This window comes from Lathyrus oleraceus, chromosome 1 (assembly GCF_024323335.1).
Source record: "Lathyrus oleraceus cultivar Zhongwan6 chromosome 1, CAAS_Psat_ZW6_1.0, whole genome shotgun sequence".
NCBI classification, from domain to species: Eukaryota; Viridiplantae; Streptophyta; class Magnoliopsida; order Fabales; family Fabaceae; genus Lathyrus; species Lathyrus oleraceus.
In genome coordinates this window covers 80,031,149-80,103,237 of record NC_066579.1, presented here as the reverse complement: position 1 = coordinate 80,103,237, position 72,089 = coordinate 80,031,149, and the positions used below count along the sequence as shown (strand labels likewise).

Here is a 72,089-nt window from a genome sequence, read left to right as displayed (position 1 = left end):
AGAATAATGCCTAACCACAAATAACTTGTGTGACATTATTAGTTCAACATGACCTCCACCAAGTGAATGGTCTCGCAAGTCAACTGGCTAAGGAATACTCCACACCAGTCAACAAGACTATGCCATTCTCCTATCCTAGAGTGCGCTCGAGCTCGGGTATAGAACCTTTTACCTCAACTGACTCCCACCCCACAAAGAAAAACAGACAACCAGCCAGGCAGAATGAATAATGAATAAATGCAAACATTAATGCAAACAATAAATGCAAACAGTAAATGCACATATATACAATGAATGCAATAAATAACAGCACAAAGCAACCAAAACCCTAATCCTAGAGAGCGCTAGGAGAGACTCGCTCAGGGAAGATGGACCAGCATAGGTCAACTTCTCTATGTCCCCAGCAGAGTCGCCAGCTGTCGCATCACGCGAAAAACCGGCGGGAAAAGAAAGAACAACAGAGCCGCCACCGTGCGTTATTTATCCCAAAAGAGGGAAAGGAAACGCTCAGAGTAAACCTAGGAAAGAACATGGTCTCGCGACCAAAGAGGATGGGTTCGGGAGTCGGTTATGCGAAGGGAAGGTATTAGCACCCCTACGCATCCGTAGTACTCTACGGGATCCACGCACAAAAGGAAGGATAAATGGTTGCTAAACACTGCTCAAACTCACACACACTGGCTGAAAAGAGACAAAAGAAAACAGACAAGACTGACTCGGCAGGATATCGTATCCTGGGCCTACTTAGTCTATCAGGCATAGACATCAGAGTCGAAGTAGTTCGGACTGGGAAAGCGACACATGCTCGCTAGGATATCGTATCCTATGCATACGTATCTTCTCGGACGAGAGAAGAATCAGAGCATTCGTAGCTCGGCTGACACGCACACAAACAGACAAGACACAGGCAAACGTGGAGCCCGAATGCCAATCACTGGACTTACATCAGCATCCGAACCAACAAACACACACACACTGGAACCCAAACGCCACTCGAGCCTAGATGTTGTCATGCAAAGTCAACCCTAAGTTAAGGTTTCTAGCTAAATGGCACAAGGGCCAACCTATCCTAGACAAGACTTGCACAGGAAGCAAGGGTCTCGATTGCAACTAGGGCAAGAGAAAGGGGAGGTCTCAATCACAGCAAGGGTGGGAGAAAAGAGTTAGTGTTAGTGGTTAGTCAAACTCGGCAAGACATCGCGTCTCGTGCCTACGTATCTCATCTGAACATGAGAATCAGAGTTGCCGTAGTTCGGCTACGGAGGGACGAAGGTCTCGATTGCAACTAGGGCAAGAGAAAGGGAAAGTCTCGATCGCAACGAGGGCGAGAGAAAGGAGAAGGCTCGATCGCAACGAGGGCGAGAGAAAGGATCGCAACGAGGGCGAAAGCAAACAAGGATTAGCCTAAACTAAACCTAACTTGCACAGGAGGCAAGTCTAAGCTAGCCTAAGAGGCAAAGCAATCACAATCACAGATAGCACACACTATATACATACAAGAGGCTCACACAAGGGTTAGGCACTGAGGCCAACTGGAGTAGGGTCAAAGGTTTGCTCTTAACCTTGCCATTGAGAGGCTAAGGTGAAGCAGATGAAAGGAGATGAGGGGTGTGCCTCATTGCTTCTATCCCTGATCAGGGAGAGCATATCAGAAAGTGTGGGAGCTCAAAAAGATGGAGCTCTTTCCACATTATTGACTCGATAGATCTTGGGTTTTTATCTCAATGCTACAACCATGTAATGGGAGCAAGGAGAAGACTCACTGAATAGTAGGGGATAGGTTGCTTATCCCTTTGATCTACCAATTGCCTTACTTGAAGGACTTTTCCTGCTTGGGACAAAATTAAACACACACAAGCATTGCCTCTTAAGGAGGACTTCAGACAGTTTGCCCGGCCAAATAACGGGCCGGGTCTCCAGACTACATGAAGAGAGAGTAATTATACCTCAAAAGCAAATTGCTAAATAGCAAAGCAAGCAAATAAAGCAACTAAAGAGTACCTGAAAAAGTCAAACTTATCAGTAAACAGTTCAACAGTTTAAATCAGAAAGAAAGGGATCAAACAGTTAGATCAATAAACAGAAGTGCAAAAGCACAAAACCCAACTATATGAATCATACCACCTACAAAACAAAGGTTATCACATGATATATAATCAAACTCAACCAAATTTGTATGGTTTCTTTGAAGCATTGATGCTTAACCTGAAACAATGAACTCAACATAAGTCCAAAAGACCACTAGGGAAAGCCTAGGGTCAAAAACAAAAGGGAAAGTCAAAACAGCAAACAAATAGTCAACCAAAGTCAATTTCAAGCATTTAAGAAGCAAGCACAATTGGATTCAAACTCATATCATGCATCATTATCATTTTATAGACCAAAGAAGTCAAAACATGGCAAAAGGAAGCATACAAAAGGTCAACAGCAAGACCAAGCTCAAAAGCAAACATAATCAATTCCAAAAATTATGAAATAACTCATACTCAATCACAATCCATAACACAGCATGCATATGAAATTTCAGCTCAATTGGATCATGGGAAGATGGTCAAATAAAATCAGGAAGTCAACATAATATCAAGTGTGCACAAAGAAGTCAACAAAACATGTGTCATCTTCAAAAAATCATAACTAAATGAAAACAGATGCGAAATGGATGGGATTAACACCAATGCAAAGCTCAAGATGTCTAGTATGCACATGTGAAATTTCATGATCATACAATAAGGCATGAGGATTTCCCAAATGAAATGGCTAGATGTGTCACACAAAGTCAACATTTGACTAGGCAGGGAAGAAAATTCACAAACAAATGGGAAATTGCACAATTAAATCCAGGAAAAATCACACATCAACTAGACATATAAGAGATGGCTCATACAAAATTTCACATTATTTGGAGGTCAGAAAGCAAATGAACAAAAAATCATGAAATGGCATAACATTGGTGTGACACAAATTGTCACACCCTACTTCAAAAAATCAAATCTCAACAACCACATATGATAAATGCACAAACTTTACATCAAAACAAAGGTGAATGAGTGTAGATTAACCACAAAAAACTTCAGGGGCATTGGATACAGCATGGCCATTTCATAAATGATTTGGTAAAATGTACAAAATATTGCCACATGAACAAAACCCTAGCTAAATAAATTTTCCACACATGTACAATTTAAATAAAAATACTCATAAAAAACTAGATGAAGAATGGAGAACAGTGCAAAAAGTCCCATCTCAGTTGGATCATCCCTTAATTATTTATGAATTTTTGGAATTTGTAAAGAAAAATGAAATAATAAAAAAAATGCAAGGAAATGCTATTTATTAACTATTTAATAATTATTTTGAGGAAAAGAAAACACATGTCGCGCAGTGCACCAATGTCATTCCAAATTGATGGGATTTTGGGATCCCAGCCGGTGGGCCCACGGCCAACTGCACAATTGCCTGGCCAACTGTCACGTCTGGTTATGCTATTTCTCTTGGAAACACATGCAGGGCAAGAAATAAAGAAAAACAAAATAATTAACACCGAAAGCCAGCAACAACAGTGCCTGTGCAGTGATATGATGCTTTTCAAATGATGGGATTTTGGGATCCCAGCCGGTGGGGCCCGGTCAACTATGGTACCTTCAATAGCGCGCTTGTATAATGCCGTGCTGGACCAATGAAGCGTCACTTTTTAAAAACACATGCACATCAAATGTGCCAAAACCCTACAGACTAAACGGCAATGCTACAGTATGCAGAATTCCAGAAAAATGGCGCAGCAAAACAAACTTCAGTACCATATGCTCATCACAGCCAATTCCAACAATACAATTTTCTTAACAAAACCAAAAATCCAAAATACCAAAATGCTCATTTAAACATGCTTAAACATAAATCAACCTCTATTAATCCTAAATCAAACTAGAATGAACAAATCATGCAAAAATATAAATGAACATCAAATTTAAATTTCGAATTTCTCTCTCAATTCCTAACCGTTTCCTTCGATTCAAAGCTCAGTAAACTCATGGCAAAAAGATCTACAAGATGTAGTTCATGATTTTAGAAATGGAGAGATTTGATTTCTTACTTGATTTTGAAGAAATGAGTGAACAGTGGTTGTTTGGCAGTTGTAGATCAAAACAGATGCGCTTCAGCCTCCCACATGATGCATGGTTGAAGATTCTTGGCTTCAAAGTGCTTGGAATGGCTTCTACTCATGGCTGCCATTGATGAATGCTTGAAAAAAACAGAGCTCGAAATGGTTGTTACAGTTGTTGTTAGATGCTTGGAAGCAGCTCAAATATGATGAGAGATGATGTAGCAAGCAAAGGTAGCTCAAGTTTTCTTTGAATTTTTCAGCAAAAGTTCAAGAATGGAAAATGAGATTTTTTTGAGAGAGAGAGTTTTTGTTTTGGTGAGAGTGTGCTAGGGTTCTGCAGAGGTAAAAATGAAGCCTTTATATGTTGTTTAGCATCTGTTTAATCAAGGTTTGTGGAGAGTGAAAACAGAATTTGCTAATCAAGCCATTTTGCTAATTGACCATTTTTCCACTTAAGTGCAAGGTGGAGGTGCAAGTTGCGAATTGGGCCTTGCAACAAGTCAGAAATGAGGTCCTAAAACAATTCCAAATGGCCAATGTGATAGAAAATGTTTAATTCAAAAAGTCAAAATTGCACCTCACTTGAAATTCAAACATGCTAGGTCCAAAAGTGCCATTTTGATTGGCAATGTTTTGGCACATGAAGTTTATATTTTTGGAAAGAGGAGGAAAAATGTGGTTTGTAGGAAAAAACCCCACCAAATTTGGCCTAATGGTTTGAGAGATATGGCTCTTTGAAGTTCACAAAATGGTGAAAATGAAATGATCATATCTTGCAAACCATGCATGGGATTTTGGAATTCTTGGACTTTTTGAAAATGGGAGAACAAGATCTTCAACTTTCGTGTTGGGCAAAAATTCATTTGAAGCTTGTATCATGATGTAAGTTTAAGATCAAGAAGTTTCCATTTTTGGCAGTTAAAATTACAGGTCCAGTTTCTATTTTTGGAAATTTTCTGATTGGCTTCAAATTCTTCAATGATGTTGATTGCCATGATATATGAGGCCTATTGGGACATGAATAAACTCTCTCAAACCATTTCCATCCATCAAAACCATAAAATCAACCACAGTTGACCAACTTTGACTTTTCTAGGGTTTTGCTTGACTGAAGCACCTTCTGATGAATTCCAAACCCTAATTCCTTGATATCTTGATGCCAAATGATGTCTCAAGATATATGAACCCTTGATGATTGATCATGGTGCCCAAATTCTGCAAGAATGGCCACCCTCCACTGCAAATGACTGACTTTGACTTTCTAGGGTTTCTGACTGACTGTGCATGAACTCATGGCTTCTGAACATCCAGCCCTTGACTTAAACACTTCAAATGGACCTCCAAGTAATGTGAACTTGTTGGACAAACCCTAGGGCCTTGGCTCCTTGAGAAACACCCTTGCTTGCTTGGTTGACTGATCTCCTGATCAGTTTGACCTAATTCTTGACTTGCTTGCTCTTGAGGCAACTGGGGACAATGCAATGCTATGCAATGTATCATGATATGCTATGACCTAATATGAGATGGTATGTACAATGATAGGTGCAAATTTGAGGTGTTACAATTGGCATCTGGTATCCATGTTTGTTTTGTTTTGGGAGATTGGTATAAGCCCATTGATTGGCATCCGGTATCCATTTCTGTTTTGTGAGACTAGTATAAGCCCATTGATTGGCATCTGGTATCATTGTTATTTTGTTTCTGTGAGACTAGTATAAGTCCATTGATTGGCATCTGGTATCATTTGTTCTTTTGTTTTAGGAGATTGGAATAAGTCCATGGATTGGCATCCGGTATCCATTTTTCTTTGCTCATTTGCTTATTTGCTCATTGCCTATTCCAAAGGAATCACTTGGATCATCTACATATGATCTCAAGAGGTGAACATCTAAGAAGTTTTACTTCCTCACCCTCCCACCTTTTGTTTCTTTAAACCTCCATTTGCATGTAACCTCAAACTTGAAAAACATTGCGCAAACATTTTCATTTCTTTTCAAATTAGAAACCTAGGCTTTAGGCCTTTGATTTTCCAAACTTCACTTTCATAAATACTTCTTTTGAATTGAATTCTAATCATACTTTGACCATTTTTGTGAATAAATCCTAATTGGTTAATTTCACTCATTCAATTGTTTTGTGGCTTTGTCCATTCTTGATAAGTTTTCATACATTAGCCATAGGTTTGATTTATCCTAGTTGGTTGATGTTAATCTCACCTTTTGTCCTTAGTGATTGAATTGTAAGACTTCCTTGCTTATTATAGGGTTAACCCCTCACTAGCAAGTTGAAGCTGTTCTCACATGGTGGACTTGTTGTTTGTATAAGGTTGAGTTTTCTCCCGTGGATAACGAAAGACCTTAGGGCTTTTGTTTTAAAATGAACCCACTCATATTTTGGAAATCTTTTAGCCGAACTACGGCGTTTTGATCCTTACCTTCCATGGAAAGGTACGTAGGCAACGGGTTCATCCGTTCAAACACAAAAATAGTAACTTGTATATTCTTTTCTCATCCCTTCAATCCATGTTTGCACAATAAATATTTCATAAACAAATAACATCCCGTACAACAAGTGTGAAAAGGGCTCCCTAGGAGTACCTAGGACGTTTTGGGTGCCTAACACCTTCCCATTGCGTAATTTACCCCTTACCCTGATCTCTGATCTTTTCATTAGTTTTCTATGTGTAAAACTTCTTAGGCTTTTGTTCGCTTTTTAGCCATTCCTTTGGATAAATAAAAGTGCGGTGGCGACTCGATTCTTTGTATGCTTTGCTTTTGATTTAATCAATAAATCATAAAGTGACGAATACACCGCTACAGAAAAGTGGCGACTCTGCTGGGGACATAAAAAAATCCTTGGTGGTTTTTCCTGCTTTTCACCCTTGTTGTATGATATTTGTTTATTTGTTATTTGACATATTTTTGTACAATTTGGAATTACTGTATTGATTGTAATGTTTGAATTGCTTGATATACAATTGCTTGTTTGCTTGGTGATCTCTGTGAGATGAGTTCTATACCTGAACTCGAGTGCACCTTAGGATAGGAGAATGGCATAGTCTTGTCGACTTGTGTGGAGTATTCCTTAACAAGTTGACTTGCGAGTCCATTCACTTGGTGGAGGTCATGTTGGATTAATAATGTCACACAAGTTATTTGTGGTTAGGCATTATTCTTTCAATCATGTGCCTTAGAAGCCAAGGACCTTAGTTTACCAAGCCCATCTTGGCCTATTTTTAGGACGTAGTGCGGAGGTTGTTCAGATGTAAGATCTGATGCGATTGTTACGCGATACTACACTCATAAGAGTCTCTCTTGAGAATATTTTTGGAATATGAGTATTCGTTCCTCCGATAATATTCGAAAGATGGGATGACGACTATGGGAACCTCTGGTAGAACATGTTCGGCAGGTTTAAACCCTAGTACACTCCCTCTGGGTGGTTCTTAACCGAGACTCCATGCTCGTGACTCTCAACAAACCCGTGATTCATGGTTGAGTCGTTCAGACATCCTTAATATCAATGGAACTTGGGTGTCGATAAGGTGAAAACCACAATCCACCAAAATGGATGATTGATATTAAGGATGATTGAGCCGGTTCATGTATTGTTAATATCAATGGAACTTGGGTGTCGATAAGGTGAAAACCATAACCCACCAAAACGGATGATTGATATTAAGGATGCTATGAGCTTTCCCATGACCTTTGTCTGGTGTGCCTTGCTTGATCCTTGAGTGTGATTGTTGCATTCAGGCATTCATGCATTCATCTGCACCCATATCATCAAAAAGTGAGAATTTTTTTTTTCTCAAAGAACTTAAGGGGTTTCTTTGCAAAAATTTTCAGACAAAGAATTATTCGATGAGATTTTTTCCATTGAATTCAAAATGTTTAATATTTCAAAGTTTGCAAATAAAACCCTCGAGTTCCTTTGAAATAAAAAAAGTAAAGCATATGCACAAACACTTCATGCATCATATGCATAAGCAGGTGTTGTTCTCAGCTTCTGGTCTTGTGGTCTGATCCCTGTTGCTCTTCATTTATTTTGAAGACGCACTTCCCGGTACTACACCAAAGCCGATTCTTCAAGAGTGATGGATTATCTTGAGCAAGAGAACTGTGAACTCAAGGAGGAATTTGCCAGATTAAGTGCTTTTGAAGGATTTATTCCTGGGTAGCCACTTGTCTTCCTTCATTGACGCTGAGGATGAAGTTGGAACGCCTTTCCAAGCTTTGTCTATTGCTGAGCCAATTGAGAAGAAGTCTCCTTCATTTGCTTCTTATCGCGATGCAAAACTGGCCATTCAATGTGGTGCAGTTGCTGGTTTAGGGAAGATGATTGAGCTTGAAGATAATAAATCCCAGGCTAGCATTGGCTATTCTTCTAGGGCATTCAATGAGCAAGGGTTGTTCAAGAGTGGAGGTTTCATCCATGTTGATCAAGCTGAGGAAGCTGCTGCTATTCTGGAAGAGGATGCATAGGATTTGAGCAACTTCGTTATTCCTGGCGGTGTTTGCCACAATTGGGTCGCTGTGGATGTTCCTACAGTCATTCATAAGTCAACGTAATATGTTCACTTTGTTTCAAAAACCCTTCTCCCATGCCAAAAGGAGAAGTGATGACATTCTTGGCATCATATATGCAATGATATTTTCGTTCAATTAATGCATTGTTAAACATTTGTTTTTCCACTTGTTTTCACTTTTTGCTTTTGCATGAAATCGGTGATCACAAAAAACCCTGAAAAACAAGAATAAAAACAATCTTTTCATCTGCATAATGATTTGCTTGTTTAAATTCTAAAGTTTTTTATTAACCAAAATCATTATGCAGGGATTTCTAAACCCATTGAACATAATGATCCAACGCCATCTCCCAATCTTGAATTCCTTGTATTTGAGGCAGAGGAGGATGACGTTGAAGGGGATTCCTGACAAGATTACCCGCCTTCTTGAGTATGAAAAGAAGATCATTCAGCTGTATCTTGAGAATCATCAGAATAGTTAAACTGGGGCATTACAAATGTAATGTAAAAAAAAAGAAAAAAAGAAGAGGGGGTGAAAAAAATAAAAGAATAAAATCAAAAAAAAAAAAGGAAGAATAAAAGAGAAATGACACCCTCAAATCCCAAGTTGACTGGTGCTGAATGGATTCAGAGTCGTTATGACCAACTGAATTTGATTGAAGAAAAGCGATTGACTGCCATGTGTCATGGTCAGTTATATCAGCAGAGAATGAAGAAAGCATTCATTAAGAAGGTCAAACCTCGTGTGTTCCGAGAAGGTGACCTCGTGCCCAAGAAAGTCTTGTCTTTCGCGCCCGATTCCAGGGGCAAGTGGACTCCAAACTATGAAGGTCCATATGTTGTTAAGAGAGCCTTTTCAGGCGGAGCTTTGATGCTTACAACAATGGATGGGGAGGATTTCACTCGTCCTGTGAATTCAGATGCAGTCAAGAAATACTTTGCCTAAAAAAAAAGTATGCAAAAGAAAAACAGAATAGCTCGCTAAGTTTAAAACCCGAAAGGGCGGCTTAGGCAAAAATGAGCGTCTCGGTGGAGAACCCGCAAGGGCGATCCAGGCAAAAAATTAGAGACATGAAAAAAGAATATCGCCATCCCGCTAGATTGAGTACCTCACCCTGGGGGCAATCTAGGCAAAAATTAGGGATTTGGCAAGTAACTGCATCCGGATAAGACTTTCTGTTCCGCAGCTGTCTTTTCGTCAGAGATTCTCGATTCGTCGTCGACTGAAGCTTCGAATACATTGAGATTCAAATTGGTAGAGAAAGGATCATTATGTTCAATGTAGCCCTCTTCCAATATATATCACTGATTTCAAATTTGTACAGATCTATAGAGTCTTGCCATTTGCAGGCTACCATTCCATCAAATCAATTTGAGCTTTTATCCAATTATTTGCACTCTTATTTGTTTCAATTCAACAAATGTTTTGCATGTTTTAATTGATAAAATGTCATTGTTTTAAACAAATAAATTTTTCAAAAAAAAAATTGTTGTTTTAAACAAAGTGAACATTCACAATGATGAAAGGATACTTAAGAATTTCTCAGTGCTCTCCCAAGGATGGCATGATTTCCAACAGGGTAAGACATTTGTTCATATTCCTGGAATTGGTTGTATCCTCTTTCTCCAGATGGTTGTTGGGGTTGTTCCCCAAGTAGAGCTTTTGTTGGGGTTGTTCCCTAAGCAGAGTGTTGGTTATAGACTTCACCGTCCTCTCCAACAGTATTCTCTCTTCAGCATGGGAGTTTTCCCTCTTGGAAGATTCGGTAGTCGGTGGATTGACATCCCGACACTTCATCACTTTCCTCAGCACAGTCGCTGGCAGAGTTGTTGATATGATGGACTGCGTTTATGCTATATCTCCCCATCAGAGCGCTTGTTGAGGATCTTACCTCTTATTCCTTCAGCAGAGCAGCATTTGGTGGTTGATCCCCAGCTCTCCTCCTCTTCTCCAGGAGAGCCACCAGTAGATTTGTGGTATGATGGATTTGTATCTATGATGTTTCCCTACAGAATCCCCGCCAGAGTTGGTATTCTCCAACGGAGTTGGTATCCTCAACAGAGTTGCTTTTGGTGGCAGTTTCTGCCTATTGAAAATCTCTATTTCCCTAGTAGGGTCGGTTGGTGGTCTATCATCCTTGGGTTTGGTTGATTTCCTGATGTTTTGATCCCTAGTAGAGTGGCTTGTGTGCAGAATCTACTTGTGTGATCTATTTTCCCCCAGTGGGTTTATCCCCGATGGAGTGGCTGACGGTTTTCCCAGTAGAGTTGCTTGTGCGGCTAGATTCTACTCGTGTGTTCTCTTCAGCAGTTCTTGCGTGTGCAGTGAATTTTTGTTTCCCAGTTGATGCTGAGGATCCCCCTGCAGAAATCTCGGGATTTCTCCATTTCCCCAACAGATTTGTCTTTGTGGCAGTTTATGCCTGTTGTGAATCGCCGGTTTTATTGTTCTGCTCTTCAAGAGGTAAAAACTCGAATCTCTTAATTCTTCAATCCATTTCCATGTTTAGGTAGAGTTTTTCATGCTGATTAATCTGATATAAAATTCGTGCGAAATGGATGAGAAACGAATGAGTTATGCTTGATTAAAGTTTGACATGTCAAAATGTTTTTGCTCGTTTCTCTTTGATCTTGATGAATTAGGATTAGATGTTGATTGATCTGTAATCTCCATTGGAAGAGTTTTCTGTTGATATCATTTTTTGCGAAATTCTGGAAAGTTTTCTGAACACATGCACTGTAGCTCCGCTGTCTTCGCGAAGAAGATGGTGGAAACCACCGCGTACCATACGCGTATCACTGTGCACCATACGCGTATCACTATGCACCATACGCGTATCACTATGCACCATACGCGTATCACTGTGCACCATACGCGTATCACATGCTGCATATTTTCAAACTTAAATCCATTTAATCTTTCCCTCCAATTTCCATATGCATTGTCCATTTTATTTCAACATTGTTTTCCAAACTTCAAAAATTCATATTAAATTGGAAACTGATCCAAAAAATACCCAATTTTTTGCCACTTGTTCCTCTGTTTGTCTATTATTTTTTCATCATAATTTCCAAAATTATGCGAGGCTGGATTATATTTGGTGCTAGGTTATGTGATCATATGTCTACTTGTGACCTTGCCTTGCTTATGCATTTGTGAAATGCTGGTCTTTGATCGAATGATTCTGAAAATTTGCATGATGAAACTAGACACTTTGTTCGACATTTTGGTGTTGATTTGGTATTTTTACCTTTTATCATTTTTGTTTTACGATCATGTTAAGTTGGTGTGACAATTTGTGTCACACCTTTTGATGTTCAACTTATATGATGTGTTTGCCATGCCAAATGATGTCCAATGCTTCTGATATTTTGTGTGATGCATATTACGAATGTCTTGATTGATCATGAATTTTGTTGGAATCATTTGAATCATTTCTGATTTAATTGAGATTTTTCATTCTGGTTGGTCACATATGAGCTTTAAAATTGCCTTGAACTTCAATTGATTATGAAATGCTTTTGGTTAATGATATTGATGTGAGACATTTTGGATTGTTTCAAGATGTGTTTGAAGTTGATTCATGTTAATTTTCAGCTTCTGTTTTGAATTTTTTCTCCATCTTTGACCCTAGGCTTTGACCTAGTGGTTTGCCTCTCACATTTGAGCTTTGATTTCAGGTTGAACATCCAAGTTTCCATAATTGTTGATGCTCCATCACTTGAGCATTGATGTTTGCCTTTGATTACTAACTTTTGTGTGTTTTGTAGGTTGATGTTAACTCATTCGAGTTTGACTTTTGGCTTACACCTTGTGTACATTGGGATTGTTGGTTGCTTATTGACTGTTGTTTGATTGTCTGAACTTTATACTGATTTGTTTGATGTTTCCACAGGTACATAAGTTGCTTTAAGTTCATTGTGAACTTTGCTTTGCTTGGTTGCTTAACCACTTAGGTATAATCTCTAATCTTCATGTAGTCTGGAAGACCTACTGTTATTGGTAGGCACCTGTCTGAAGTCCTCCTTAAGAGGCAATGCTTGTGATTGTTTATCTTTTGTGCCAAGCAGGAAAAGTCCTCTTATGAGGCAATTGGCAGATAAAAGAGATGTGTAGTCCATCTCCTGCTATTCAGTGTGTCATCCACTTTGCTCACACAATGTGTTGATGCATTGTGGATATTAACCCAAGATCTTATAGAGTCAAATCATTTGTGGAGAAGAGTTCCAACTTTCTGAACTCCCACACATTCTATTGTTTAAAGCTCTCCCAGGCCAGGGATAAGAGCTATGAGGCACACCCCTCATCTCCATTTCATCTGCTTCACCCTAACTCTCAATGTTAGGGTTAAGAGAACAAACTACCCCATTCCAGTTGACTATAAAGTCTAACCTTGTTTGAGCCTAATTGATTGTATATAGTGTGTGCTAATTGACTTGTTTGTCTGATTGCCCGATTCATCTGTACATGTTTGCTTATGTGTGCCTTTGTGCATCTATCATCATCATTTGTATATCATTTCATAAACTTTGCTTTTGTAGCATTTTGCTTTGTCCATGGAGGAGACAAGCATAAGTCCATTACTTGGCAGTTGTTCCTATGATATGGTGGGAAACTAGTATAAGTCCATTGATTGGCATCTGGTATCCATGTTTTGTTTTGTCTTAGGAGACTAGTATAAGTCCATTGATTGGCATCTGGTATCCATGTTTGTTTTGTTTTGGGAGATTGGTATAAGCCCATTGATTGGCATCCGGTATCCATTTCTGTTTTGTGAGACTAGTATAAGCCCATTGATTGGCATCTGGTATCATTGTTATTTTGTTTCTGTGAGACTAGTATAAGTCCATTGATTGGCATCTGGTATCATTTGTTCTTTTGTTTTAGGAGATTGGAATAAGTCCATGGATTGGCATCCGGTATCCATTTTTCTTTGCTCATTTGCTTATTTGCTCATTGCCTATTCCAAAGGAATCACTTGGATCATCTACATATGATCTCAAGAGGTGAACATCTAAGAAGTTTTACTTCCTCACCCTCCCACCTTTTGTTTCTTTAAACCTCCATTTGCGTGTAACCTCAAACTTGAAAAACATTGCGCAAACATTTTCATTTCTTTTCAAATTAGAAACCTAGGCTTTAGGCCTTTGATTTTCCAAACTTCACTTTCATAAATACTTCTTTTGAATTGAATTCTAATCATACTTTGACCATTTTTGTGAATAAATCCTAATTGGTTAATTTCACTCATTCAATTGTTTTGTGGCTTTGTCCATTCTTGATAAGTTTTCATACATTAGCCATAGGTTTGATTTATCCTAGTTGGTTGATGTTAATCTCACCTTTTGTCCTTAGTGATTGAATTGTAAGACTTCCTTGCTTATTATAGGGTTAACCCCTCACTAGCAAGTTGAAGCTGTTCTCACATGGTGGACTTGTTGTTTGTATAAGGTTGAGTTTTCTCCCGTGGATAACGAAAGACCTTAGGGCTTTTGTTTTAAAATGAACCCACTCATATTTTGGAAATCTTTTAGCCGAACTACGGAGTTTTGATCCTTACCTTCCATGGAAAGGTACGTAGGCAACGGGTTCATCCGTTCAAACACAAAAATAGTAACTTGTATATTCTTTTCTCATCCCTTCAATCCATGTTTGCACAATAAATATTTCATAAACAAATAACATTCCGTACAACAAGTGTGAAAAGGGCTCCCTAGGAGTACCTAGGACGTTTTGGGTGCCTAACACCTTCCCATTGCGTAATTTACCCCTTACCCTGATCTCTGATCTTTTCATTAGTTTTCTATGTGTAAAACTTCTTAGGCTTTTGTTCGCTTTTTAGCCATTCCTTTGGATAAATAAAAGTGCGGTGGCGACTCGATTCTTTGTATGCTTTGCTTTTGATTTAATCAATAAATCATAAAGTGACGAATACACCGCTACACGGTCCATGACCTTTTTCCTAGGAGGTCCTCGTTTCTATTTTAATACTCGACTGTGTTGATCTCTTACACTCGTCCGTGTTGTTACCTTCTTTCAATACTCGTCCGTATTGATTTGCAACACTCGTCTGTGTTAACCTTTCCTTCTTTCAATACATGTCCGTATTGATTTTCGATACTTGTCCGTATTGATCTCCAACACTCGTCTGTGTTGTTACCTTCTTTCAATACTCGTCTGTATTGATCTTCAACACTCGTCCGTGTTAATCATTTGATTTTCAATACTCGTCCGTATTGATCTCCAACACTCGTTCGTGTTGTTACCGTATTTCAATACTCGTCCGTATTGATTTGCAACACTTATTCGTGTTAATAATCTGATTTTCAATACTAGTCTGTGTTGATCTTCAACACTCATCTGTGTTGTTCCTCTTTTTTCAATACTCATCCATATTGATGTGCAACACTCGTCCATGTTAATCATTTCCTTTAATACTCGTCTGTATTGATCTCCAACACTCGTCAGTGTTGTTACCATTTCTTTCAACACTCGTTTGTGTTGTTACCTTATTTTTCAAAGCCCGCCCGTATTGACCCATAACACTCGTCCGTGTTAATCATTACTTCTTCCAATACTCGTCTGTATTGATTTTTAATACTTGTCCGTATTGATTTTTAATACTCGTCCGTATTGATTTTCAATACTTGTCCGTATTGATTTTCAATACTCGACCGTATTAATTTTTAATACTCGTCCGTATTGATTTTTAATACTCGTCCGTATTGATTTTTTAATACTCGTCTGTATTTATTTTTCAATACTCGTCTGTATTGATCTTCAACACCCGTCCGTGTTAATCATTTCTTTCAATACTCGTCCGTATTGATCTCCAACATTCATCTGTGTTGTTACCATATTTCAATACTCGTCCGTATTGATTTTCAACACTCGTCCGTGTTAATCGTTTCTTTGTCAATACTCGTCCATATTGATTTCCAACACTCGTCTGTGTTAATCATTTCTTTGTCAATACTCGTCCGTATTGATTTTCAACATCCGTACATGTTAATTGTTTCTTTGTCAATACTCATCCGTATTGATTTTCAACACCCATTCGTGTTAATCATTTCTTTGTCAATACTCGTCCGTATTGATTTTCAACACCCGTCCGTGTTAATCATTTCTTTGTCAATACTCGTTCATATTGATTTTCAACACTGGTCCGTGTTAATCATTTCTTTGTCAATACTCGTCCGTATTAATTTTCAACATCCGTCCGTGTTAATCGTTTCTTTGTCAATACTCGTCCGTATTGATTTCCAACATTCGTCCATGTTAATCATTTCTTTGTCAATACTCGTTCGTATTGATTTTCAACACCCTTCTGTGTTAATCATTTCTTTGTCAATACTCATTCGTATTGATTTTCAACATTCTTCCGTGTTAATGATTTCTTTGTCAATACTCGTCCGTAATGATTTTCAACACTCGTCTGTGTTAATCATTATATTTAAATACTCGTCTGTGTTGATCCCTTCTTTCTGACACTCGTCCGTGTTGGTCATTTCTTTCTTACACTCGTTTTTGTTGGTCCTTTTTCAATACCCATTGTATTGATCGCAATGCTCGTACGTGTTGTTAAACCCCTCTCTATATTCATTTATGTTGGTATCCATCACTCGTCGGTGTGGACCTTACCCTCCTTCTTGACCTTTTGTTGGTGAAATCTTTTTCTGGTACGGAGGAGCCTTCACTACCTGTTGTGTGAGAAAATTGTATATCCCCAGCAAGACACCTCATTTGACTTTGCGAAATCCTGCGGGAGTACCATGATCACCTGTTACATGCCAAAACTTGATGGTGGAGGCAAGAAAAGAGAGATGAAAACAGAAAAGGAAATAATAAGAGAAAAAAAAGAAAAAACTAAGAGAAAGACAAAATATAATCAATCACTTTGCATTAGCATACTGCATACGTCATGCATAACATCTCATAAACCCATCCACCAAATAACGTTCAAATTCCCAACAACTGCCCTGTACAAAGACTAGCCTGTTCATCCCACATATCCCAGTGAAGAAGACCTCCTTGTGGCCTATCTTCACATAGATTACCATTTGTTCATGGCGAGCAAATTTCCTGGTATTCTAGTATTTAATCCTCCCATACCTTGAATGTCTGGAAGCCGTTGCTATCCGTCCCTTCAAGTCCGAGAATATTAAATAGGGGCAACTGTCATACCCCAAATTTTGCCCTCCTTTTCACTTTTTTATCTGACTGTAACTCGATAACCGTCTAACCTCATTCATACCCATTCATGTGCATTCATTCGTTCATGATGAACATTTGCTAATAGGTATCATGGATTCAGGGTTTGTGGCTGATAAAATCAGGGTCGGATTGGAGTTCATGGCATTGCACATCATATGGAGTGAAATCCTTATTCATGGCCTGACTAGTCAATGATCTTGTATATGAACTGTCGATTGGTCGATATTCATCTTGTTTGATTCATGGCATTGACATAAGTCGTTGGTTTGGGATGTGGTGATCGATATTCGTTTGTCCATGAGAAAATACACATTTTTTGCCTAGGTTGACTTTTGATCAACTGTTGACTTTTTGGTCAACCAGTTGACCAAAGTCAACCATCAACCCTTAAATCGTTAATCGTGTGATCTGTAATCATCTCATCAGTTTCAAATTAATTCTAGAAGTTGTGCATGGATTTTAAAGGTTCAAATTTGATTTAATTCAAAATTTGATTTCTTGAGATTCAAATCGACTTTTGAGATCTATTTTGATTTCATAACCATTTCATCATTTTCTTTAGCCGATTAAATTTTAGACAATATAGTTTTAGTTACAAATTAATTTTGACATTTCTTTTGTTATTAAAATTTCTTGATTTTATTAATAATCCCAATTATCCATTTGATCCACATTAAATCCAATTTCCAAACCATATCAAATTCATGTAATCCACATTTTCCAAGTTTAATCCATATAACCATTTTTTATCCATTTCATTCATCTAAATTCATTTTCCAATTGAAATCCATTAACACCAATTACCCATATCCATTTAGTTAATGTCATTATCCATTATCCAAAGAATGAAATCCATTTTGTATATATCCAAATCCATATAATTTCAATATCCATTTTTATCCAGTTCATTTTATTCAATCCCATTTTAATTATCCCAACCAAATCCCTTTAGTTTATCGATTAACCAATTAATCAAATACATATAGAGTCCATGTCAAATAAAGCAAGTTCCTGTGATAGTGAGCTAGCAACGTACAAAAGTGAAAAGCATAAAGGACTGTTACAGTACAATGCAATTGAAGAAGAAGCTTAAATGAATATGTGCCAAGTTGCAGCCAACTTCCAAAAGCATCTGGGCCAACAACGCTACAAGCTGCACAAAGCCATACCGTCCAAGTAGCCACTTCCAACAAGCCGCTAAGTTACTAGCCAAAAACGCAAGCGCGTACCGCTGCACCAACGAATGACCTTCACCAAGCCAACAGCTGCTACAACGCGCGTCTGTTAAAAGCAGCTTGAAAGCCAAAGCAAAACCGCATGTGAAATAAGTTGCTAACGGCAAAACGCAGATGAAACCGCAACTAAATGCAGCGTACATAACATCCAATACGACGAGTGAAAGCAAGTTGGAGTCAAAATTGAATTGGAAACGCAGCTCCAAGCCAGCCACTGAACAAAAGAAGCACGCGCAAGCGGTTACAATGCAAAACGCTGTGCAACGAAATGAAGTCACAATCCGTAACAACTCAAGCTGGAAATCCATTCCTGGAGCCAACACCAAAGTTGCAACCAAACACAGCTACAATGTGAAACCAACTGATGTGAGCCGCGAGCATAAACTGTCAAATAAGCCAATTCAAAAATGCAGCCACGCGAAGCATGTACAACCGCGTAGCTACAAACGAACTCCAAGCTGCTAAGACAAAACAAAAAAGAGAGCAAAACAGCGATGAAAATCACAAAACGCAAATGAGAGAATGAAAACGCGGTAAACGGTAATCGAAGCTTAATACTCACAAGTCTATAAATATAGGATTACGAGAGATTCGTGGGAGGGTTCGTCTTTTTGGAGAAAGAAAACGGCAACAGAATTCCTCATCATTTCTTCCCTTCCCTTCGTGAAGATCTCCGTCGAATCGACCTGCACAATTCTGTTACCAAGGTTCACTTATCTCTAACTACATTGGCTCATTGAAACAAGAATAGAGAGTGTGTAGCGGGGTATTCGTTACCTTTAGATTTATTGACTAAATCAAAAGTAAATCATACAATTCGAGTCACCACCGCACTTCTATTTTTTCAAAGGAAAGGTTAGAAAGCGAACAAAAACCGAGAAGTTTTATCAAGTCAAAAACTAATAAAAATGTCAGAGATCTGGGTAAGTGGGTTGGTTATGCAATGGGAAGGTTTTAAGCACCCAAAACATCCTTAGTACTCTAAGGGAGTCCTTTTTACAAATGTTGTATGGTAGGTTGGTATTTGTGAAAATATTTGTGCAAACATGATTGGGGAGATGATAGAAGAATATACAAGTTATTTACAATTTTGGTGTTTGAATGGATAAACCCATTGCCTACGTACCATCTTAAAAAAGGTAGGATCAAAACCTCGTAGTTCGGCATCTTAAAAAAGGTAGGATCAAAACCTCGTAGTTCGGGGTAAAAATCTCAAAAGAAGTTGGTGAATTGATTGGTCAAAAGCCTTAAGGTCTTTTGTTATCAAAGGGAGAAAACTCAACCCAAAACCACAAATCCACCATGTGAGGAGAGCTTCAACATGCTAGTGAGGGGTTAACCCTATAATAAACATGGAAGACTTATAATCCAACACTAAGGATACAGGTGAGTATTATATCAACCTCTACGCTAACTCAAACCTAATAACTAACGTTTATGAAAAGTTTTAACACAAATGGTCATTGGAACCATAAAAACGATTTGAGTGAGTTGGTGTTGAAAAGTATATTTCCGACAAATATTTTTATATCGTATCCACATAGATTGGTTGTCATTACCACCGTTCTATAATTCAAATTGTTATAAGTTTAAAATGTAACCAAGTTATTTTGTTTGAATAGTTATCTTTTGAGTAAAATGACACTAAGACAATAAAAATAGTTTTAATCAAATATAAAAGGCTTGGCAAGATTGGAGTTCACTATCCAAATTTCTTATGTTTCCTTAATGACAACTATATGAACTTAAAATTATTGATGATATTCAAGTATCCTCTCAATATCATTTATTTCTAAATGATATTGTGATAATCACTATATTAATGGTTAAATGATTTCTCTACCTAACTATCAATATACCAATCTTTAATGTTTGATACAAAAGAAAATTAGTGTATAAATCTATTTCTACAACTCGTTCACTACTTGAAAGCATATTTTAAGTCAAGACTTGAATAATCTTTCTCAACAACAACTCAAATCTGAATATTCAAAATAGGGCAAAAATATCATTCATTACATCAATAACTTTTTGTCACACACAAGAGTCAAATGGAATACATAAACAATAAGGAATAGCTACTACTTCCAATCTTGACAAAGTGGGGTTTAGCTCCTCATCATCATTTTTGACAGCAAAATGAAATACCAAAGTAAACTTTGTTTTTCTTCTACAACTTGTGAATGAATCTTCCTTTTTTTCCATTCTGTTTTTTAAAGAGTTCATCCTTTCCTTAAATGTTCATTTTGGTCTAAAACTGAAAATCACTCTAAAAATAATACAAAACTGTCACACTAAAGTTGGGTTGAAAACAGAACAATTGGCCCAAACCATATGCTTGCTATTTTCACAAGGTTCGCGGCGCCAACCCTGGTCGCGGCGCGAACTGAAGCAATTTCATCTTCTTTGCCTTGCAAGCTTCATTTAAATATTTCTCCCAAGTTTTGTTCTTCAAATGCTTCCAAAATGCCATTGAAACTTCTTCCAAATTATGCTTATGCACTCCAATGTTCTCTTGTCCAAAAACTCTACAAAACTAACAAATACGTGAAATATCTACTCAAAACATAATCAATTAAACTTAATTGCATTTTTACAAAATTGTGAGGATAAAATTGTGTAATTCAATAAGAAAATGGTAAAAGGGACCAATAAAAATATATGAAAAGTAGTGCTAATTGGTCCCACTACGCCAAAAACTGGAATAGACAGCGCACCTTAGAAGGCGCTTTATTACAAAAGCGCACTCTAAAGTGAAGCGAAAAAATAAGGAGCGAACAACTGGAATAGACAGCGCACTTTAGAGGGCGCTTTTGTAATAAAGCGCCCTCTAAGGTGAAGCGAAAAAATAAGGAGGAGATAGAGGGACAACAATACAGGGCGCTTTTTAGAAAGCGCCCTCTAAGGTTACCCTTAGAGGGCGCTTTTAAAAAAGCCCTCTATAAGTCCATGTGCATTTCCAGTTTATAAAGCGCTTTTGGAAAGCCTTAGAGAGCGCTTTCATAAGCGCCCTCTTAGGCCCCCTTTAGAGGACACTTTTTTTCCACAAGCGCCCTCTAAGGTCCCCTTTAGTAAACATTAAAATTATAACATATTGCGCATTTTGTTATTTCACTCTCTATTATTTTCGTTCTTTTTCACGTTAGGGTTCTCACTGCTACGATTTTCGCTACTTCTAAGGCGTTCTCCTTCCACCTCTATTAGATCTACGACGTTTCCTCCTTCTATTAATTCGTTGTTAGCTGTTCGACTTTGACACCATAGGTATTTTTCTAATCTTCATATTACTTGGTTTCTCTTCTGACGTTCGCTATTGTTCATTTTTGGTTTCATTTTTCTTGGTTCATACATTTATTGAGTATTCTCAACAATAATTATTGTGTTGCAATGCTAGCAATGGAGACTAGGCATTATGGGTTAAATTTCACCAACTGTTCCATTTGTTTCTCGATGTAGAAAAAGGAGGCAGCAATATCTAAAACACCTTCTACCAATCAAAGGTACACTATGCAGCTTATGAGTGTATTTATTCTAGCATACATAGCGTAGCTAGTAACTTAAGAAGTTTAGGTATGGATGTTATTTGATAGAGTAAATTAGAGTCGACTATTCTTCTGTTAGCTTTCAGTTAGACCATTATACAATTCTACATATATATTTTCTAGTCAATGTTTATCTTTCGTAAAAACTATATGATGATATATAACTATGCTACAAATTAGTGCATACCACTAATGCTTAATGCATGGTTCATACATTCTCATGCTATTGAAGTCAGAGATATCTGAAAATGTTGAGAAACTAACTCAATAAACCAAAATTGTTTTGGTTTTGGGTTGTTGTTGGAGACATGAATGCCCTACACAGAGACTAACTCAATAAAGCGAAATTGTTTTGTCTCATCCCATTTTTGGTTTCTCTTCTGAAATTGTTTTTTGTTTATTCTAATTAGTAATGGATAATACATGGATTTCTTCCAATCGATTGTCGTGAGAGTACGAGAATGGGGTATTAGAATTCGTTAAGTTTGCCGTTGCACACGCCGAAGACCCCAGTAGAATGATATGTCCTTGCTTGGGTTGTTGTTATGGGAAACAGGTTGACGCAGTTCAGTTGACATCGCATCTAATGAGGCATGGAATTGATTGAAGTTATACATGTTGGAATTTGCATGGTGAGAAAAGTAACGAGAATGTTGAACCGGGGGATAGTACGACCTATGCCTCAAACTATAGTGGCGCAGATACATACGATTGTGATCGAGTTGAAGAGATTGCAGAAGCACTTGAAGGAGATCTTAAGGATTGTCCTGAAATGTTTGAGAGGTTGGTAAGTGATGCAGAGAAACCTTTGTATGATGGTTGCACTAAATTCACAAGATTGTCTGCGGTATTAAAGTTGTACAACTTAAAGGCGGGCAATGGATGGTCGGATAAAAGTTTCACAGAGTTATTAGCCCTTTTGAAAGATATGCTTCCTGAGGATAATGTTCTTCCCAATCGAACATATGAGACCAAAAAGATGTTGTGCTCTATTGGCATGAGCTATGATAATATACATGCATGTCCAAACGATTGCGTTTTGTTTCGAAATGAGTATGCATCGTTAAATGAGTGTCCTAAATGCGGTGTCTCGCGATATAAGAACAAGTTGTCTCCAACAAAAGTCTTGTGGTATTTTCCTGTTATTCCGGGATTTAGACGCATGTTTCGTAGTGAAACCGATTCAGGACACTTGACCTGGCATGCAAATGAAAGAATTATAGATGGAAAGTATCGACATCCGGCAGATTCACCATAGTGGTTGAAAATTGATAATGATTATCCTGAATTTGGAGAAGAATCAAGAAACCTTCGCTTGGCATTATCTACTGATGGAATGAACCCACACAATATCCAGAGTATCTCACACAGTACATGGCCTGTGATTATTATGATTTATAACCTACCTCCATGGCTATGTATGAAGCGTAAGTACATGATGTTGTCTATGTTGATTTCTGGACCTAAACAACCAGGGAATCCCATGGCTTGTTGGGTGGGATTCTTTGTTGTACTCTGATCGTTTGGATCTTTGTTGTATGATCTTTGTTGCTCTTATATATAGATGAGGTTGTTGGTGTTTAACCTTGGTGCTCGTAACTTGTGTATGTTGTTTCTTTGCTTCTGTGTTGTTCTTGCTGCAGGTTGCCATTTCTTGAAAGATGAATTGGGCTCTTGAATGCCTGAGAAATGAACATAGCATGTGCATCATACGCATCATTAGCATCATACACATATCATTTTGCATAACAGGTGTTCTTGATCGAGACTTCTCACTCTGGTTCCTGTGTCAGGCAGGATAGCTGATCAACGTCCGCACCGTTACTCAACCAGATTGAATCAACAGAGGAACATGGACCAGGTTCAAGCAGAGTTGGCTGAGATGAGGGCTAATATGGCCCAATTCATGACCATGATGCAAGGGGTCGTTCAAGGGCAAGAGGAGCTGCGTGCCTTAGCCCAGAGACAGGAAGCCGTGATTCCGTCGTCCAACCGTGCTTCACCAGTGGGTGTCCCGGTTAATGATAATGTTGCTGCTGCTGCTCCCGTCAATGACTACGCTGTAGGGGATGAATTGAGGGGTATCAGAATCAATGGACAACCTCTTGCTGCAGAGACTGTTAATGCCAGAGCTACCCGGGCTCCAATTCGTCATCCTGCTCCCCTGGTTGATAGACAGGAGGACATGTTCACATTGCTTAGTGAAGACGGTGATGTTGGAAGAGTTGAAGAGAGGGATCGGAAGGTTGATGCCCTTGCTGAAAAAATCAGAGCTATGGAATGTCAGAATTCTCTTGGTTTTGATGTTACGAACATGGGGCTGGTGGAAGGGTTGAGAATTCCCTACAAGTTCAAAGCACCCTCATTTGACAAATACAACGGTACTTCTTGTCCTCGCACCCATGTGCAGGCATACTACAGGAAGATCTCTGCTTATACAGATGATGAGAAAATATGGATGTACTTCTTCCAGGATAGCTTGTCTGGGGCTTCCCTGGATTGGTACATGGAGCTGAAGAGAGAATCCATTCGTAATTGGAGAGATCTGGGTGAGGCCTTCCTGAGGCAGTATAAACATAATATGGACATGGCGCCGAGCCGGACTCAGTTGCAGAGTCTATGTCGAAAATCAGGGGAGAGTTTCAAGGAGTACGCCCAGAGGTGGTGTGAGTTGGCTGCAAGAGTACAACCCCCTATGCTGGAAAGGGAACTGACTGATATGTTCATTGGAACATTACAAGGTGTATTCATGGACCGGGATGGGAAGTTGCCCGTTCGGTAGTTTTTCAGACGTTGTAATTTGTAGGGAAAGGACTGAGAGCTTGATTAAAGCTGGGAAGATTCAGGATGCTGGTTCCTCATCTTCAAAGAAGCCGTTTGCTGGGGCACCTCGCAGGAGAGAGGGTGAAACCAATGCTGTGCAACAAGGTAGAAGAAGTGCAAACAGAGGGCAATATCGCCAGGTTGCTGCTGTAACCATTCCGGCACCTCAACCTCGTCAACAGCAACAACAGAGAGTTCAACAACAGCCGCCACAACAACAACAACAACAGCAACGTCCGTATCAGCCTAGACAGAGGATGCCTGATCGCCGTTTTGACCCATTGCCAATGAATGCTGAGTTGCTACCTGAATTGCTCAGATTGGGGTTTGTTGAGTTGCGCACTATGGCTTCGTTGACAAAGATACCACCTGGGTATGATGCCAATGTACGTTGTGATTTCCATTCTGGTGCTCCGGGGCACCACATTGAAAACTGTAGGGCTTTTCATCATAAGGTCCAGGACTTAATTGACGCCAAAACTATCAATTTTGCTCCTGTGCCGAATGTTGTGAACAATCCTATGCCTCAACATGGTGCGCATAGAGTGAACAACTTGGAAGACGGTGAAGCCGAAGACTTGGTGGTCAGTGTTGAGGATGTTCATACATCGCTGTTTGTTGTGAAAGACCGTTTGTTGAATGGGGGAGTATACCCGGGTTGTGATCAAGACTGTTCAGAATGTGCTGGTTCAGAGGATGGTTGTGTACAGTTGAGGGCTGGTATTCAGAATCTGATCGATGAGGGTTGTCTGCAGTTTAGTCGGGCCGTGAAAGATCGTGGGGTGGTGTTAACTGTCACCATTTATTTCAAACCGTCCGAGGGACGTGGCCAGAGAACTGTTAATACGCCTACAACCAGTGGTACTCCTGTTACCATTTCTGCTCCCGTAACAGTCAGTACTCCAACTACTATTGTTGTGTCTGGTAGAAGACCTGTTGAGAATAGTAGGGCTGTGCCGTGGAAATACGACAAGGCATATCGCAACAACAGAAGGGCTGAGAGTCAGGTTAGGCCAGTGAATCAGTCTCCAGTGACAATTGGGATGCCAGCTAGAACTCCTGTGATTGCAAGTCCAGTTGTGGACAATGTTGGAGGACCAGGAGGGTTTACCAGAAGTGGACGTCTGTTTGCCCCGCAACCGTTGAGAGATAACAATGCCGAGGCTCTCGCCAAGGCTAAAGGTAAACAAGCTGCGGTTGAGGAGGAACCTGCTCAGAAAAAAGCACCTGAGGGCTCGTTTGAGAAGGACGTGGAGGAGTTTATGAAGATAATTAAGAAGAGTGACTACAAGATTGTAGATCAGTTGAATCAGACTCCGTCCAAGATTTCTATCCTCTCTTTGCTCCTGTGCTCTGAGGCACACCGTAATGCCTTGTTGAAGATGCTGAATCTGGCTTACGTGCCTCAGGAGATTTCTGTCAACCAGTTGGAGGGGGTCATTGCTAATGTGAGTACCAGGCATGGTGTGGGATTCACAGACTTGGACTTGACGCCTGAGGGTCGCAACCATAATAAAGCCCTGCATATCACTATGGAGTGCAAAGGCGCAGTGTTGTCCCATGTGTTGGTGGACACTGGCTCGTCTTTGAATGTGCTGCCTAAGAAGATCCTGAGCAAGATTGATGTGGAAGGGGTTGTCCTTACTCCGAGCGATCTGATTGTTCGTGCTTTTGATGGATCCAAACGGTCTGTTTTTGGTGAAGTCACATTGCCGGTGAAGATTGGCCCGGAGGTGTTCAGTATTGTCTTCTATGTGATGGACATCCAGCCAGCATATAGTTGTTTATTGGGGCGTCCTTGGATTCACGCAGCTGGGGCAGTTTCGTCAACTCTCCATCAAAAACTGAAGTATGTCTGGAACGGTCAGATTGTGATATTGTGCGGTGAAGAAGATATTCTGGTGAGTCACCTATCCTCTTTCAAGTACGTGGAGGTGGATGGCGAGATCCATGAAACTCTATGCCAGGCATTCGAGACCGTTGCTCTTGAGAGGGTGGCTTTTGCTGAGCAGAAGAAGCCAAGTGCCTCAATTGCATCATACAAGCAGGCAGTGGTGGTTGTCAACTCTAGCAATGCAGAAGGCTGGGGCAAAATGGTGGATTTGCCTGTCAAAGAAGATAAATTTGGTATTGGTTATCAACCCCTGCAAGCGGAGCAGATTGAGCAGAAAGGGCCGAGTACCTTTACCAGCATTGGGTTGATGAATCATGGTGACGTCTTTGCAACCGGTGGTGAAGACTGTGACAGTGATTGTGATCTAGACAACTGGGTTCGCCCGTGTGCACCAGGGGAGTTGATCAACAACTGGACCGCATAAGATGTGGTCCAAGTTACTCTTCAAACAGAGTAATTTTCTTTTGTTTTTCATTTTGCACAAAACCGTACGTTCTGCCCAAGGCGTAGTGGTTCATTGTAGGGCCTCATCATGTTTTTCAATGATATCATTAATAAAGGACGTGTTGCAAACAATTTTGTGATCCCTGTCTTTCTATCTTTGTTTTCATTTTTCAAAAAAAATAAAAATGGCAATGTTTTTGTTTTTGTGACTTTCTTGAACTCTTTTTTCTAAAATAAAGCATTAAACATGCAGAAGTGATCTTACGGACTCCACTATGAACAGTTCTGTTATGGCTCAGTATGATTTCAATAATCCCATCTACCAAGCTGAAGAGGAGAGTGAGGAAGACTGTGAACTCCCCAAAGAATTGGTCAGATTATTGAAGCAGGAGGAAAGGGTCATCCAACCTCATCAGGAGGAGTTGGAGATTGTTAATCTCGGTACTGAGGACGCCAGAAGAGATATTAAGATCGGGGCTGCTTTGAAAGAGGATGTCAAGAGAAGGTTGATTGAGATGCTGAGAGAATATGTGGAGATATTCGCCTGGTCGTATCAAGATATGCCTGGGTTGGATACCGATATTGTGGTGCATAGACTACCTCTCAGAGAAGATTGTCCTTCAGTCAAGCAGAAGCTTCGGAGAACGAGTCCTGACATGGCTATTAAGATCAAGGAAGAGGTTCAGAAGCAGTTGGATGCGGGTTTTCTGTCAGTTACGACTTATCCCCCGTGGGTAGCCAACATTGTTCCCGTGCCGAAGAAGGATGGCAAAGTCAGGATGTGTGTCGATTACCGGGATTTGAACAAAGCGAGTCCGAAAGATGATTTCCCATTACCTCACATTGATGTATTGGTTGATAATACTGCTCAATCCTCGGTTTTATCTTTCATGGATGGTTTTTCTGGCTATAATCAGATTAAGATGGCGCCAGAGGACATGGAAAAGACGACATTCATTACACCTTGGGGCACGTTCTGCTATAAGGTGATGCCATTTGGGCTGAAGAATGTCGGTGCTACCTATCAGAGGGCTATGACGACTCTCTTTCATGACATGATGCACAAAGAGATTGAAGTGTACGTGGATGATATGATTGCGAAGTCGCAGACAGAAGAGGAGCACCTGGTTAATTTGCAGAAGTTGTTTGACCGACTGAGAAAGTTCAAACTGAGGCTGAATCCAAACAAGTGTACGTTTGGTGTGAAATCCGGTAAGCTGTTGGGCTTCATTGTCAGTGAGAAAGGGATTGAGGTTGATCCAGCAAAAGTAAAAGCTATACAAGAAATGCCTGAACCGAAAACAGAAAAGCAGGTTCGTGGGTTTTTAGGGAGATTGAACTACATTGCATGGTTTGTATCTCACCTAACTGCCACGTGTGAACCGATATTCAAATTGCTAAGAAAGAATCAAGCGATCAGGTGGAATGATGACTGTCAGAAAGCTTTTGATAAAATAAAAGAGTATTTACAGAAACCTCCAATCCTTATACCTCCAGTTCCTGGGAGACCTCTGATAATGTACCTGTCAGTAACTGAGAACTCGATGGGGTGTGTATTGGGACAGCATGACGAGTCTGGTCGAAAAGAGCATGCCATATACTACCTTAGCAAAAAGTTTACCGACTGTGAAATCAAATATTGACAGCTTGAGAAAACTTGTTGTGCTTTGGCCTGGGCTGCTCGCCGACTGAGGCAGTATATGTTGAACCATACCACTTTGTTGATTTCTAAGATGGATCCAGTAAAATACATCTTTGAGAAGCCGGCTCTCACCGGACGTGTTGCCCGTTGGCAGATGATCTTAACAGAATATGATATCCAGTATACGTCGCAAAAGGCCATCAAAGGTAGTATTCTGTCAGACTACCTCGCCGAGCAACCGATTGATGATTATCAGCCTATGATGTTTGAATTCCCTGATGAAGACATCATGTATCTTAAGATGAAAGATTGTGAAGAGCCTCTTGTCGAGGAAGGATCGGATCCTGATGACAAGTGGACACTGATGTTTGATGGGGCTGTGAATATGAATGGTAACGGTGTTGGGGCAGTGCTTATCAATCCAAAAGGTGCACATATACCTTTTTTTGCCAGATTGACGTTTGACGTGACCAACAATGAGGCTGAGTACGAGGCTTGTATCATGGGGATAGAAGAAGCCATCGATCTGAGGGTTAAAACGCTTGACATATATGGAGATTCCGCTCTAGTGATTAATCAGGTCAATGGAGAGGCGGCAAACAAGAACATCAAGAAGATTGTGCAAAAGATGGTTGTGACGTACAAAGATTGGCATGAGATGCTGCCTTTCGCTTTGCATGGGTACCGTACCTCAGTACGTACGTCGACTGGGGCAACCCCTTACTTCCATGTGTATGGTATGGAAGCTGTCCTACCTGTTGAAGTGGAGATTCCTTCTCTGAGAGTCCTGCTTGATGTCAAGCTTGATGAAGCTGAGTGGATTTGGACAAGGTTTAACGAGTTGAGCCTTGTCGAGGAAAGACGGTTAGCAGCTGTATGCCATGGGCGGTTGTATCAGAGAAGGATGAAGAGAGCCTTTGATCAGAAAGTGCGTCCTCGAAGCTATCAAACTGGTGATCTAGTTTTGAAGAGGATCCTTCCTCCCGGTACAGATAACAGGGGCAAGTGGACTCCTAATTATGAAGGTCCATATGTTGTTAAGAAGGTTTTCTCTGGTGGAGCCTTGATGCTTACAACTATGGATGGGGAAGATTTTCCGTCCCCTGTTAACTCAGATGTAGTCAAAAAATACTTCGCATAAATTGACCCGCTGGACAAAAGGAATAAAAGAGTCCAGGAAAAAAGGGGCATCCCAGCGAACCAAAAAAAAGAAGAAAAGGTTCGGGCAAAAGTTAGGGATAAAAGAATGAAAAGAATTTGTACACCCGGTAAGTCAAAAACCCGCAAGGGCGACTTAAGCAAAAATGGGTATCCCGGTGGATTGAAAACCCGCAAGGGCGATCCAGGCAAAAGAGGGATTAAAGCGAAGACTACAGTCTGAGTTATCTGTACTACATCGTGCTTCGTTGTCTACCATCCCGAAGGGTATGATCGGTCCAGTCATTCTTCTCAGAAAGCAAGGAATTGGGAAAGACTGATGATTTGTGAGTCATAACAGAATTGGGAAATAGTGGATGCCGTATTCACATTGCCATCAGGATAGTTTATTTTTCCTTTTGTGCGCAATTACCTCTTTCTAGGAATTGCTTCCTGATGAATTCGCCTTTTCAGGCCCATTTCAATCAATAAAAAGTCGTTATTCAGATAAATTGCTCTCTTGCTTTTATTTTTGCTATTTTGTTTGCAAAAAACGTCCGAATTTTTGATAAACATTGCATATAAAAACGTGAAGGCTAGACAATAACGTGCAAAAAGATAAAACATTTGAAAATCATTTTGAATGTTGAGGACACTTGAGCGTATCTTGTCCATGCAATCCCCTGGGGCATGTTTGTCGTGCTGTTTTGTAGGTCATCACCTTGGGATTCATGGCTGAAGCAGATAAGCCATGGTTTGATCAGAGATGTTGTTAGCACTGTCTGGAAGTGCAAGAGGATGGGGATATTCCCCAGCAGTTGAAGCAAGTTCGAGACTTGTCTCCCCAGCGTAGTCAAGATCAGGAATTCCTTAGCCGGATTGAGCATGATTCCCCAGTAGGCTTGGAAGTGACTGTTTCCCCAAGTAAGTCGGAAGGCTATCAGAACTATTGTTATCCCCTGCAAAGACGTCTGTGGAGTTTTATTCCCCAGCAGGTCTAAGGATTTTAATTCCCTAGCAGGCCTGGAAGTGGGAGTATCTCCAGCTAGTTTGAGATTGTTAATCCCCACCGAGTTGAAAGGTCGTTGTATCCCCAGCAGAGGTGTTGTGGATGCTTTCCCCAGCAGTCTGGTTTGAAGTACTGCAATCCCCAGCGTGGTCATGAACGCTTTTCCCCGGCAGGGTCGAGGATGTTTATCCCCAGCATGGTCTGGTTTGTTATTTCCCCAACAGGGTGGTGTACGCCTTTCCCATCAGGGTTGTGTTGATGGTTTTTTCCCAGCAAGTTCCCCGAGTGGGTCAAGTTCGGTGAAAGTTATCTCCAGCAGAGTTTATCCTACCTGTGGATTGGCAGCTCTCCCCAGTGAAGTCGCATTGGTTATTCCCCTAGTAGAGTCCCCGAGTGGATTGGGTCCAGTGAAGGTTGTCCCCGTTGGGATCTATCCTGTCTCCAGCAGCAATGCTATTCCCCAGTATGAGTCAGAAGTTGGTGTTTTTTCCCCGCAAAGCATATTCCTCAGACTTTATCTCCCCACAGAGTTGGAGAATCTACTCAGTTTGTAGCTCAGCAGAGCAATCTGTTTGCTCCCCAGCAGGAATTTCTATCATTTTCATTTTGCATGTAGTGATCATTGCATCCTCAAAATGCGTAGCATTTCCATTCAACATGGAGCATTACGCCATATAAAAATTCAAACATATGCATTCATATGTCAAACCTAGTTGGATCGTATCCCCGGCAGAGGCGGATCATTGTTCAACACCTGTACGACACATTTGCTACAGTTGCTCCTGACGGCATTCAGGATTGATAACTCCCCAGAGAGGTTTATTTCCTCACCCGTCCGTGGAAGGAAAGCTTGATTCTCCCCAGTGAGATCCCCAGCAAGTGTTTAGCCTTGCCTTGACATATTGAAGATGTCGTTCTTGTGATACCGGTAAGTGTCATGTTTGCACCCGTGTGTGTCCCTTCTTTGGTGTCAGTAAACACCATTGTTTCGGTGTCGGTAAACATCGGGTCCCACCCCAGTCATCGGTAAATGTCTGGTCGTCCCTTTATTGATGTCGGTAAACATCATCTTTCGATGTGCGTAACATCTATCCTTTCCCCAGGTCATCCGTTGATGTCTGGTCACCTCTCCGTTGGTGTCGATAAACGTCGAGTTTTTCCTATCCGTCCGTTGACGTATAGTTGTATCCCTTTCCCATGCATCATTGATGTATGTTCACCTCTCTGTTGGTGTCGATAAATGATGAGTTTTTCCCAATCGTCCGTTGATGTTTGGTTGAATTGGTTTTTTCCCCAGTAAATTCACCTCTCCGTTGGTGTCGATAAACGTTGAGTTTTTCCCATTCGTCCGTTGACGTCTGGTTGCATATCTCGGTTCCCCAGTCATCGGTAAATGTCTGGTCGTCTTTCTTTGATGTCGGTAAACATCATCTTTCGATGTCGGTAAACATCAAGTCTTATCCCAGTCATCAGTAAATGTCTGGTCACCTTTCTTTGATGTCGGTAAACATCATCTTTCGATGTCGGTAAACATCGAGTATTTTCCCCAATCATCGGTAAATGTCTGGTTGTTCCCCAGCCAGAAATCCCCGTTCGTCCGTTGACGTCTGGTCGAGTCTTCCCAGTCATTCGTTAATGTCTGGTCACCTCTCCGTTGGTGTCGATAAACGTCGAGCTTCTCTCGTTCGTCCGTTGACGTCTGGTCGAGTCTTCCCAGTCATTCGTTAATGTCTGGTCACCTCTCTGTTGGTGTCGATAAACGTTGAGTTTTTCCCATTCGTCCGCTGACGTCTGGCTGTATCTTTCCTTTGATAACAAAATCAAAATCCCCAGTAGAGTCGTCGGTAAACGTCTTGTCTGGTTACTGTTGCAAGCATCCTGTTCATATCCCGTAGAGTGCAAATTTCTACGGTTCTTTGGTATTCAATCCCTGTTTACCTTGAAGGTCTGACAGCCGTTGCTCTCATCCGTTCAGGTTCCCAATTGATTGAATAGGGGCAGCTATAGCACCTCAAATTTTCACCTCCTATTTGTATATACATTTTCATTTTAGGTCATTAACATTGCATTGTCATTGCATAGTCCATCATGTCATCAAGCAAGACTGGTTAGGAGATTCAACTGTGCAAGGCAACAAGTGCATTGTCCATGAGACCAAAGCCCTAGGGTTGGAACAATGAGTTAACATGATTCAAAGATCATTTTGAAGTGATTTGGTCAAGAGTTGAAGGCTCAGAGATCATCAATCCATGTGCAATTCATCTGAGACCTTGAAAAGTCAACAAAAGTCAACTGTCAATTCAACTATGGATTTGGAGGTGGGAAGTGGTTAGAGATGCCTCATTCATGTGTAAACAAGTCTCATTTGATGTTTCAAACATCAACATTGAAGAATTTGAGGTCAGATCAAGACTTTCCAAAAATAGCAGGTGACCTATAATTTGAAAATTTCCAAAAATGGAAAGGTTTTGGACCAACTTCAACTCAAGATTACATCATCAAGAAAGCTTCAAATGAAATTTTGTCCAACATGAAAGTTGAAGATCTTTCTCTCCCATTTCCAAAAAGTCCAATATCATGGATTTCTCATGTGTGGTTGAGGAGATATGGTTCAATCCTGGAAAAGTGTGGTTTAAACTTCAAATGAACATAACTTTCAAACCAAAACTCCAATTTGAGTGGTTCTTTTTGCATATTGATCCTTATAACATGTATTTTTCAAGCATACCATCATTTGACATGAATTCTCATTTGCATGGCATTGGCTTATTCATGAAGATTTTGGGAAGAAAAAATATCATTTTTGCACTTACACCACAAAGCTTCTTAATCTCATTTGCATTTGTCGTAAACCTCTCTTAAACATGATTAGCATAGAGTATATATGCTTAATCATAACTGTTTTCATTAGAATGATCAATTGTAGATCTAGAATCACAAATTCTTCAAATTTCTCTCTCACTTTTTTCCAAAAATTCTTCAAACCTAAACACTTTCTCTTGCTTAATTCATCATCATGAGGTATTGTTGAACACATTTGGACCAAAATTCAGAAGAAATCGTGGTTGTTTTGTTCATGTTCATAGAGTGAAGCATTCATGGTGATTTGAAATTCTGTTGGATTCATGCGCAATTGAAGCTCATTCCTTCCATTAATCATCCATACAAGCATCATAGAAGAGATTTGAAGCATTGCCAAGCCTTGTAACAAGTGATTCCAGCTGCTGTTCATCAAGAGGTTACATTTTCGACCTCTTTAATTTTGCAAATCATTATGCTAGTTGTGTAGTTCATTGATTGGTGGAAATTCTGGAACAAAAATGGAGTGATTTGGTGCTATATTTGCAAAGATCCATGTGATTAAAGTTTTGATGTAGATTTGTAATTCCTTCGATCCATGCGTGTTTGTGTGTTTTTTCATGAATGATTTGTGAATTCTTGTTGTATGATGCATGGCGAGTGGATTGACATAAGTTTTACTGATTTCTGGAACATTTTGTTGGATCTGGAAATTTCTGGATGAAGATCTTCATGATCTTCATCGTGTTCTTCATTTTCCAGTTTTGCTGGAGATTTTCCTGCGAATTTTGTTACAAAACGCATAAGATTTCCTGCGGATTGCATGCATATTACCCGCGGATTTTTTGAATCCATGCAGCGCGCGCTAGGGTTTCATGTTTAAATGCCGTCGTTTTGGCATTTGGCGCGCTAGGTGATTCAAATCTGGCCATGGATCGAATCCGGCTGATGGCATTTTCTCATATTGCCTTGCATTTTCACCATTTTCTTCATATGTTCATGCCTTTGCTCCATTTCATTTTTTACTTTTTCATGAATTTCCAAAATTCATTTAAAATTGAAAATTAAACCAAATTCATCCTAATTTTTTGCATTGTGATCCTTATCTTGTCTACTATTTTTTGATCATTAATTCCAAAATTGTGCTTGGCTGGATATTTTTTGGTGCTAGAATGTTTGAGTGCATGTCCATATTTGACCTTGCCTTGGTTATCATGTTGTGAAATGCTGGTCTTTGATCCAATGAATGTGAAATTTTGCATGCTATAACTAGACACATTGCTTGACATTTTGGTGTTGATTTGGTATTTTTATCAATTATCATTTCTGTTTTATGCCTATGCTAACTTGGTGTGACAATTTGTGTCACACATGTGCTTGTCTTAACTTATGCTATGTGATTGCCATGCCTAATGATGTCCAATGCCTCTAATTATTTGTGTGATGATCATGTTGTATGTCCTGTTTACTCATGAATTTTACTAAGATTATTTGAATCATTTTTGATTTAATGTGCATTTATTTCTTCTGATGTCACAATGTGGTCACAATTTGCATACCTTGCCATGTTTGGTTCATGAAATGCTTTTGGTTAATGATATTGATATGGGACCTTTTGAGTTGTGTCAAGATGTGATTGAAGTTGATTCATGTTAAATTTCATGTTCTGTTTTGAATGTTTGACCCTAGGCTTTGACCTAGTGGTTTGGACTCACTGTTTGGATTGTGGATTTCAGGTTAAGAAGCACATTACCATGGTTGAAGTGGTTCACTCATTTGGATTGATTAGTTGATTGATGTTGGCTAACCTTATGTTGTTTTGTAGGTTGATGCCAAGTCATTTGTGTTGTGCCTATTGGCTTGTGCCTTGCACATTGTTGCCTGATGCTTTGTCTGTCTGTGTGATTGACTGTTGTCTGTTTGATTGATTGAACTGTGTACTGATTGGGTTAGATTTTTTAAGGTACCTAAGTTGCTTTGAGTTCTTTTGAACTTGCTTTTGCTTTGCTTGGTTGCTTAACCATTGAGGTATAATTCCTTTGACTTCATGTAGTCTGGAAGACCTGTCATGTTATGTGGGCAGGAGCTTGTCTGAAGCCCTCCTTAAGAGGCAATGCTTGTGTTTCTTTATCTTTGTGCCAAGCAGGAAAAGTCCTCTTATGAGGCAATTGGCAGATAAAAGAGATGTGTAATCCATCTCCTGCTATTCAGTGTGTCATCCACTTTGCTCACACCATGTGTTGATGCATTGTGGATATCAACCCAAGATCTTTATTGTGTCAGTCATATATGGAGAAGAGTTCCTACTTTCTGAACTCCCACACTTTCATTTGTCTGAAGCTCTCCCAGGCCAGGGATAAGAGCTGTGAGGTCTTACCCTCACTTCCCATTTCATCAGCTTCACCCTAACTCTCAATGTTAGGGTTAAGAGCTAACTACACCCGATTCCAGTTGGCTTGTGTTTCACAACCTAACCTTGTATGAGCCCCATTGTTTGCATATAGTGTGTGTGCTTGCTTTTTTGTGCTTGTATGACTTTGCCTGTGTTGTTTAGGATAGCTTGCTCCCTGTGCAAGTTAGATAGAAACCTTAACATAGGGATCGTATGCATGACAACTTCTAGGCTCGAGTCGTAGTCTCCCTAGTAGTTTGTGTCTCCCTTTGTTTCTGGTTAGGCTAGTCCTTTTTCCCTGTGTAGGGGAACTACGTCGCCCTGATCCTCATACCAGATGAGGTATCTAGGCAGGAGATGAACTGATCTCTCCGGGCGCCCTTTTTCTTTTTCAACCCCTTTGTGTGTGTTTGGAGTCTGACGTAAGTCCCGCGACTGATAGTTGGTTTCTTGTGTGTGTGTTTGTTGGTTCGGAATCTGATGTAAGTCCAGCGATTGGCATTCGGTTTCCAGGTTTGCCTGTTTGTGTGGAGTCTGACGTAAGTCCAGTGATTGGCAGTTGGTTTCCTGTGTGGTTTTGTTTGGCGTGCGTTAGCCGAGCTACGAGTGCTCTGATTCTTCTCTGGTTAGAGAAGATACGTATGCATAGGATGCGACATCCTAGCGAGCACGTTTCCCTTGTCCCGAACTACGTCGACTCTGATGTCTGTGCCTGACAGACTACGTAGGCCCAGGATGCGATATCCTGCAGAGTTAGTTTCTCTTGTTTTTCTGTGTTTTCTTCCAGCCTTATGTGGTGTTTGAGCAGTTTTTAGCAACCTTATCCTTTCTTTTGTGCGTGGATCCCGTCGAGTACGACGGATGCGTAGGGGTGTTAATACCTTCCCTTCGCATAACCGACTCCCGATCCCATCTCTCTCTGGTCGTGAGACCATGTCTTTTCCAGGTTTACTTCGAGCGTTTCCTTTCCCTCTTTTGGGATAAATAATGCACGGTGGCGGCTCTGTTGTTTCGTTTTCCCGCCGGTTTTTCGCGTAATGCGACACCAGGGAAATGACACAGACGTCTCTATTCACTTCTCCACTATGGTAGACTTTTAGTCTTTGCCCATTCACATTCCAGCTTTCCTGTAACTTTGGGTCCTCAACCACGATGGCCCCATAGTTTCACACCTCCTTTACAAAAAACGGTCCCGACCACTTGGACTTTAGCTTACCAGGAAACAACTTCAATCCTGAGTTGAAAAGCAACACCATATTTCCAACTTTGAACTCTTTGTGACGAACCTTTCCATCATGATACGCTTTCACTTTCTCCTTGTACAGTTTATTTGAATGGTAAGCATTATTCCGTGATTCCTCCAATTCATGGAGCTGTCCTTTTCTTTTCTCTCCAGCTAGAGTGGAGTGAAAGTTCAAGAATTTGAGAGCCCAGAGTGCTCTATGCTCCATTTCCACCAGGAGATGACAAGTCTTCCCATAAACCATCTGAAATGGAGTTAGTCCAATATGAGCTTTGTAGGCGGTACGATACGCCCACAAAGCTTCACCCAATTTTGATGACCAATCTTTTCTTGAGCTCGAAACCGTTTTTTCAAGGATCCTCTTCACTTCTCGGTTGGAAACTTCCGTTTGACCATTCGCTTGTGGATGGTAAGGAGTAGTCACCTTATGCTTTACACCATAATGTTCTAAAACTTTTTCCAAAGTGTATTGCAAAAATGTGACCCCCATCGCTTATCAGCACCCGAGGCACACCAAAACGTAAAAATATGTTTTTCTTTAAAAAATTTATCACCGTTTTCGAGTCGGCCTTAGGTGAAGCAATTGCTTCCACCCATTTTCACACATAGTCAACGGCTACGAGGATATATTCATTAGAGAAGGAAGAGGGGAATGGGCCAACGAAATCAATGCCCCAACAATCAAAAACTTCTACTTCCAACATGTTGGTTAGAGGCATTTCATCCCGTTTTCCTATCCCTCCACTTCGTTGGCATGTGTCACAACTCTTTGTGTGTTCATGTGCGTCTTTAAACAAAGACGTCCAATAAAAGCCCGCTTGGAGGACTTTAGTGGCTGTTCGCAAACCACTATAATGACCTCCATACGGAGAGTTATGACAATGCCAAAGGATGTCTTTTGACTCTTCAAGTGTCACACACCTTCTTAAAATACTGTCCACACCCACTTTGAACAAATATGGATAATCTCACACATAGTACTTTGCATCCGCTAAGAATTTTTTTCTTTGATTACTAGTGAGGTCTTCTGGTGTCAAACTGGTTGCCTTATAATTAGCAAAATCGGCAAACCAAGGCCTCACTTGAATCGCATAAAGCTTTTCGTCCGGAAATTCTTCCCTTACTTCTTCTTCTTTATTTGTAATTTCCACATTAACCAAACCGGACAAATGATCCGCTACCAAGTTTTTGGAACCTTTTTTCTCTGACTTTTTTACTAGTTTTTGATTCGATAAAACTTTTAGGTTTTTGTTCGCTTTCTAACCATTCCTTTGGATAAATAGAAGTGCGGTGGCGACTCGACTTGTATGATTTACCTTGGATTTAGTCAATATCTCTAATGGTAACGAATACCCCGCTACAAATAAGTGGAGACTCTGCTGGGGACTATTGCCTAGTGGGTTTTGCCTACTTTTCATATTGTGTTGTATTGTATTGTATATTATTTTGTGACATGTTTTTGTGCATATCGGGATTACTGTATTATATGTAATGATTGAATTGCTTGAATATTAATTCCTTGCATGCTTGGTGATCTTTGTGAGATGAGTTCTATACCCGAACTCGAGTGCACTTAGGATAGGAGAATGACATAGTCTTGTTGACTTGTGTGGAGTTATTCCTTAGCAAGTTGACTTGCAAGTCCATTCACTTGGTGGAGGTCATGTTGGGATCAATAATGTCACACAAGTAGTTGTGGGTAGACATTACTCTTTCCAATATAGACCTTAGAAGCCAAGGACCTCAATTTACCAAGTCCATCTCGGCCTATTCTTAGGATGTAGTGCGAAAGTCGTTCAAGTGTAAGATTTGATACGATTGTTACGCGATACTACGCTCATAAGAGTCTCTGTTAAGAATATTTTTGGAATACGAGTAGTCGTTTCTTCGATAATATCCAAAAGATGGGATGATGACTATGGGAACCTCTTATAGAACATGTTTGGCAGGTTTAAACCCTAGTACACTCCCTTTGGGTGGTTCTAAATCGAGACTCCATGCTCGTGACTTGCAACAAACCCTTGATTCATGGTTGATCCGTTCATATATCCTTAATATCAATGGAACTTGGGTGTTGATAAGGTGTAAACCATAATCCACCAAAATGGATGATTGATATTAAGGATAATATGAGCCATCCCATGACCTTTGTTTGGTGTGCTTTGCTTGATCCTTGAGTGTGTTTGTTGCATTCATGCACCCATTTGCATCCATATCATTAACATAATAAGAAATTTTAAAGGAACTTAAGAGGTCTATTTGCCAATTTTCAGACATGGAAAGACAAAGAAGGAATACAAAGAAGTACAGCTTCAGACAACCAGATTTGAAAGAACTAAGGAATTTGACATCCTATGTATTAGATCCCTTGGGTTTCAAGGCTCATTTTGGGAAGCTTCTTCCTCTTCTGACTACTCAGGTGGATGAAGGACTGATGAGTGTATTGGTGCAGTTTTATGATCCTTTATCCCATTGCTTCACATTTCCGGATTTTCAGCTTTTGCCCACGCTTGAGAAATATGCCTACCTTGTGGGTATACCTATTCTAGACCAGTTGTCGTTCGGTGGTTTAGAGAGTATTCCTACTTCCCGAGAGATAGCTGTCATGTTGCATATAGATGAATCTCTGGTTGGTGCTCATATGACTACCAAAGGTGGAATTCAAGGTCTCCCTTCTGAGTTCCTCATTGCTCAAGCTGCCGTGTATGGGAAGGCCATGAGTGAGGATGCCTTTGAAGCCATATTTGTACTTCTCATCTATGGGTTAGTGTTGTTCCCCAACATCGACAAGTTTGTGGATGTGAACGCTATTAGGATTTTCTCTACTCTTAATCCCGTTCCGACTCTGTTGGGTGACACTTATTTTTCTTTGCATATGAGGAATGCAAAGGGTGGTGGTGCCATTGTGGGCTGTTTGCCTCTGTTGTATAAGTGGTTTATTTCTCACTTACCACAGACGGTCGCCTTCAAGGAGAACAAGGGATGTCTACGGTGGTCCACGAGACTTATGTCTCTCACTAATGATGATATCTCTTGGTACAACCGTGTGTATGATGGTGTGCAGATTATCGACTCTTGTGGTGAATTCTCCAATGTACCTCTTCTTGGTACATGTGGTGGGATTAACTACAAACCTATTTTGGCATGTCGCCAGCTTGGGTTCCCCCTAAAGGATAAACCCAATAACATTCTGTTAAAGGGTGTGTTCTTTCAAGAGGGTAAAGATCCCCAAGGCTTGAAGGGCAGGATGGTCCGCGCTTGGCGCAAGATTCATAAGAAAGGAAGGAAGGAGTTGGGTCCTAAGAATTGTGTCGCTTTGGAGCCTTACAATGCTTGGGTTAGGAAGAGAGCTTCTGAGTATCTCATTTCGTACGAGTATCCGAGACCTACACCCTTGGTTATGGCTGGGCCTTCAACCCTCCCCGACCAAGGAGTAGAGGAGTTAAGAGACGAAGACCGTTCACGTGCTTGGATCCGTGAACGAGAATAGTTGCTTCAGTAGATTAAGGAGAAGGATGCTTTGATTGAGTTTCTCGAACATCAGGTCATTGATGATTCTAATGACGCATGGACTTCTCTACTTCCTCAGTCTTCTAGGTTCTGGAAGAGGAAGTACGATCGACTCGCCAAGGAGAAGGCAGATATGGAGACAGCCTATGAGGAGGAGGTGAAGAGGCTTCGTGCATCTTATCTTCCTGTGTCCCGAGCTTTAGATGATTGTTTCTAGGGATCCATAGGATGATTATTTTCCTTTTTCTCTTGTATTTGGTTACCAATGCTGTAATCCTTTGGTATAAAAAATATATTTTCCAGATATTGTTGATAAGATGTTTTCATATATGATAAGAATGTAATATTTCCCAAAATTTGCAAATAGGACTCTAAAGTTCCTCTGAAATAAAAACAAGAGAACCGATTCTTCGAGACTGATGGATCATTTGGAACAAGAGAACCGCGAGCTGAAGGAAGAGGTAGCCAGATTGACTGCCCTAATGGAGTCATTCTTAGCCGCTCAGAGCCAGTCTTCTCCAACACCCTCAACTCCTCCCCAGAGGACGGTCATTTCTGAGGTCGTAACTTCTACTGTGCCTGCTGCAACAGCCCACTTTGCGCCATCTATGCCAGCCGGGTTCCCTTGGGGAATTCCCGCAAACTTTGTGCTAGAGGGTTTTGCTCCAACTCTTGCTTCTTTGCCGGCATCTAACCCGGTCCTTTCAGTGCCACCTCCTGTCGTGCACACTTTACCAAGGGTTGAAGATACCATCTATCATTCTGAGCCATCTGAGGGCCCAGACGTTTATGAGAAGATGGATGACATGAAAGACCAATTCCTTGAGCTTCACAAGGAACTAAGGACCTCTTTGGTAAAAGTGCTGCTGAGTTGTGCCTTGTGCCCAACGTGAAAATCCCTATTAAATTCAAAGTGCCTGACTTTGAGAAGTATAAGGGAAATACATGCCCTCTCAGTCATCTTGTGATGTATGCTCACAAGATGTCGACACAAACTGATAATGATCAACTGCTCATCCATTATTTCCAGGACAGTTTGTCCGGTGCCGCTCTCCGGTGGTACATGGGTCTAGAGAGTTCGAACATCCGCTCTTTCAACGATCTTGGCGAGGCCTTCGTCAAGCAATATAAATATAATGTGGATATGGCTCCTGATAGGGACCAGTTGAGGGCGATGTCCCAGAAAGAGAAAGAGACCTTCAAAGAATACGCCCAGAGGTGGCGCGAATTGGCAGCCCAGATAGTGCCACCCCTAGAGGAGAAAGAGATGACCAAGATCTTCTTGAAGACCTTGAGTTCGTTCTATTACGAGAGAATGATAGCCAGTGCTCCCTCAGACTTCACCGAGATGGTGAATATGGGGATGAGATTGGAAGACGGGGTCCGTGAAGGACGCTTAACTCGAGAGGAAGGCTCTTCAACAAAGAGATATGGAAGCTTTGCAAAGAAGAAGGAGGGAGAGGCACACGCTGTGTCTTCCCATGTCAAAAGAAGACCCTATGTGAAGAGGAAGATTGCTCGCCCAGTCAATAATCAACATCAGGTGGCTCATATAGCACCTATTTTCAGGGAAGCTCAACATTATCAACAACCGCAAACTCAGCAATATCAGCAACAACAACAACGTCTGTAGCGGGGTATTCGTTACCATTAGAGATATTGACTAAATCCAAGGTAAATCATACAAGTCGAGTCGCCACCGCACTTCTATTTATCCAAAGGAATGGTTAGAAAGCGAACAAAAACCTAATAGTTTTAATCAAAAACTAGTAAAAGAAACAGAGATCTGGGTAAGGGGGTTGGTTATGCAATGGGAAGGTGTTAGGCACCCAAAACATCCTAGGTACTCCTAGGGAGCCCTTTTTATACATGTTGCAAAGGCTATTGTTTTGTGAAAATTTTGTTTGTGCAAACATGATTGAAGAGATGAGAAGAGAATATACAAGTTTATTTACATTTTGTGTTTGGATGGATAAACCCATTGCCTACGTACCATCTTATAAAAAGATTAGGATCAAAACCTCGTAGTTCGAGATAAAAATCTCAAAAGAAGTGGGTGAATTGATTGGTCCAAAAGCCTTAAGGTCTTTTGTTATCAAAGGGAGAAAACTCAACCGAACCACAAATCCACCATGTGAGGATAGCTTCAACATGCTAGTGAGGGGTTAACCCTATAATAAGCATGGAAGACTCATTGTCCATTACTAAGGATATAGGTGAGCATCATATCTACCACAAGGATAACTCAAACCTAATAGTTAAAGGTTATGAAAGATTTTGATTAAGAAGGTGGCCATTGGAACCAAAAAAACATTTGAATGGGTTATATTTACCAATTAGAAGTATATACAAAAATGGTCAAAGTTGACTTAATGATTCAATTCAAAATAAGTGTTATGAAAAGAAAGTTTGAAAATCAAAAGCATAAGGCTTAGGTTTCTAATAGTTGAAAACAAAGGTTAAATGTTTGCACAAAGAGTTTTGGCTTGGGTTAGACTGGAGAGAAGAAGAAGAAGGGCTAAGTCCTAAGGAAAAAAAAAGAGAAGGGATGGAGAATCAAAACCATAATGGAGTCCCTCTCTTGAGATCATATTGATGATCCAAGTAGCTCCCATCCTTTGGAATAAGCAACCACAAAGCATAAGCAATCAAACAAGTCTCTTAAAAGATCCTCAATGTATTTTGTATCTTCCACTTGGATGAACATGGCAATGGTCCTCCAAGTAAGCTCAAATGGAAACCCCTAGCACAAAAGCACACACATCAAAAGTTCCATGAGATAAAATAAGAATGGACAAGAGAGTTTAGAGATTTGATCCTTCTAATCCATCTTCATCATTAAGATCCTTTTACTCCAATTTTGCATAAGGAAGGTCCTAGAATCTAAGTCCAATTCTCCATTTCTTTTCATAGGGAAAGTCCTAGAAACTAAGTCCATTTCTTTGCATTTTGGTCCACAACAATCAAAACAAAAAACACAAGCACAATGATATACACACAATTATGTGCTCAAGTGAGCAAAAGGCAAATGACATTAACATAAACATGTGCTCAAGTGATCAAAGAGAAAAGCAAATGGATAATATGTGCAAGAATAGTAAATTGCATAAAAGTAAATTCCATAAAGTAAATGTTAATTGTCAATAGTTAGTGTTAGTAGTTAGTGTGCCATAAGGCAAATTTAGAAGACAACATATCCTTAATGCAAAGCCATTCAATTGATCAATTGATCAAGATGAATTAGATTTGAATCAAGGAAGATTAAATCTCTCTAACCAATGCTAACTTATCAACCTTCAACTCATTGATCAAAAAGAAAAGAAGTAGAAAAAGAAGAAGGAGAAGATGGATAAGAGAAATGGAAATGGCAAAATTAAAGTGCATTAAATGAAATACAATGTGCCAATCCTCATATGTTGACCAATAACATTGAAGATCAAGGTCAAACAATCAAAAACAGAAGTGAGATGAAGATTGGAAGTCAAGAAATGAACAAAATATTTTTGGCATTTTTTAATATTTAAAATAAACTTGAATTAAAAATAAAAGAAAAGGTCAAACTTCAAAATTACTTCAAATCAACCTTGAAAGGTCCAAGTAAATTATTCTAAGTTCAACAAGGTCAAACAAAGTTTGACAAAAAATTTCAGCATTTTTTAAAAGTCAGAAACTATTTTTAATCAATTAAAAATGAATAAAAATAACCTAATTGAACTAAAATCTCAAATAAATCTCAAATCAATTTGAAAATTGATGAGAATATTTTTCATAGATCCATCATCATTCAAATAGGTTAGGAAAATATTTTTGTATTTTTTGAATATCAAAAACTATTTAAAATGAATTAAAAATAATCAGAAAAGAGAAAATTCACAAAAAATATCAAATGACAAAATAAAAAATATTAAAAATCAGAAATAGAAACTAGAAATTATTTGGGAAATAATGCAATTGGTCCCATAATTTTTGGATTAAAAATGAAAGAGATATTGATTTTTGAAATAAAAAGGAATTTAATAAAATAAAAACAGAAATTAGAAATTGGAAAAAACGAGAGCCCTTGGATCTGAGCTCATTAATTGAGCTGGAAGATCCAAGGATCCAGAGGCGCGCACTCATGGTAAGCCACGGTCAATGCAATCACATGGAAACCAAAGAAAAGTCATAACAAGCAATGGTCAGGATTCGATCTGGGAAACACATCCAACTGCCAGAATTCAAACTGGCAACAGGCGGCCACCGGAGCCACCTTCTTCTCCGGTGAGCCTTCAGATTCCGGCCAATTTTGCAGGTTTTCAAACCTTAATGAAAATGCGCGATCCTTATACCAAAATGAAGCTGGGGTGATGTACATCACCCCTGTAACCTTGAATCACACTCAAGATTCCTATAAATGGAGAAATCTGAGGTGGAAGATTCAGGTATGCAAAATGCAGATCAAGGAAAAGCAAAATTGAAGCTACCACTAGCTTGCCTCTCAAGTGAGGACTTTAGAAAACATTTTGGCCAAGCAAATAGATCACAGAAATGAGAGATTCGAAGAGAATACCAGTTGAAGAGTAAGCTTGATTTCTGGAGAATTGGACTTGATTCTTTGCTTGCTTTACCAAAACAGAAGTTCAATGAGATGAATGATGAAGGTTTAGAAGCATTAGATCTATGAATTCAACCGAATGAAGTTGAATTTTAGATCTGAAAAATTTAAGAGAAATGGAATTGCTTCTTTAGTGATGGCTATAGAGAGAATTCTGCAGAATTTCAGGTTGAATCAGGTGTGTGAAATTAATGGAATGAGGTCTCTATTTATAGAGGAAGTGGCAAGGAGAATGTGATCAATCCGTGTGCATGGCATGTGGAGCTTCATTGCATGGGCTTGCATGATCATGCACAAGGCCCAAAAACATTTCCAAATGAATTCTGAGCATCAGCCAAATGAAATTGGACGTGTGACTTGCAAGGCAATTGCTTATGTACCAAGATTTCAAGTGAATTCCTCATTTGTACCTAAACATTCATCTCTTCGAAAGTCCCAATGAAAAAATCCAAACATGATCATGTGAGTAATGGTTGGAAAGGTATTGATGTAAGGAACAATTGTTATGTTGTGAAAAAATCCATTTGAAGTGTGGAAATTTATGAATTTTGAGTTTAAAGTGCAAGGTGCATGACATGTCAAGGCAAGGTTTCTAAAATTGGCGAATTTTCAAGCCCCTATGTTTTGGTGATGCAAGCCTCAAACGGAAACACCTCCAACATCAAAGTTGTAGATATTTTCAAGACAATCAAAATGGACTCAAATTTTGCATCATTTGTATTTTTGATGAAAAAGTTATGGGCACTTGAAGTTGGACTTTTTTGCCTTTTAATGCATTTGGTCAAAAAGGACCTATAATGTTTTGCATTATCACATGTATTTCCTTTGAGGTTTTGAAATTTTGCTCAACATAACATTTGTATTAGACATCTTAAGCGTTCCAATTCATTTGATCCCACCTCAAAATCATAAAAAATGAATGAGTTATGTCCTTGGGAAGTTGACCTACAATTAGGGTTTTAGTCAAAATGACCTATAATGTATTGGAATGGAAGATGGCCTTCCAAGCTTCAAATCAATTTTTGATGAACATGAAAGTTGTTCATATTGTCCTTAAGAGCATTTTTTCTTTTGGAACCATCTCCATTTGACTAACGCATAAAACGTTAGGTCTCAGTGCATTTCAAAATAGTCAGATGAATTGACTGATCAACTTCTCAAATCCATGCCTCATATCTTGATGAATTGATGATTGGGGACACTCAAATAAGTTCAAATATGCATGAAATGATTAATTAAAGAACTTACCTTGATTGCATTTGATCATGGGCTGAGGTTGCTTCAGGAGCAAGGCATTGTGGTGCACAGATGAATTAGGGTTTCCTTGAAGAACAAGACCTCAAACCCTTTGACTTGATTTGATCAAAATGATGAGTTGAGATACTAGGGAGGCATATTTGATGGATGAGAGCTTTGGGAACCATTACCATGCTTGCTATCATCTCTTCTTGACCATGTCTTTGTACCAATGATCTCCTAGAAGCTTTGGACCTTGTGATTGCTCAAGCTACAAACAAAAGATGTTAGTGACATATTTTTGTGCTTTTGGTTAGTAAACAAAATAAGAAAAGCAATGATATACAATTCAAACATGCTTGGTGATCTCAAACCAACTCATAGAAGGTCCCACCCAAAGGCAAAGGGAACCAAGATGCTAATGCAATGTTATGATGCCATGAGGGATCTTAGGGACAAAATTGGGGTCTTATAGATACCCCTATTTAAGGTCATTCTAACCGGAGAAGTGAAGGTTAAAATCTTCGTCTCGACGGGGTAGAATGGGCTTAAATAATAACAAAGATACGAATTTTGGTCCATAAGAGACCTCACGATGCAGATGTATGTATGCAAATAGTACAAACTCTATGGGGATATGTGTCCACAAAGAAGAAAAGAAATTCGGAGAAATCGACAATCCATAGGAGTAATACACTCACTAGGGAGATAGAGACTCTGGGGGAGTAGAGGGTGAAAATGCGTGAGCAGGTCACGACTCAAAACTTGGGGAACGAAATTCCAAAGGGATTAAATCTAATGGAAAGACTCGAGCTGACTCGAAGGTGCATGTGTTGGGGAATATGCCAACATAGCAACATTATCCATAATGGATACTTCGGATAAAAATCCGGACTCAGGTGAGGATAGTCCATTGAGGGACCTCACTGGGGATATCCAAAAGGACTCTCCTGGGGAAGCAACGGGATGAGGTATTACCGGTTACTGGGTAATAAGCTCAAAGAGACGTGTGATCTGAACACCGGTAAAGGGTGAGAGAACAACATGCTTGGGAAGAATGAATATCTAAGACCGGGATAAGGGTGAGAGATATCAATCAACCAAATCATCTGAGGAAGACCTAAAAGGTATATTTCAACTCAGGAAAATCTGACTCCACAGGGGACAAAAGTCATAATAGGGAGCAGAAGGAAGGAACACCAGGGATACCGGTTACTGGGCATATAATAGGTGACCAACCAAAGCGTGAATTGGGGAATATTCCCAAAACACTCATCATCCAAAAAGAGGGCAAAAAGCAAACTCGATTAAGGGATGGACATTCGATTCCAAAACAGGGATACGAATCTTACTCGACTGGGAAGAACAAAAGGCTTCGACCAAAGAGTGCATGAGATATATTATCTATTATCGTCAGAACATAGATAATACACTCGCATGGAAGATTATCCACAACCGGTTACTGGGTTAATGAAGGAGAAATCGATCGGTAAAGAGAAAGGCATCGGGATACCAAAACTAGGTATATAATGATGACCGATCAAGGGGAGCAACAAACATTACCGGCAATCGGTAAATGAAAGAGGACTTGTTGGGGATAAATTGTCTAATCAGAGCAATTACCCGAGAGAAAGGAATATCATTACCGCATATTGGATAATGATAACCATCAAGGAGGGGATTACATCTACCGGATATTGGGTAGAAAACCACGGAAAAGTAACTGTCATCAACTTAGAATGAACAAAAAGGTTAACTCTGCGAAGGGGAGAAAATAGGGTTTACAACTACCTGTATAAGGGTAGTAAACCACAGACTCCACCGGGGATAAGATGAATGATTACTGTTTACTGAGCAATTATTCATTTATACCACGGGGAAACACAAGAAACAGTGACAAGAAGCCAATTTAGGATCAAACCAAAGAGGAAAACTGAATTAAGACTCGTCCTAATGAGGATATAACTCAATAGGGGAACCCGTCCCAATATATGTGTTGGGAGGAAGCGAAAACAACCGTCGTCCACGAGGATATGACTCAGTGGGGAATGCGGAAAGAAAGATAGACACTATTTGCTTAAGGGGCTGACTCTCTATATTGAGGGATCAGACACCGACATCTGCGTGGGAAATGTATTACCAACTAGCAGAGGATAACAAACAAAGATATATGACAAAGAATGCAATATGAATATCCGAATGTTCGAAAATTATATGCACACGTGCGTGGTTAATGTATGATGAATGCTGACAAATAGACATTTCTAACACAAACAGGCTTCACAGGAATAGGCACGCAAACATCCGGTACTACATCTCAAGAGAGCAAGCCAAAATCATTGGAGAGTATCCAACCTGCCGGGAATCAAAGATACCAGGAAGCAAAGACCTCCGCAGGGGATGAATCATCAGTCACAACTGGGGAAAGAGTTTATTGCACAGGTAGAATCTGCCACATGAGCAACTTTACTGGGGAATCTATCCGAGGGAGGTAAAGGGAATCTGGGGATCAAACACCAAGTACCGTACCCACCAAAGAAATCACATCTGCTGAGGAGGAAAGTTTGCTATCCCACTGAAGGGGAGGGTGGCGAATATCTCAACAAGCATACCACTCAGGGCTTCGGAGGAAGAAAGAAAAAAAACAGTCATGCCAGGAATATGAACAAATGTCTTACCCTGTTGGAGACCATACCATCCTTGGGAGAGCACTAAGGATCTCCTAAGTATCCTTTTCATCATTGTGAATGTTCACCTTGTTTAAAAACAAGTTATGAAAAGTTCATTTTTTTCAAAACAATGATATTTTCTCAATTAAAAGCATGCGAAACGTTTGTTGAATAGAAACAAATAAGAGTGCAAATAATTGGATAAAAGGCTCAAATTTATTTGATGGAATGGTAGTCTGCAAAAGGCGAGACTCCATAGATCTTTACAAATTTGAAGTTGGTGATATATATTGGAAAAAGGCTACATTGAACATAATGACCATTTCTCTATCAAATCTGAATTCGATGTATTCGAAGCTTCGGTTGATGACGAATGAGCAAGAATCTCTGACGGATGACAGTTGTAGAACAAAGCCTTGTCAGGATGCAGTTACTTGCCATGTCCCTAATTTTTGCCTAGATTGCCTCAGGGTGAGGTACTCAATCTAGGGGGATACATATATTCATTTTTTCGTGTCTCTAACTTTTGCCTGGACCGCCCTTTCGGGTTTTCAATCCAACGAGACGCTCATTTTTGCCTAAGCCGCCCTTTCGAGTTTTCAACTTAGCGAGCTATTCTGTTTTTATTTTTAGGCGAAGTATTTCTTGACTGCATCTGAATTCATAGGACGAGTGAAATCCTCCCCATCCATAGTTGTAAGTATCAAAGCACCGCCTAAAAAGGCTCTCTTAACAACATATGGACCTTCATAGTTTGGAGTCGACTTGCCCCTGGAATCGGGTGCGAAAGACAAGACTTTCTTGAGCACAAGGTCACCTTCTCGGAACACACGAGGTTTGACCTTCTTATCAAAAGTGATCGCGACTTTATGAGTCGAATTGGGGTACTAACTGCAAGTGCACAGTTCTATCAGGTAGTTTTAAAAGATATCGATCCCACAGGGACTTATGAATCGATATACCGTTTTCTAAGGTTACTTCGTAAAGCTAAGGCGGATGATATTTTGATTGTTTCGGGGGAAAAGTTAAAACTAAAACTAGATCTAAATTAAATATCAATTAAGCGGATATCGGTATGTAGTTCGTCGTAATTAGGGAATTAAATCTTCGTTGGTTTCTTGGTTTTAAAATAAATCTTTTCAGTAGATACTATTGATTAAAAATCTTTTCTCAAACTCTCGCTCTGTTGAATAGACTATGACTTTATATTAACGTAGCTGTCACTTATTAGTTAAGTCCAAAATCACTTTTTGAAAACAATAGAATCCATAGAAACTCTTTTTAAGAAAATACTAATCGTTTAAACACCCTCGTCTCAAACTCTCGCTCTGTTGACTTAGATTATATAATTAAATTCAAATGCTTAACTCTCGTTCTCACATTTAACTTTTAAAAATACTTTTTGAAAAAGATTAGAATTTAATTAACTCTAAAAATTGCTTTCGCCCTGATCTAGAATTAATGTCCAATTTACACTGTCCAGTTAAAAACTCAAACTCTCGTTCTATTGATTTTAACTTTTTTAGTCTTTTACTCTCGTACAAAAACCTTGGTATTAAACCTGTAAATTGAGACCATAAAAAGAGTGATTTTATTTTTAAGCGTAATTAAATCAACTTAGTTTTGATTCCTTCATTCCGCTTACTTTACATAACGATACCTAGATAAATTAGCCAGACATGCTAAATAGATCTAAACAATCATCATGCTTAAATAGAAACATCTCAGGCAAATAATGCAAATAAACAATAAAGCAGGGCATATATAAATTCAAACAGTAATTAAAGAACCTGAGTAATTAATAGCAGTCTTGAACACTCCACCACAGACCGGTTGGATTTGTTCTTGAATTCTTCAATCGGACAGGAAAATAAAAGTGAAGAAAAAAAAACCTAGGGTCTAACGTAAGGTTAGATCCGGTAAAAGATATACAATAGTTTCCGGTGTAGAAACTATTGCGTGAAAAATTAATTAAGTGCTGAAAGATTGACTGAAAAAGAAAATAGAAATTGCAAAGAAAAGTAAAAACTATCAAAAATAATGTTGTAAAGTATGCTTGCACGGCTGGAATAGAAAAAGCACGAAGAAGAGAGAGCCGCAGGGTTTTTTGGAAGTGACTATTTATACTAGTCTACTTGTAACGGTTTCCAAAACTCTTTCCGTAAAAGTGGTCTTCACGTTTCCCAGGTCAAGCGTAGTAATAGGCTTCAACGTGCCTCTGTTGCGCTTCTGAAGCCAAAAATATAGGAGAATGGTGTGACGTCCGTCACACCATGTGTTACGCTCGTAACACAAGGCAGTAGGGCGTGACGCTCGTCACACCATGTGTGGCGCTCGTCACAGGCTCGGCGCTAGTACTTTTGGGCTGGGCTTTGGTTTGGTGAAATTGCTTCTCTTCATTTCTTTTTGCACCTCCTTTTCTTCCTTTTTCACTTGTGCTTCAAATAAGCTACCTGAGATAAATAAGAGGAAAAATACCCAGTAATATCGAATAAAATGAAATAAATCGAAACAAATAATAATACAATTTAATTAAATCGAGTCCAAAAATGTGATATTATTTCATGTTATCAAACTCCCCCATACTTAAAAATTTGGCCAGATGAAATTTCAAAACACACATTAATTCGTATAGGTTGTAGGTAAACCCTGTTTAGAAATAACCTGAGTCTAATCTTGACATCAAGAACTACCGTTACAACATCTGATAACTTTACCTCATGCAAATCAGTTTGAGTCATGCTATTATAACCAGCCTAGTTCTTTTACTCTTATTTCACCCGTTTTCATTCTAGCGAAATCACATTAAGCCCTTTATCGTTTTACGCACATGGTGGAGTGACCGGTTAGTGATTCTGATCCCCTTTTTAGCTTGAAGCTCTGGTACATAAGTCAGATAACTTCATTTTTTCGGTCCATTGCAAATTGAGGGGGATCGGATCGTAGTCCGCCCTACCAAGTTCAGCACCAGATACCTGCTGAACCAACTCATAATGGATCTTTCGTATTATGCTTTCATATGATATGCAGCCTTTAGATTAAATGATCTAGTAAGGATCACCTAACTTAGTTAGTGCATTTCCTGATATATATTTTTTTATTTTGGGAATCATTCACTTATATTCATCGGCCCTCCACGTAGTTTGCTATTAAGATGGTGCTGACTTCTTGTATAAACTACTCGGGGTTACTATAAAGTTAAAAGTCCAGGGACTTGTATAACAGGTACCTTTCTGATCTAACATGTTGAGGTTTGTTTAGAGCGTTGGTATGGTAATAATTTTGTCTTGATTTCACTCAAGTTTGATAAAATAAGCAACCTTTATATTTACTGAGTGTGTTGAATTTTTGTTATGGCTCATGAAAATTTGAGGGAATAGATAATAGAAATTTTCTCACACTAGGGACTTAATTTAGAATAAATATATATTATAAATTTTTGTTTTTTTTTTGTTTTTTGTTTTTGTTTATAAGAAAAGGGAATAACAATGAAAAGGGAAAGATAACATACTTGAAAAGGGGAGATTTAAAGAACAAGGTTTCCCCCCCACACTTAAATGAAACATTGTCCCCAATGTTTCAGAGAAAACAAAAGAAATACAAAAAGAAAAAGAAAATAGAGTCAATGTTGCCTTCCGCCGCGTGTTCTTGGACCTGGTGATCTTTGACGTACTTCCAAATCATCAAACCTACTGAGCAACTGAGCGAACCGCTGATCGGTTATTGCATTCCTCGCTTCCTGTTGTTGTTGCATCTGGCGCATCATCTGCATCACTTCGAGATTCTGCGCTTGCATACCATCGATAGCATCCATGATGTCGTCGTTGGTTGCTGGCCTTCTTCGTCGACGACGTCGTGAGGATGGACCAACTGCATTATCGGAAGGGTTGAGCGGGACTGATTGTTGTGCAGGAACCTGATCACCCTGCTCCATTTCGGCAAACTCGTCTGAAGGCGGGTTTGCTTGTGTAGGCTCGGTGGCTTCGGGAGCATTCAGATCATAGATGTGGCGGTTGGGATTGGTGACATCTGTTAGGGCAATGTTGGGTAGAACAACACTTGGGACTTCCTGGTTGTTCACCATAAGGTAATACCCTCCGCCTACCCTGTTTTTGATTAGGCGGCTGAACCGACAGTAGCTTATATCCATCAATAGGGGTGGGAGAGATTGTAAATTCTGAAGTCGATCCCCAAGATTTAAGCCAAGTGCTATGGTGGTGATTAATCCACCAATTACAAAAGGTTGACGGCCTCTAGCACATAGGGTGCGGATATGATGAAATAGAAAGGAGGCAGCGTTTACCTGTGTATCTGCTGCAAAGACGCAGTGGAGGAAAAATAATTCCTTGGCGTTGACTTTGCTGTTGTTCGGTCGACCAAAAATAGTGTTTTGCAGGATGCGGATGAAGTACCGGATGGTTAGGTTGTGTATATGTGAAGCAAGTAATACATCCCAGTTGTTGGTTTCCACACCGGAAATTTTTCTAAAGGGGTCGAAGGCCTTTATATGCCACTGGGAGTTCGGAGGTATCCTAGGGTGGACTTGACCTTCTACAGGGAATTGTAGCATGGTGCTCAATTGGTTTTGGGATAGGGAGTACTCGGTGTTGAACATGCGGAAGGTCGCGGTGCCGGTTAAGTACTCGTCTTCACCGGTAGGAGTGTTGTACGAATAAGAACTTAAAAATTCTAAGGTGAGAGCGGGGTAGGTAGGTTGATTATAGTGCAAAGAAAGGTTAAATCAGCCAGGCGGAGCATCCATTCTATACCTTGAAGTAATCCTAATTCTTGTAAACAATGTAAATCAGGATACCTGGTGGATTGGACGCCTCGCTGTTGGAAACGCTCAAACTGCTCCCTTCGATAATTTTCATCTTCGGATCGGAAGATGATATTTCCGAAATCTTGGTTTCCCGCCATACCGATAAGTGGTTTGAAAGAGGTAATAAGGAGAGAAGGGAAATGAAATTGATTTTATAGAATGGTTTGTGGTGTATGGAGAAAGGTATGGTGGGTATTTATAGGAAAAATTTTGGGAGTTGGAAAGGGAGTGGTTGAAAAGTAAATAAATGTGGGTAAATGTGAATAAATGGGGAAGGTAAAAAGGTGGGATGGTGTAACGGTCGTGTCCCAACGGTTAGTAATGTTCACATAGCCAGACGGTGTCATGCTCGTGACAGGGATGTTACGGGCGTCACAGGTACTTGGTGTGACGACCGTAATGGATTGTGTGACGCTCGTCACACAGTCCTTCTTGTAACGTACTTTGTTTTTATCATTATATATTTTTGTCATTATTTTGTTATGCATATGTTTTATTTTATTTTGCTATTGTGATACTTTTAAATTGCCTTGCATGCTATTCTACTTTCATAATATATGTATATCTTTAATAACTCATGTAGGTGGCAACAGTAGAGAGCATTATTGATAGATATTTGCATAAGTCATAATAAAGTAAAATAAATCAATAGCTTCATAAAATAATCATAATGTAACATTGGAACATAAAAGCAAACATACGAAAGAAAAAACAAATACTAAAACAATTTGAAACGAAATTAATGAATAACCTAAACTAAAACTAAGTAACTAAGAAAAACAACTTCTATCCATCTGCATGATCTCTGGCCAGAGGAGCAAAGGAGTTAACACGGTTTAGCAACTCGTGGAACTGATTTGTCATACTGTTCATATATCCTAGAAATTCTTGTCCCATGTTAGCTAACTCTTCTCTAAGGGCGTCCTGTTCTGACATCAAAGCCTGAATGGTGGTGTTATAATTAGCTCCGGGCACATGATGTCTAAGATCGGGTATTGCCGATTCTTCGGTCGGGACAGGTTGAGGAGGAGGATCAATATCATAATAGCCAGATGGTGTCTGAGGGTCAGATTCAGCATAAGGGATCTGGTCGTCACAAATCTCATAGTCCTGGATGGATTCAGTAGATCTAGCAGGAGAGGGTGTTGCGTTCAGATTGTAGAGCCAGTTATTGCGGTTATGAACACTGGTCCTTGGATTAGGCAGGGTGAATAGGCAAAGAACTTGGTTGTTAATTATAAGCTCAAACTCTTCAGACCCTAGGTTTGCTATAAACATAGTGTTGAAGAGGAAGGGTATACTCATAGTCGCAATGCCACAGAAAGGGCTTAAGTCAAGCATAGGCTGACGTAATCCGATAGCATTACCAATCATGGTTATCAATCCGCCTATTTGAATTGGTGCTCGTTCATCTTGGATAAGGTGGTCAAAGTTTGCCAACATAAAAGTGGCACCGTTTACTGGACGGTTCTGGGAAGCACAAAATATGATGAAGAGTTCATCATGTGAAACTAAGGTACTGTTTGACTTCTTCCCAAATAAGGTGTGGGTCAGGATCTTATGGAAATAACGAAAGGCCGGATTATGTATGTTTCCAAAGAGAAACTCATGTTCCTCGGGATCATCATTTCCAGTCAAGCTTCCCCAAAAGTGTTCAAGTTCTCTATATTCAAAAAGTTCTTCTTGGCTCATTGTGAATGTATCAAAGGAGGTAGGAAAACCTAAAAGGTTGGTAAAGTCTTGGATGTTAAATTGATACTCCATGTTGATCATTCTGAACTGAATGAAACCTCTGCTTATTCCTTTTCCATGGCTGGGTAGATCGATCAGAGAACTAAGGAATTCTAGAGTCAGTCTCCGATAAGTAACGAATTGTCTACGGATAGGAGTGGTTTCCCACGCTATTTGACTCAGCAAATACAAGACACTCTCTCTTAGTCCAAGGGCAGTCATTGCCCAATCATCAGCATACAAACTAGGTAGCATCTCTCTTTCTACTAGTTCCTCAAACCTTTGTTTCTGAGCTTTCCCTCTGACTTTGATACCCATACGATCAATTTGTCCCATCAGGTTAGTGTTAGCTAGAGAAAGGAAAAACAAGAGTTTTAGTCAGGATTTGGCCAAATGCCGAAAGAATAGAAGAAGAAAAATTAAAATAGATTAGGAATGAATACTAAATAAAATTTTAAAAGAATAATTAAGTAAGAAATGGAAATATAAATATTTGTGGGTTGTCTCCCACTAAGCGCTTTGTTTAATGTTGCAAGCTCGACAATAAACTATCAAATATAATCTATAAAATTTGGGGGCACTACGTCTAAGTGCAGGACTTGTGAATCTTCAATGTTTTCTGTATGATGATAATGTTTTAGACGCTGCCCGTTTACGATAAACGGTTCAGTGGATTTTCCTTTAATTTCCACCGCTCCATTGGGGAAAACATTAGTAATTTGAAAAGGACCTGACCATCTAGATCGTAGTTTTCCCGGGAATAACTTTAGCCTAGAGTTGAATAACAGGACTGTATCGCCTTGTTCGAAGGTTTTCCTTGATATGCGCTTGTCATGCCATTGTTTTGTTCTTTCTTTGTAGATTCTGGCATTCTCGTAAGCGTCTCGTCTGAGTTCTTCTAATTCGTTTATATCAAGGATTCGCTTTTCACCGGCGGCCTTATAGTTTAAATTTAGATTTTTAATAGCCCAGTAGGCCTTATGTTCCAATTCTACCGGGAGGTGGCAGGATTTTCCATAAATAAGCTTAAATGGGGTTGTCCCTATGGGAGTTTTGTAAGCAGTTCGATACGCCCATAAAGCTTCTGGTAATTTCAATGACCAGTCTTTCCTTGAGGTGGTGACTGTTTTTTCCAATATTTGTTTGATTTCTCTGTTAGACACTTCCACTTGCCCACTGGTTTGAGGGTGGTAAGGTGTCGCTACTCTATGCCTTACGCCATACTTAAACAGTAGTTTTTCGAGTACCTTGGATATGAAATGCGATCCACCATCACTGACTACTATTCTCGGGACACCAAATCTTGGAAATATTATATTCTTAAAGAGTCTAGTTACTACTCGTATGTCGTTTGTTGGAGAAGCTATAGCTTCAATCCATTTTGATACGTAGTCAATCGCTACGAGTATGTACTTGTTACCGAAAGAAGACGGAAAAGGTCCCATGAAGTCTATTCCCCACACGTCGAAAATCTCTACTTCCAAAATGCCTTTCTGTGGCATCTCGTCACGTCTAGATATGTTTCCTGTGCGTTGACATCTATCACATTTCTCGATAGCCGCATGCACATCCTTCCATATATTCGGCCAATAAAAACCGGCCTGTAGGATTTTGGAGCAGGTTTTGGATGTACTTGCATGTCCACCATAAGGAGCGGAGTGACAGTGTTGGATTATATTTTCTACCTCTTCTTCAGGTATACAGCGACGGAATATACCGTCGGGGCCTCTTTTGAAAAGTAAAGGGTCATCCCAGTAATAGTGTTTTATGTCATAGAAGAATCGTTTCTTTTGCTGGTAGGATAAAGTAAGTGGAACTATTCCGGCAGCTAAATAATTGACGAGATCAGCGTACCATGGTGTAACACATATAGCTAAGGTGGTTTCTACCTGTTTATCAGCTTTATTTTCTTCCAAAGTAGCTATAAGTTTATCGTACGAGAAATCATAGTTGATCGATGTTGTTTCCGGTTCCAGGTTTTCAAGTCTAGAGAGGTGATCTGCTACTACGTTTTCAGTTCCTTTTTTATCTTTGATTTCCAAATCGAACTCTTGTAGCAACAGGATCCACCTCAGGAGTCTAGGTTTAGCATCCTTTTTTGTTAAGAGGTACTTAATAGCAGCGTGGTCGGTGTAAATGATTATTTTTACTCCGACCAAGTAAGAACGAAATTTATCTAATGCAAACACTACTGCTAATAGTTCTTTCTCGGTTGTGGCGTAATTCATTTGTGCTTCATCTAGGGTTCTACTTGCGTAATATATGACGTGAAGCTTTTTATCCTTTCGTTGTCCTAAAACAGCGCCCACGACGTAATCACTGGCATCACACATTATTTCGAATGGTTCGTTCCAATCTGGTGTTTGCATTATGGGCGCGGAGATCAATGCTTGTTTAAGCGTTTGGAATGCTTCTAAACATTTGTTGTCGAAGATGAATTCAGCATCTTTCATCAATAGTCCGGTCAAAGGTTTAGTTATTTTAGAGAAGTCTTTAATGAATCGTCGGTAAAAACCGGCATGTCCTAAGAAGCTTCGTATTTCTCTCACAATTTTCGGAGGTTGAAGGTTTTCGATTACCTCTATTTTGGCTTTGTCTACTTCAATTCCTCTACTTGAGATGATATGTCCTAAAACAATTCCTTCTTGTACCATAAAGTGACATTTTTCCCAATTAAGTACTAGGTTTACTTTTACACATCGTTCCAGAACTTTTTCTAGGTTTTCAAGACATTCTTCAAAGCTTTGCCCGCATACGGAAAAGTCATCCATAAATACTTCCATGATATTTTCGAGAAAATCGGCGAATATTGCCATCATGCACCTTTGGAAGGTTGCGGGAGCATTGCACAAGCCAAACGGCATTCGTCTATAAGCGAAAGTGCCAAAAGGACACGTGAATGTTGTCTTTTCTTGGTCATCAGGATGAATTGGTATTTGAAAGAAACCTGAGTAACCGTCTAGATAGCAGAAATGAGAATGTTTTGCTAATCGTTCTAACATCTGGTCAATGAATGGTAAAGGGAAATGATCTTTTTGGGTTGCTTTGTTTAGTTTCCTATAATCAATGCACATTCTCCATCCCGATTCGATTCGTTTGGTTATAGTTTCCCCTTTTTCATTTTCAATAACCGTTATACCTCCTTTCTTCGGTACTACGTGTACAGGACTAACCCATTTGCTATCAGATATAGGATATATGATACCTGCCTCTAATAACTTGGTTACTTCCTTCTTCACTACCTCACTCAGGATAGGGTTCAGTCTCCTCTGATGTTCCCTAGAGGTTTTACAGTCTTCTTCTAGCATGATGCGGTGCATACAAATAGAAGGACCTATTCCTTTAAGGTCGGTGATGTTGTATCCTAGTGCGGTTGGATATTTTCTTAAGATATGCAGGAGTTTTTCGGTTTCGAGTTTTCCTAGGTCTGCATTAACTATCACTGGTCGTTCAAGTTCTAAGTCTAGGAATGCATATCTCAGATTTTTGGGAAGTGTTTTCAGGTCTAGGGTTGGTTTCTTAAGGCATTGCGTAGCATCCGGTGTTATTGCTAAACATTGGTTGAGTTTGTCTTCTACAAGATAGTCAGACGATTTGTCCTTTTCTAACTCTGTTTCTTTTATGCATTCATCGATGATATCCTTGAAGTAACATGTGTCATCTATCGCAGGAGCTTTCAAAAATTGGGAAAGAATGAACTCAATTTTCTCTTCTCCTACTTCGAAAGTGAGTCGTCCTCGTTTTACGTCTATGATCGCACCGGCAGTTGCTAAGAATGGTCTTCCCAATATAATGGGTGTAACTTCATCTTCTCTAATGTCCATAATTATAAAATCGGTTGGGATGTAGAATTGACCTATGCGCACGGGAACGTTTTCAAGAATTCCAACAGGATATCTAACAGAACAATCTACTAATTGCACAGACATTTTAGTTGGTCTTAATTCTCCCATTTCAAGTTTCTTGCATATGGATAAGGGCATAACACTAATACCGGCTCCTAAATCGCATAAGGCTTTATCTATGACAAATTTTCCTATGTGACAGGGTATAGAGAAACTACCTGGATCTTTAAGTTTAGGAGGCATATTCTGGATTATAGCGCTACATTCAGCAGTGAGTGTAACAGTTTCGCTATCTTCAAGTTTCCTTTTATTAAAAAGAATTTCTTTTAAGAACTTAGCATATGAGGGCATCTGCGTAATAGCTTCTGTAAATGGAATTGTGGCGTTTAACTATTTCAGTAGGTCAACAAATTTTTTAAATTGGCCGCATCTTTGGTTTTAATAAGCCTTTGAGGGTAAGGGATAGGTGGTTTATAAGGTGGTGGAGGTACATAAGGTTTTTTCTTTTCTACAGTTTCCTTATTACTCTCTTCCTTTTCCTTTGGTGTACTTTCTTCCTCAATTGACCTCTTAGAGTTTTGGTTTTCATTTCTTGGATCTACTGGTCCTTCCACTTCCGTTCCACTTCTTAGTATGATTGCATGAGCGTGGCTTTTCGGGTTAGGTTGGGGCTGTCCAGGAAATGCACCAGTTGGGGCAGCAGTAGGCGCTTGTTGTTGAGCTACTAGTGATATTTGTGTTTCCAGCATTTTGTTATGGGTAGCCAAGGCATCTACTTTACTTGCTAGTTGTTTGATTTGTTCACTAGTGTGTATATTCTGGTTTAAGAAATCTTTATTGGTTTGCTGTTGAAAAGCTATGAAGTTCTCCATCATTATTTCCAAGTTGGATTTCCTAGGAACATTATTGTTAGGTGTAGATGGGGTCGGCTTTTGATATCCAGGAGGTATAGCTGGGGCTTGATTTGGAGCTTGTCCTGGTGCGTATAAAGCATTATTATTCTTATATGAAAAATTAGGATGATTCTTCCAATTTGAGTTATAGGTGTGTGAGTAGGGATTTCCTTGAGCATAATTCACTTGTTCTGCTTGGATTCCTGTTAGGAGTTGACAATCTGCAGGAGTGTGACCTTGGATTCTACAGACTTTGCAATTTTGAGTTGCGGCAACCACGGTGGTTGGAGGTGATACATTCAAACTTTCAATTTTCTGGGCCAGGGCTTCCACTTTTGCATTAACATGATCAAGGCTACTTATCTCGTACATGCCACTTTTCGTTTGAGGTTTCTCTACCATTGCTCGGTCGCTTCCCCACTGATAATGATTTTGGGCCATGCTTTCGATAAGTTGATAAGCATCGACATAAGGTTTATCCATAAGTGCACCACCTGCTGCGGCGTCTATTGTTAACCTTGTGTTGTACAAGAGACCATTATAGAAGGTATGAATTACTAACCAGTCCTCTAAACCATGGTGTGGACAAAGTCTCATCATGTCTTTGTATCTTTCCCATGCTTCGAAAAGAGACTCGTTATCTTTCTGTTTAAATCCATTTATCTGGGCTCTCAACATAGCTGTTTTGCTTGGAGGAAAATATCGGGCAAGGAAGACTTTCTTCAACTCGTTCCATGTGGTAACCGAGTTGGAAGGAAGAGACTGAAGCCATCTTCTAGCTTTATCTCTTAACGAGAAAGGAAAAAGGCGAAGTCGAATTGCCTCTGAAGTGACACCATTAGCTTTAACAGTATCAGCGTATTGGATAAATACGGATAAATCAAGGTTTGGATCCTCGGTAGGATTTCCAGAGAATTGATTCTGTTGCACTGCCTGCAACAGAGAAGGTTTAAGTTCGAAGTTGTTTGCTTCGATTGCGGGTGGAGCAATACTCGAATGCGGCTCATCTTGCGATGGAGCGGCGTAATCTCGAAGAGCACGAGCTGGTTCTGCCATCTCGGGTATTGGTGAAGGAAAAAGATTTTTGAGATCAGGAATTTTGATAGGAGGGAGATTGTTTGCAGCACGATATTCCCGAATTCGTTGTAAGACTCGGAGATATAGTTCGATGTCATTGATTCGTAAGTAAAACGGCTCGCCTTGTGAGCGAGTGTGTGGCATACAAATCAACGAAAGAAAGAATTAAAAAATAAAAATTGCCTTAGTCTCTACAGCGTAACAGAAGAGTTATGATATCGACTAAATAAAAGTCCCCGGCAACGGCGCCAAAAACTTGATCGCGACTTTATGAGTCGAATTGGGGTACTAACTGCAAGTGCACAGTTCTATCGCATAATTTTAAAAGATATCGATCCCACAGGGACTTATGAATCGATATACCGTTTTCTAAGGTTACTTCGTAAAGCTAAGGTGGATGATATTTTGATTGTTTCGGGGGAAAAGTTAAAACTAAAACTAGATCTAAATTAAATATCAATTAAGCGGATATCGGTATGTTGTTCGTCGTAATTAGGGAATCAAATCTTCTTTGGTTTCTTGGTTTTAAAATAAATCTTTTCAGTAGATACTATTGATTAAAAATCTTTTCTCAAACTCTCGCTCTATTGAATAGACTATGACTTTATATTAACGTAGCTGTCACTTATTAGTTAAGTCCAAAATCACTTTTTGAAAACAATAGAATCCATAGAAACTCTTTTTAAGAAAATACTAATCGTTTAAACACCCTCGTCTCAAACTCTCGCTCTGTTGACTTAGATTATATAATTAAATTCAAATGCTTAACTCTCGTCCTCACATTTAACTTTTAAAAATACTTTTTGAAAAATATTAGAATTTAATTAACTCTAAAAATTGCTTTCGCCCTGATCTAGAATTAATGTCCAATTTACACTGTCCAGTTAAAAACTCAAACTCTCGTTCTATTGATTTTAACTTCTTTAGTCTTTTACTCTCGTACAAAAACCTTGGTATTAAACTTGTAAATTGAGACCATAAAAAGAGTGATTTTATTTTTAAGCGTAGTTAAATCAACTTAGTTTTGATTCCTTCATTCCGCTTACTTTACATACTGATACCTAGATAAATTAGCCAGACATGCTAAACAGATCTAAACAATCATCATGCTTAAATATAAACATCTCAGGCAAATAATGCAAATAAACAATAAAGCAGGGCATATATAAATTCAAACAGTAATTAAAGAACCTGAGTAATTAATAGCAGTCTTGAACACTCCACCACAGACCGGTTGGATTTGTTCTTGAATTCTTCAATCGGACAGGAAAATAAAAGTGAAGCAAAAAAAACCTAGGGTCTAACGTAAGGTTAGATCAGGTAAAAGATACACAATAGTTTCCGGTGTAGAAACTATTGCGTGAAAAATTAATTAAGTGCTGAAAGATTGACTGAAAAAGAAAATAGAAATTGCAAAGAAAAGTAAAAACTATAAAAAATAATGTTGTAAAGTATGCTTGCACGACTGGAATAGAAAAAGCACGAAGAAGAGAAAGCCGCAGGGTGTTTTGGAAGTGACTATTTATACTAGTCTACTTGTAACGGTTTCCAAAACTCTTTCCGTAAAAGTGGTCTTCACGTTTCCCAGGTCAAGCGTAGCAATAGGCATCAACGTGCCTCTGTTGCGCTTCTGAAGCCAAAAATATAGGAGAATGGTGTGACGTCCGTCACACCATGTGTTACGCTCGTAACACAAGGCAGCAGGGCGTGACGCTCGTCACACCATGTGTGGCGCTCGTCACAGGCTCAGTGCTAGTACTTTTGGGCTGGGCTTTGGTTTGGTGAAATTTCTTCTCTTCATTTCTTTTTGCACCTCCTTTTCTTCCTTTTTCACTTGTGCTTCAAATAAGCTACCTGAGATAAATAAGAGGAAAAATACCCAGTAATATCGAATAAAATGAAATAAATCGAAACAAATAATAATACAATTTAATTAAATCGAGTCCAAAAATGTGATATTATTTCATGTTATCAAAAAGCTTTCTTCATTCTTTGTTGATATAATTGACCATGGCACATGGCAGTCAATCTTTTCTCTTCTATCAAGTTCAATTGGTCATAACGACTCTGAACCCATTCAGCATCAGTCAACTTGGCTTCCATCAAGACTCTCATTAATGGGATCTCCACCTCTACTGGGAGTATGGCCTCCATGCCATAAACAAGAGAAAAAGGGGTTGCCTCTGTTGATGTGCGGACAGATGTACGATATCCATGTAAAGCAAATGGCAACATCTCATGCCAATCCTTATACGTGACAACCATCTTCTGGATAATCTTCTTGATATTCTTATTAGCAGCTTCAACAGCCTCATTCATCTTGGGTCTGTAAGGAGAAGAATTATGGTGTGCAATCTTGAACTCATTACACAGCTCTTTCATCATCTTGTTGTTCAAGTTAGATCCATTATCAGTAATGATCTTATCCAGCATACCATAACGGCATATGAGTTGATTCTTGATAAACTTCACTACCACCTGCCTGGTCACATTTGCATATGACGCCGCTTCAACCCATTTGGTGAAGTAATCAATTTCTACGAGGATAAATCTGTGTCCGTTAGATGCTTTGGGCTCTATCATGCCAATCATGTCGATTCCCCACATGGAGAAAGGCCATGGTGATGAAATCACATTCATAAGTGTCGGAGGAATATGAATCTTATCCGCGTAAATCTGACACTTATGGCATTTCTTCACGTATTTGCAGCAGTCAGACTCCATTGTCAGCCAATAGTAGCTTGCCCTCAACATCTTTCTAGCCATGGCATGTCCATTGGAATGAGTACCAAATGAACCCTCATGGACCTCAGTCATCAACAGGTCTGCTTCGTGTCTATCCACGCATCTGAGCAGAACCATGTCAAAATTTCTCTTATAAAGCACTTCGCCATTGAGGTAGAAACTACCTGACAATCTCCTCAAAGTCTTCCTGTCTTTCACACATGCCCCGGGCGGGTAAACCTGGTTCTGAAGGAAACACTTGATGTCATAATACCATGGCTTATCATCTTTCACTTCTTCTAATGCAAATACATGAGCTGGTCTGTCCAAGCGCATCATAGTGATATTGGAAACTTCATTCCAAAGTTTGACCACAATCATCGAAGCTAGCGTAGCAAGAGCATCTGCCATCCGATTCTCATCTCGAGGAATATGATGGAAGTCAACCTCAGTAAAGAACGTTGAAGTCCTCCTCGCATAATCCTTATATGGAATGAGACCAGGTGTCGCAACCTGCGAAAAAAAACACAACCGACGAAGAAAGACAGAAGAGTCGCCATCGTGCGTTATTTATCCCAAAGGAGGGAAAGGAAACACTTGAAGTAAACCTGGGAGAAAGGAAAGAAAAAGACAAGGTCTCGCAACCAAATCTTGGGTTCGGAGTCGATTATGCGAAGGGAAGGTATTAGCACCCCTACGCATCCGTAGTACTCTACGGGATCCACTTTTGTTGGTCTTGTCTAAAGGGTGTGGTTTTATCTAATGTGTTATTTACTAAAAGAGGGTTAAAGGAAAATGACTCGCGCGGATGTCGCATCCACTGCATACGTATCTCATCTGTATATGAGAATCAGAGTCTTCGTAGCTCGGCTACCTACGGGTTAGGGGGAAGTGTGCTCGCTAAGACATCGCGTCTTATGCCTACGTATCTCATCTGGAATGAGAATCAGAGCAAAACGTAGTTCGGCTAACTACGGGTTTAGGGGTTGTGTTTTAGGGTGAACGACATTACTACGCAATCTACCGGATGCTCGACCTTTGGAGACTTACTCGCCTGTAATAGAAGGAGTTAACGTGTTTAGGAGAAGAAAAATCAATGGATTTGTAGGGTTTAGGGATGCTCATGCAAAAAGGAAGTCCTAGACGAAGGAACCGCGCTGCCTTGATTGACATGCAAACGGGAGGCTGTACGAAGCCTGGCAAAAAACTCAACAAACAGGTTAGGGTAACAGGACACAAAACAGATTAAAGTAAACAGAAAATCAATTACTGTCACGCTCGCTACTGCCTCGCCTAGCGAAGGCTTAGCGAGGCTTCGCTGCAAGCTCGCCTAGCGAAGCGGCTAGCGAATGCCTGCGGGTTCTGGATTTTCATGGGCAGCAGTGTGGTTTCAGAAACCTCAAACCCTATGGCAACACTTCAGAAATTAAACGATTAAGCATTCAAGGTATTGTTTATACATTCATGCACATCTAAACACGTGGGTAAAACATAATGAGATTCATCCATCATACCTCATACATTCAGAGCATTCAAATTGGAAGCATACAGGTAATGGGAATAAGGGCAAACCTGATCGGAGAGACCGATTGAGATCGAATGGCACGGTTGGGTTTGCAAAGCAATGTTAGGGTTTGCGTGAGATGAAAGTGTGTGAGTCAGAGTGAACTTTTCAGAGCTGTCTCAAGGTTGCTGCAGATTAGTTCTCACTCTCTCTCTCTCTCTGTTCTTGCTAGGTTTCTATGTTAGTCTTCAACCAGGTTTTGTTTCTAATGAAAACTCAGAATTTATAGCCTAATTTCGTGGCTTTGTGGGCTTTTGAGAGAGGTCCAAGTCTGTTTTACTGTCTGTTTTATTTTCAAGAATGCGCGCGCTTCGCCTAGCGAAGCATTTGCTCGCCTAGCGAGCATGACAGTGCTCTTCGCTAGGCGAACCCTGCTGCTCGCCTAGCGAGCATGACAGCTCAGGCTCTGCGTTTTTCTCCTTCGAGATTAGTGCTTTAGGTGATATCCAAGCTTCCTGGATTTGATCCTGATTGACATGACGAAATGCGATATGAAATGCTAAATGACCTAAAAAGGAATGCATGAATGAGGAGGGCAAATTTTGGGGTGTTACAGCTGCCCCTATTCAATCATCAGCTAACCCGAGCAGGATGAAAGCGAACAGCTTATCAGACAAACAGGGTGAGCTGTGATTGAATACCAAAGACAGACTCAAAATTTACGCTCTGAGAACACCACAAACAATGCTGAAATACATCGTGCTGTTTATTTTTCTTCCGATCCTCTAGCTGAATCTGAATCTGACTTAATCTGGAGTTTCGATCCTTTGTCTGAATCTATACTCAATTTAGTCTTCTGGTGGGATATTAATTTTGATCCTCGGGCTGGATGCGATTTTGATCCTCGGGCTGGATACGATTTTCGGTCTTCAGGCTAGACCTGACTTCGATCCTCTGGCGACTTCACTGGGGATCGATTCTCTGGCTGAATCTATTTCCGGTCTTCGGGCTAGACCTGACTTTGATCTTCTGGCTAGATCTTCTTTGTTGCGATTCTCTGGCTGAATCTATTTTCGGTCTTCGGGCTAGACCTGACTTTGATCTTTTGGCTAGATCTTCTTTGTTGCGATTCTCTGGCTCAATCTATTTTCGGTCTTCGGGCTAGACCTGACTTCGATCTTCTGGCTAGATCTTCTTTGTTGCGATTCTCTGGCTGAATCTATTTTCGATCTTCGGGCTAGACCTGACTTCGATCTTCTGGCTAGATCTTCTTTGTTTCGATTCTCTAGCTGAATCTATTTTCTGTGATTCTCTAGCTGAATCTACTTCGATCTTCTGGCTAACTCTAGATTATTTTGATGATAAATTCCCATCATCAGGATCTCGCATCTGAGGCATGCGCTGGTTGACCCTCTTTCGAAATCTACACCCAATCTTCATGCTAGATATGCGGCTTCGAGAATATCCCACCTTTTGGGCTTCGTACATATTCTTCAGGCTAGAACATGTTGTAACGACTCTTCAATTAGAATTTGTTTTTTAATGTGATCTACGGGCTGGATCCTCTTGTAGGTGGATTTACTCCTCCAGCTGGCTTGCTGGGGAAATAAAGCTTGTAGGCGACTCTCTGGCTGAATCTTCAAGCTGAACCTTAGGCTGGCTCACTGGAACACGATTCTCAGGCTGAATCTTCAAAATGACCCTCAGGCTGGATCACTGGAACTCGATTCTCAGGCTGAATCTTCAAAATGACCCTCAGGTTGGATCATTGGAACATAATTCTCAGGCTGAATCTTCAAAATGACCCTCAGGATGGATCGCACACACTTGATCCTCTGGCTGGATCTCTCACACTTGATCCTCTGGCTGGATCTCATGACTTTGGTTGTAAAGTAATTCTTCAGTCTGCTTTGAAGAACCTGTTTATCAGCTTATGTGTATGCTTGATATGCATACAAATGCAAATGCATGGTGAAAAAAGGAGAAAAAGAAATTTGCTTGGGGAAGCAATCTCTGGTAGGGAACGGATCGCTGTATCAATCCTTGAATGCTCTGTGGGGAAAGATCCGTCTGCCGGGACCGGGGAGCCACCGAAACTAATCGGCTTTTTTTTTTTCGAAAGTTGACCTTGCTGGGGGAGTATCAACCATGAGAACTTTGTTTGGCGAGGCTCTGTGAGGAGAACTTGCGGGGAAAGCACCTCTTGGGGAAATGTCGTAGGAATCAACCTTTGCTGGGGATATAAACTTGCTAATCGTCCTCAGGCTGGGGATTAAAATAAATCTGTTAAAAATAATCTGCTGGGGAATGAGATGAACACTGGGAACACCACCCTCTTGTCTGTTGGGTATGCAACTACTCCGCTGTTGCCGGGGATACAAGATGTAACTCTACTGGGGGACATGCTCTACTGAGGAGAGACTTTGTCAATCGCTCGGGGATGAGGATTCATGACTGGGCATCCGGTTCCTGTGACCTACAATAACACACGTATGTCCCGGGGGATTACTCGGTTTGAATTCACCGCCCGGGGTTAAGCACATTCAAAGCAATTTTAAATGTTTTCCTGTGCAAATCATCTGCAAAAGCCACCATTATGTTGGGTATGCAATTTTAAATTTTTATTGGTTGAACAATTTTTGTGCCAGGAATAGGCGAGTACATCAGGAAGCTGATCTCTGAAAAGAGGCGATCGCTATAAATTGAACAAAAGAAAACTATCCTAATGGCAATGTGGATACGGGGTCCCACTGAGTTTCGACTCTGCTATGGCTCGTACGACCTCAAGACGCTCTACTCATCTTGCTTTCTGAAGTGGATGATTAGTCGATCTTTAACCTTCGGAGATTGTCGGATTGAATGAAACGGTGATATAACACTAATGAACTCAGATCGCAGTCATTCGCTTATTCCCTCTTTTGCGTGGACCGCCCTTTTGGGTTTTCAACCCACCGGGATACCCTTTTTTGCCTGAGCCGCCCTTTCAGGTTTTCGACTCACCGAGTGTACACATTTTTTAACTGCGTCTGAGTTGATAGGAGATGGGAAGTCTTCGCCATCCATGGTTGTTAGCATCAAAGCTCCGCCAGAGAAAACCCTTTTAACCACGTATGGACCCTCATAGTTCGGTGTCCATTTGCCCCTCTGATCTGTGTTGGGAGGAAGAATTCTTTTGATTACCAATTCACCGACTTGATACTCCCGAGGGCGCACTTTCTGATCAAATGCTCTCTTTATTCGTCCCTGATATAGTTGGCCATGGCATATAGCTGCTAGTCTCTTTTCCTCAACTAGGCTCAGCTGATTGTATCGAGAACGGACCCATTCTGCTTCGTCCAGCTTAACATCCATTAGGACCCGCAAAGAAGGAATTTCGACCTCAACCGGAAGAACTGCTTCCATGCCATATACAAGCTGATAAGGTGTTGCCCCGGTGGACGTTCTAATTGAAGTTCGATACCCGTGTAATGCAGACGGTAACATCTCATGCCAATCCTTGTATGTTACCACCATCTTTTGCACAATCTTCTTAATATTCTTGTTAACAGCTTCAACAGCCCCATTCATCTTAGGTCTGTAAGGGGAAGAATTGTGATGCTCAATTTTGAAGTCCCGGCAAAGCTCTGCCATCATCTTGTTATTGAGGTTAGAACCATTATCAGTAATGATCCGCTCGGGAACTCCGTATCTGCAGATGATATCTCTTTTCAGAAATCTGGCTACCACCTGCTTCGTGACATTCGCATAGGATGCTGCTTCCACCAACTTAGTGAAGTAATCAATAGCGACCAAGATAAATCTATGGTCGTTGGAAGCAGTCGGCTCGATCTTGCCAATCATATCAATGTCCCACATTGCAAACGGCCAAGGTGACGACATGACATTCAATGGGCTCGGAGGGATATGCATTTTATCTGCGTAAATCTGGCACTTGTGACACTTTTGGGCGTATGCGCAACAGTCTACCTCCATTGTTAACCAATAATACCCCGATCTTAACAACTTCTTAGTCATTGCATGTCCTCCGGCATGGGTACCGAAAGATCCCTCATGTACTTCTTGCATTAACATGTCCGCTTCCTGCTTGTCCACACATCTGAGCAAGACCATGTCGAAATTTCGCTTGTACAGAGTATCATCTGAGTTCAGAAAGAAGCTACCGGCTAACCTCCTCAACGTCTTCTTATCATTCGAAGACGCCCCGGTTGGGTACTCTTGACTCTTCAGGAAACACTTGATGTCATGATACCACGACTTATCATCAGATACTGCATCGGCAGCAAACACATAGGCGGGTATATCAAGCCGGGATATATCAATTCTGGGTACGTAGTTCCAACGTAGCACCTTAATCATCGAGGACAAGGTAGCCAAAACATCAGCAAATTGGTTTTCTTCACGAGGAATGTAATGCAGCTTCACTGTCGTAAAGAAAGTCAACAATCTTCTCGTATAGTCTCTGTAAGGAACCAAATGAGGCTGATGTGTATACCATTTCCCGTTGGTTTGATTGATGACCAAAGCTGAATCCCCGTATACATCCAAGGTTTTAATCCGTAGGTTGATGGCTTCCTCAAGTCCTAGGATACAAGCTTCGTATTCGGCTTCATTGTTGGTGCAGGGAAAAGTTATTCTGGCACAAAATGGCATATGAACCGCCTCCGGCGTGATCAACACTGCACCAACTCCGCGACCATTGACGTTGACCGCCCCATCAAACATCATAATCCATTTGGATTCAGGGTCAGGCCCCTTCTCCGGGAGTGGTTCCTCGCAATCTTTCGATTTGAGAAACATGATGTCCTCATCAGGGAAGTTGAACCTCATAGGTTGGTAATCATCAATCGGTTGCTCTGCAAGATAGTCTGACAAGACACTTCCTTTGATGGCTTTTTGTGAAGTGTATTGGATGTCATACTCTGTCAGTATCATTTGCCACCTAGCAACCCTTCCGGTAAGCGCTGGCTTTTCAAAAATATACTTGACTGGATCCATCTTTGATATCAACAGAGTCGTGTGAGTCAACATATACTGTCTTAGTCGGCGAGCAGCCTATGCCAAAGCGCAACAAGTTTTCTCGAGCAGTGAGTATCTTTGTTCACAGTCAGTAAACTTTTTGCTAAGGTAGTATATTGCATGCTCTTTTCGACTTGACTCGTCATGCTGACCGAGCACACAACAAATTGACCTTTCTAACACAGTCAAGTACATGATCAACGGTCTTCCCTCTACATGAGGCATTAGAATCGGAGGCTCCTGCAAATATTCTTTTATTCTTTCGAGAGCTTTCTGACAATCATCATTCCACCTGACCTCTTGCTCTTTTCTCAGCATTTTGAACAATGGCTCGCATGTGGCTGTCAGATTAGATATGAACCTTGAAATGTAGTTCAATCTGCCCAAGAAGCCACGAGCCTCTCTTTTTGTTTTAGGTGCAGGCATTTCTTGAATAGCTTTTACTTTCGCAGGATCTACCTCTATTCCTCTTTCACTTACAATGAATCCTAACAGCTTACCAGTTCGCAGTCCAAAAGTGCACTTGTTCGGATTCAGCCTTAACTTGAACTTTCTGAGACGTTCAAACAACTTCTGCAGATTGTCCAGATGTTCTTCTTCTATTCGGGACTTGGCAATCATATCATCCACATATCATTCGATCTCTTTGTGAATCATATCATGGAAAAGTGTTACCATAGCCCGTTGGTACGTTGCCCCTACGTTCTTCAACCCAAGAGGCATGACCTTGTAACAGAAGGTACCCCATGGTGTGATGAATGTCGTTTTCTCCATATCTTCCGGTGCCATCCTGATCTGATTATAACCGGAGAAACTATCCATGAAAGAATATACGGAGAACTGAGCTGTGTTAACAACCAAAACATCGATGTGAGGTAATGGGAAGTCGTCTTTCGGACTAGCTCTATTCAGATCTCTGTAATCGACGCACATCCGTACTTTTCCATCCTTCTTGTTTACGGGTACGATATTGGCAACCCATGGCGGGTAACTGGCCACAACGAGAAACCCTGCGTCCCACTGTTTCTGAACTTCTTCCTTGATTTTCATTGCCATGTCAGGACGAGTTCGGCGTAACTTCTGCTTCACCGGCGGCATATCTTCATTCAACGGTAACCTGTGCACAACGATGTCTGTATCCAAACCTGGCATGTCTTGATAGGACCAAGCAAAGATGTCGACGTACTCACGAAGCAAACTGATTAGCTGTTCTTTCACCTCAGCCTATAGACTGGCCCTGATCTTGATCTCTTTCTTGTTGTCTTCGGTACCAATGTTGACGGTCTCAATCACCTCCTGATAAGGTGTAATAGCTCGGTCCTCCTGTTTCAACAACCTGGCTAACTCTTCAGGCAATTCACAATCTTCCTCAACCCCTTCTTCGGCTTGATAGATAGGATTATCGAAGTCATACTTGGCCATAGCAGTGTCGTTAGCAGTGAGATCCGAGTGATCAGCTCTGC

The 72,089-nt window shown here is 40.2% G+C and overlaps 1 non-coding gene across 1 annotated transcript; it reads left to right on the top strand.

Annotated features, from left to right (window-relative positions):
* Positions 1–60,876: 60,876 nt before the first annotated feature.
* Positions 60,877–60,983, top strand: LOC127117167 (small nucleolar RNA R71). The gene has a single exon (XR_007801924.1). It is a non-coding gene; the product is annotated as a small nucleolar RNA R71 (small nucleolar RNA).
* Positions 60,984–72,089: the final 11,106 nt, after the last annotated feature.